Raw genomic sequence first — 64,354 nt, forward strand, 5'->3', positions numbered from 1 at the left:
TTATTTACATTAAGAATCTCACGTCGGAATTACTCGCAGCCGATAATCTGGCTCCCCTGCAGCCAATGTGGTCTTTAAGATACATACGAATCTATCCCTGCAGAGTATGATATCCTCCAGCGACGTCCCCTCATGTGTCCAGCATTCTGCACACCCGTGATTATTTGCATGTTTGTAATCACCCGTCCACTGTCTGTCCCACTATCACCTCACTCCGCCTTTGGCTGTCGGGGACGGGGCGGGATTCGCAGTTGGAATCTGAATCCTTGCGCTCACTGCGCAGGGCTCTCCGGCTTCACCCTCAGAGTAAGCGGGGACAGGCAGAGGGTGTGGACGGGGTCCAGACGCCCCACAGCCTCTCGGCCCCGCGCCACAGAGGCCTCAGAGAGCCGGGCGAGGGAGGAGCGTTGGCAGCAGACGCCGAGGCCCAGATCGGTGCGCCGGAAGTGCGCACGCGCACGCCGGTCACGTGATCCCCGGCCTGTGCTCGGGAAGCCGGAAGTGCCCTGAGGCACAAGGAGGCCGCGGGAGCCTGCTGGCGGTGGCGCGGTGGAGACCGGACGAGGTAAGCGGGACGGGCGTGGGCGGAGAGGCCGAAGGCGCGCGGGGCACGGGCTGCCGAGCCGGGCACGGCCCGCACGGAGCGTTCCCGCCCCCAGTGGGAAACTGGGATGCTGAGTCAGGGCGGGGGCGGGGGCGGGGCGGGCGACCGGAGGAGCACAGCGGGACCCCAGGCCGAGCCCTCCCCGACTCTGGCTGGGCTGACACCGCCTCCCGGGTGTCCGGGGCGTGCAAAGCCGGCCGGAATGGTCGCGCGGGCCCGTCCCCTGCGTCTGGACTCCTCGTCCTACGGCCGGCTGTCTGACCCGGACCTTCCCGGGTCTGGTGGCGCTGGGCAGCCGAGAAAGAGGATGTGTCTGTTACCGGGGTTGGGCCCTGGCCGCCCGGACAGGCGGATGCCCCTTACCCTTGGAGTTAGGCTGGCCGCTTTCTACCTCTCTTTCCGAGCGTGGACGCTATTGGCAGTGTTTAAATCGTTTGATTTTTTTCAGACGATTAAAAAGAGACGTGTTTTAGTGAAGCGGGGGTTGACTCGCCGGAAGCCAGAAGCCGAAGACGTTTTTAATGTACACATCTATAATGCAAATGCCCAAACCTTTCCTTTGGGACGTGGCTTATGAGTGTAATTTCCAATCCGTTTCCCAGGTATTTTTAGTAGGTGGCCTCAAAACACGTTCTACCCAGTAATTGAAAAATGCATAACCAAAGACCGACTTTTTTCCCTGAAGAACGCTGAATATAATATCTGTTTAATAAATGATTCACTTAGTGGTAGAGTTTGGCAACCCTGGAACTTTGTCCATATGCAGCGTCACCAAGCCTGTTTTCATCTATGGACAGATGGTAACTTTCATTTTGGACAGCATAAGGAAGTAGACTTAAGGCAGGATTACCAGTCTCATACTTGTTGAGTGCCTGCCTATATTGTGTCCAAATTTTGGAACGATTTATATAGCAAGTACCTTCTGGGTGTGCTGAGTCATGTTTTAGTATGCGGTTATTGTGGGGTTATTGGAAGATAATTTCAAAAGACATTTCCCAGACCATTGTGACACCATAGTTTAATTTCTGCATATAGAGAGCAGATATCTTAGCTGATAAATGTGTTTTATATTACCCACTAGGTATAGATAGATACTTAATGATATTATTTGCCAATTATAGTTATCTCAAGCAACAGTTACATTAATGAGCAAAGCTTTTCATATTGAGAAGTATTTGAAAATATTATTGAAAAGATATTTGAGAAGTTTATTATTATCTCAGTAGCTGACAAATGTGTATTTCATATTTTGAAAGAGGAATCGTATTTTTATTGCTTATTTCCAATAAGTTGCTGTATGTAAAATTCCCTTATCTGAATTAGATGGGTGGTAAAATTATATACATCTCTCTGAGTATATCAAAGATTGGTGAAATTTGGACCCCTGGCCATTCTTTGTGTACTTAACCCTACTTGGAATATTGGCAGTCATTAATTCATCACTGAATACCTAGTCCATTCTAACTTACTATGAAGGGAGAGCAAGATCTGTTTTGATTCAACCTGGCATTGCATCAGGTTTAAGGTGGCATGGTGGGACAAGTGTTTATGCTATTTAGCATACCTCATTTTTATTCCAACATGGAGCTCAAATATTTACAATATACTTTTACAGCTTTTCAATATTGAAGGACAAGGCTAGGGGTGGTGCTTTTTTTTTTTTTTTTTAATAGACTTTATTTTTTAGAGCAGTTTCAAGTTCACAGCAAAATTGAGCAGAAGGTGTGGAGGTTTTCCATATACCTCCTGCCCCCGTACACGCTTAGCCTCCCCTTGCTTATGTTTTAAGACTTGCTAATACACACTGGGTATGTGTCTATTTATATACTTGGAGGTTGAAGAAACTATCCTTAAGTGAATTTCAGAATTTATTGCTGAAAAGTCACCTTTGCTTCCTGATTGTCAGGCTTTGTGTAGATGAAATTTTAAGTTACAGAAGTGTTATGCAGTGGCAACAGTTGTTTTCTTTAGTGTTGCCCTGCCCTCGAAGGAAACAAAGTAATTTTTTTCTATATTTCTGTTGTATTTTACCTTATTACTTTATTTCAAAACACTTTAAAATATGATTTATCATTGATTAATCTTTCAAAACATTTTAAGGAGGTAAATGGCCAATATCACTCTCATTGACAGAGACAAAATTAGAAGGGAAGTTGATGTTTTTTCAGCCCTGTGAATAAGTGAATTAAATTGAATATATAAGATGTTATTCGTTAATGTTTTTTCAGAGCCCGTGCAGCATTTTAGTCTTTACTATTGCCGGAAAGTTAGATTTTGGGGGATTGTTGATGCACTTTGATTTAGTAATAAATAATAGGTGATCTTTCTTGAGAGTAAAACTAGCTAACATTTGTTTCTTCAATGTCTTATTCCCTGAAAACAAACATGCCATTTTTTTCTTTTCTCTCAGTATCACAAGAGGATCACGTGACCACGCCGAGATGCAGAGCACTTCGAATCACCTGTGGCTTTTATCTGACGTTTTAGGCCAAGGAGCTACTGCAAACGTCTTTCGTGGAAGACATAAGGTTGGTACAGAGAATCCTGTGAAAGCACCACATATGGAGTTTTCTGAGACGCACACTTGTACTAAAGTGAGACTTGGTGCTTTTGATTAATTTGTCTAGAGAGAGTATGTGTTTTTGTGGCTGCTTAAGGTATAGCTTGTGTCAGAGGCAGTATTATCTACCCAGTGGTGGCAGAGGTCGTGTGTCGGGAATGGAGAAAAACAGAAGGTTGTTTGAAAAAAGGAACTTGGGAAGATTAGTGTTGTGCCGTTTGGTTTTCTCCTCGACCTAATCCTCCTACGGTAGTGAGTGATCTCACTGACCGAGTTCAGCGCAGCAGTGATTTGGGGTAGGAGGTGATAGAGGGAGGCATGGTGAGGGGCAGATGGGTATTTTTGAGGGAAACCCACAGGTGATTCTGCTGTGCTGTACTCAGGCTTCATATGCCCCCAGAGTAAAACATGCTACAAAGTAGATGGGAGTAAAGGGAGGTTATCATCAAGGAGCCCAGGTTTAAAAGACTGTATATCCTGGTAATCAGAACTTGTTATAGTGCAAGTGAGAATAGAATAAAAGGGCTAATCCCAGAGGCATTTGAAGAACCAAAAGGACTTTGTGTCAGATTCTATATCGGAGGATGACGTGAAAGGTAATTAAAGTCATTTAAAATGAAGAGATTTAAGATCATTTAAGTTTCTATTCTGGGAAGGAAGCTGGAAAAATAATGGAATAAAAACATCCTTTTATCATGCAAATAATCATTCACTAGTTTTTCAGCACTGTGAATTCAGCACAGGAGCTCTAAACATTTTAGGAAGAGGAGTTTCCTTATATTTTTCTGTAGCCTTGAGACCACCAGTCAGTTCTGTCTGTGGCAATGAGGTGAACATTCATAGGTGCGTGCTGTTTCCTCTGTGGCTCTTAAAGAGTGAATCGGAAGTGTCGTACAGTTTTTAGCTTTTTTTCACCTCCAATTCTAGAATTGTCCTCAGGTTCCAGTGCTTGGTCAGATTCGTAGTGATCAGCCTTGGATATTCCTGTCCTAGAAATTGTTTTTGTTTTGTGCACTGTGCCAAGAAGAGAAAACAGGTGGCGTGGCACCTCTGGGTTTAGCAGTGAGACGCACCTGACCGTCTGTGTTCCTGTGACCCTGGTTAACTTCACAGACTTTAGTAATCACTTGGTATGTGTCAGACACTATGGTGGACCTAGTGATTTGAGCTACAGATAATGTGCTGTACCTGCCCACGAAGAGTGTTGGGTTTAGTAGCAAGGTGGTATTGGAAGGAACGTAAATTAGAAACTGATGGAGTGACAGGTAGTCAGTAGTGATAGGAATTGAGGGAGGCATAAAGTGCCCGGCACTAGTAAATATCTCACATTTTCTGATCCTCTTTTCCTTACGTAGATATCCAGTGTCCTTCTTGTAAGTGCCTACACTTAGCAGGCACTCTGTAAATGCTTGTTGACTGAAAGAATAAATGAATGAATGAGGACAGAGTAGACTACTGTCCTGAAGTTCTTCTTCAAAGGAAGTAAAACTGTTCTTTATCCACTATAGTTTGAAAGCTTCAAATAAGGATTTGAGAGGCATAAGAACTGACTTAAAATATTGCTAACACCCAGTTTAGTATTCAGTCCCTAGCAGTCTTCCCTGGGATGTGTTTTGAGAAACCATGTTTGTTCTCAGTGACATCAATTTCAAGGGTTTAGGACTATACCCCCAAAATCCTGCTTACCCTTAATAACTGTTTGTTCAATCATCTTTAACTGTATTAGCTAAACCCTTTTATGTTACTGCTCAGAGTGACCCGGTCCCTAAGTTTACTGTTTGTTATTCAAAGTATATTACTTACTTAATCTGTCTCTTTTTCATTAAGTTGCCTTGAGCTACTACTGTGTGTGGATGCGTGTATATGTGTGTGATAACTGAGGTGAAGTTAAAGGGAAGAGAGCTGTAGGAAGGACGTGTTGACCTGCACGTTGTATATATATATATGTACACGTGCATCTCTAAATATTATTCATCATGCTTTGACTTAGAGACAGTGACCGATAGGTGACTGTGCAGTTGAATAGAGGGAAAATGGGACATTCCCACACATATCCCAGTGATCTCACAGGTATGATGTAGACTACCAAAGGTGGGAAAATACTGGCCTGGGTCATAGTGGGTACATTGCAACATTGTGTTCTTTTCTCTGCTTGCTCCTCTGTTAGGATTCTCCTCATTTCAGACTAAGTTTGAGACAGGTGTCCTCAAGAAAAATCTCTCTGTTGCGTGGTATAGATTTGGCAGTGTCCTTACCCTGGCTGATCAAATGGGAAAACAGTGTAGTTGAGCTCTAGTTAAGTTGTTCCATTTTCATACTGTCTGAAAACAGTCAATGAGTCTTCTCTTCTGGAAAGAATATATGGGTATTTGGTGTGGGGGGAGTGGGGGAGAGAGAGGGGAGTGATCACATAACACAGGTAGTGGTCTCCAAAGAGGGATCTTGAAGAGTGAGACTGTGATGCAGCTACATGGTTTTAAGAAGAAGATTATGAAATTCTGAGCTGAGGGGAAGAGGGTGATGGCTGTAGGTGGTGAATCTGTGTGAGAAGCTGTAGAGAGGGCTTCAAAGCAGGAAGAGCACAGAGGTCCTAAAAGACAGAGACCGGGCTTCCCTGGTGGCGCAGTGGTTGAGAGTCCGCCTGCCGATGCAGGGGACGTGGGTTCGTGCCCCGGTCTGGGAGGATCCCACATGCCGCGGAGCGGCTGGGCCCGTGAGCCATGGCCGCTGGGCCTGTGCGTCCGGAGCCTGTGCTCCGCAACGGGAGAGGCCACAACAGTGAGAGGCCCACATAACGCAAAAAAAAAAAAGACAGAGACCATGAAACATCTTTAGGCAGGGCATGCTTGAACCCCGAGCTCATAGGAGAAACGAATGGTCTCTCCACTAACTCCAGGCAAGTTCAACCTTGGATTGTGGGAAAAGTAAGGTTAAATTCAGAGAATGTGGCCTGAGTGGTTGGAAAGAGGTGGGAGGGTCTGGGAGAGAGCCTCAAAGAAAGGTTAATTAAATGAAGACTATGACAGTGTAATGTTTACCTGAAATTTAGCATGTATTTTGTACCTCTAGGATTCCCTCCCAACTATGGCTGCATTGTAATTCTGTGTTTAATCTACTTCAGTATGCCATGAGAGAGTGAGAGGTGGGGTGCTGCCGGAGCTTTGGTAGAGGAAAGGAAGTGTCTTTGATCCTTTAGAAATGATCTGCGAAGCAACAATCTGCCCTAGTCCTCTACGTGAAGTTGCAGAAGGTTACCCGAGGCAGCAGTGGTGCAGTCCAATGAGGATGGTCTGCTTTAACCTTATTCTCAAATCCTAGCCCCGCCACACATGCATACACATTCTATCCAGCTAGGGAATCTTTTTTTTTTTTTTTTTTTTTTTGTGGTACGCGGGCCTCTCACTGTTGTGGCCTCTCCCGTTGCGGAGCACAGGCTCCGGACGCGCAGGCCCAGCGGCCATGGCTCACGGGCCCAGCCGCTCCGTGGCATGTGGGATCTTCCCGGACCGGGGCACAAACCCATGTCCCCTGCATCGGCAGGCGGACTCTCAACCACTGTGCCACCAGGGAAGCCCCCAGCTAGGGAATCTTAAAGTTAGTTGCCTTACTTTGAGATTCTTACTAAAAATTGCATATGTGGAATATAATTTTTAATCTTTCATTTCCTACTTTGATTAGTTTAAAATTATTAGGCCCTGGAGAAACCCTTGTGAGTTTCACTTTCTATTTCTTATTCAAAATACACGTTCACATTTGGTACTGTTAGAGCTCTTCTGATATGTAAATGACTATCTTTGCCACGTGTATCATAAGGAAGCTTTATGATATGAAATATATAAATAAAGGAAGCTTTATTTATATATATATAAATATATAGAGAGAGAGGAAGCTTTGTTTATAATATGAAAAAAAATAGCCTTTTCTACATTCCAAAGCATTCAATTTGAAAGAAATACTGAACAGTTGATTGATTTATTTCAGCTTAAAATAAAAAGGTCAGGAGTCCTAGTACAAATTACCTAATGCTTAAAAATATTCAGGGTGTTCTATAAAAAAGATAAATTGCCGTATCTAGTTCTAATGGTACCTTTTGTATCTTCTTTATAATATTATAAATAAATAAAACCTTTCTCTCTTTTTCTTAGAAAACTGGTGACTTATTTGCTATCAAAGTATTTAATAACATAAGCTTTCTTCGTCCAGTGGATGTTCAAATGAGAGAATTTGAAGTGTTAAAAAAACTCAATCACAAAAATATTGTCAAATTATTTGCTATTGAAGAGGAGGTAAGTAGTCAAGCTTTAATTAACGGTGTCATGTTTATTGTAGTTATTACGATTAGGGAGAAATAATCTAATATAAAAATTGTTTTATAAACAGTGGGCTTTTTAATGGTGAAAATTAGGTCTCATACCAGCAAATATTCTCAAAGATTCTTGAATAGCTATAACAATGGAAATGAAGTCTCATGCAATCAGAAAAAGTAGTATAAGAAATAAAAGAATATAGAATATGGTTACCGGTATTATTACTAAAAACAAAAGCTAAAGTTAAATTGACATAATTATATAAGGATCAAGGAGAGGGCTTCCCTGGTGGCGCAGTGGTTGGGAGTCCGCCTGCCGATGCAGGAGACACAGGTTCGTGCCCCGGTCCGGGAAGATCCCACATGCCGCGGAGCGGCTGGGCCTGTGAGCCATGGCCCCTGAGCCTGCGCGTCCGGAGCCTGTGCTCCGCAACGGGAGGGGCCACAGCAGTGAGAGGCCCGCGTACCGAAAATAAAAAATAAAAAATAAATTAAAAAAAATTTTAAAAAAAAAAATCAAGGAGAAAGTCAAACAATACAATGAAGGCTTTATAAAGAATAAAAATCGGGCCTCCCTGGTGGCGCAGTGGTTGAGAGTCCGCCTGCCGATGCAGGGGATACGGGTTCGTGCCCCGGTCTGGGAGGATCCCATATGCCGCGGAGCGGCTGGGCCCGTGAGCCATGGCTGCTGAGCCTGCGCGTCCGGAGCCTGTGCTCCGCAGCGGGAGAGGCCACGGCAGTGAGAGGCCCGCGTACCACAAAAAAAAAAAAAAAAAAAAAAAAAAAGAATAAAAATCATTGGAATCCAGAGAGTGATATATGAAGTCCAGTTGTAAAAGACAGAATTGATTTTAGTGGGAAACAGTGAAAATACAAATGTCATGAGAAAAATATAAATCCTGCTAGTGTGGGTAATCAATAAAATCACACCTTTTGAAAAACAGTTTGGCATTTTATACTCCTCATACCAGTGATTTCATTTTTAGTGATTACTTCTTAGGAAGTAATCAGAAATGTAAATTATAATTTTATGCACAAAAATGTTCATTGCTGCCCTGTTTATAGTAAAGAATGGTTAAATAAGTTAGAATGTTTGGCTAGTCACCCAGAGTTAGCTACACTCGAGGTTAAGAGCATAGCCCTCCAGACTGCCAGGTCTGTTCGAGACTTCTGATACGAGCTGCAGAGGAGTTTGGCAAACCATGCAGGTAGATAGAGAAGTCCCTACCAGACTGCTCATTGAGACACGAGCTGCAGGTTCAGGAGTCACCAGGGCTATCTTCCCTTAAGACCAACTGGCTACCCATTAGGGGCTTCCCATGACTGCCCTCAGATTTGATAATTTGCTAGAATGTTGAATGACTCACAGAACTCAGGAAAGCACTGTACAGTTGATCCTTGAACAGCACAGGTTTGAGCTTGCCTGGGTCCACTTATAAAAATGTGCATTTTTTCTACTAAATATGTACTACAGTACTACACAATCCGAGGTTGATTGAATCTGTAATACGGAACCACAAGTACAGTAAAGTTATGTGTAGCTTTTCGACTGTGCAGAGCGTCAGCGCCCCAACCCCTCCTTTGTTCAAGGGTCAACTGTACTTATGTTATAATTTATATTTTAGTATAGCAAAAGGATATAAATCAGAACTAGCCAAAGGAAGAGATCCATAGGGCCATAGGGCAGAATATAGGAGGGTTCCAAACATGAATCTTCCTTGTCCTCAGGGATACATTATCCTCTTGGCATTGATGTATGACAATACACACAGAGTATTGCCAACCCTGGAAGCTCACCTGAGCCTTTGGTGTGCATTGTTTTTATTGGGGTTCAATCACATACTGCCTGCATGACTGACCTGTAGTCAGCCTTTCCCATAGGTTCTGCTAATACTTTTAGCCTCCATTTCCTCTGGAAGTTGGAACGGATGTGCATGTCCAAAATCCCCATCATAAATCACATTGTTAGACTGTCACATGGCCAAAACCCACAGAGAAAGACACTTCTAGCAGATAGGACATTCTAGAAGCCTAGCAAATCACCTCCCAGTAGCCAAGGGCAAAGACCAGACCTCTCTGGCTAAAATTAATTCTTTACTACACAGTAGTTAAGCAGTAATAAAAAGAGATGTTTAACAAATTTCAGTCACCTGGGAGCATGCTTGTGTATAGTGTTCTGTGAGAAAATCAGTATTAAAAATATATATGCAGTGTGATCTTGATATATACAGTATGGTATACAAAGTGTTAACGTGTCTGTAATACGATTTGATACATAGAAAAAAGACTGAAAGGACACTCACCAAAATATTAACATAATTATCTCTGGGTGATGGGATTATGGGTATTTCTCAAATTTTCAATTCATCAGCATTCAATTATTTCGTTATTTCAAAACAACAGTTTTTTAAAAAATTATTTCTTTTATACTACTCAGTCGTAGAGAAATTTAAACTATTTTATGGATATATATTGAGGATATGTAGAAAGAATTATAAAAGGAAAGAAGAATTAAAAGTTGGAGATGAATACTGGATTTAAGTCTCATTCATATTTCTGAGTTTCTGAAATGAGCATGTATCTTATAATCAATGTGTATTTGTAATTTGGTAATACTTTTTCTCTATAAAGCTGTTATTAAATTGATGATGTATCTTATAGTCAGTGGTACATTAAAATTAAGGTTTAAAACAGATCAGCAGCTCAGATTCATATGAGCAGACTAGAACTTTGCTGCAAGAGGATGACTCAGCTATTCTGCCACCTATTTGTTTTTAAGGCTAGAACTCTGGAAACTCCCTGGCAGTCCAGTGGTTAGGGCTCCACGCTTCCACTGTAGGCGGCACGGGTTCGATCTCTGGTCGGGGAACTAAGATCCCACAGGCTGCAAGGCGTGGCCAAAAAAAAGTCTAGAACTCCATTCTTTGAAGTAAAAGTGCTTGTCACAGGAAGAATTTCAAGTTTAAGAGATTTGTTAGAAGAACTAATATCATAAATATACGTTATGTATTAGAAATTAAACATAATTTTGAAAGAATCATAACATTGTAGCAGTTATTTTCTAATTAGACTTGCTGTGGTTTGTCTTCAAAGACAAATCCAATTTTTTTTCTAATGTATTTATTTTTGGCTGTGTTGGGTCTTCGTTGCTGTGTGCGGGCTTTCTCTAGTTGCAGCGATCGGGGCTACCCTTTGTTGTGGTGCGCAGGCTTCTCATTGCGGTGGCTTCTCTTGTTGCAGAGCACAGGCTCTAGGAGCACGGGCTTCAGTAGTTGTGGCATGCGGCCTCAGTAGTTGTGGCTTGTGGGCTGTAGAGCACAGGCTCAGTAGTCGTGGTGCACGGGCTCAGTTGCTCTGTGGCATGTGGGATCTTCCCGGACCAGGGCTCGAACCCGTGTCCCCTGCATTGGCAGGCAGATTCTTAACCACTGCACCACCAGGGAAGCCCGACAAATCCAATTTTAATACAAATTTAAAAGATGTTAATTCTCATCTGTACAGTCAAGAAATATTTAACAAACCCCAGGTAAAAAGCAATTCAAAGTGCCTTCATTATTGTAGTAAATCCAACTTTTAAATGAAATCAGGTAAATATTGGCATATAATAAAAATTTATTTTTTATACTGAGTCCCAATCAGTGATTTTTTTTTTTCAGGTAACAACGAGACATAAAGTACTTATTATGGAATTTTGTCCATGTGGAAGTTTATACACTGTTTTAGAAGAACCATGTAATGCCTATGGACTACCAGAGTCTGAATTTTTAATTGTTTTGCGAGATGTGGGTATGTTTGTTTATTTATATGATTATATATGTGTGTATATATAACTTAATGACATAAGAATTTTTAAAAATAAATTTCTTACATTCAAAGCCAAAGACCTTTATGGAGTGCTTTCTTAGATATGACACCAAAAGCGCAAGTACAAAAAGAATAAAATATAGATAAGTTTCATCAACATTAAAAACTTTTGTGTTTCAAAGGACAACATCAAGTAAAAAGACAACCCATAAAATGAGAGAAAATATTTGCAAACCATACGTCTGATGAGGAATTTTTATCCCAACAACTCAACAGTAAAAAGACAACCCAATTTAAAAATGGGCAAAGGATTTGATAGACATTTCTCCAAACAAGATAAACAAATGGCCAGCAAGTATATAAAAAGGTCATTAGTCGTTAGAGAAATACCAGTCAAAACAATTAAGAGCTGCCACTACACACCCACTAGGATGGCTAAAATCAAGAAGACAAAACAGAACCAAGTGTTGGCGAGGCTGTGGAGAAATTGAACCCCTCATATACCATTGGTGGTGGTGTAAAAATGTGCAGCCTCTTTGGACAACAGTCTGACAGTTCCTCAAAAGGTTAAACAGAATTACCATATGACTTAGCAATTCTGCTAGTACGTATTTATCTAAAAGAATTTAAAATCCACACAAAAACTTTTACACCAGTATTTATAATAACAAAAAAAATGGAAGTAGCCCAGTATCCATCAACTGATAAATAGGTAAACAAAATGTGGTATATCCATACAATGGAATATTATTTGTTCATTACAAGAGTGAAGTAGTGATACATGCTATAATATGGATATAACTTGAAAAATGCTTAGTGAAAAATGCCAGACACAAAAGGCCACAATATCTGTATGATTCCATTTACGTGAAATGTCTGGAATAGGCAGATCCATAGAGACAGAAAGCAGATAATGGTGGTCAGGGCCTCGAGGGGCAGGTGGAGTTGAGGAATGACTGCTAATAGACGTGGTGTTCTTTTTGGCGTAATGGAATTGTTCTGAAATGGGTGGTGATGGTTGTACACTCTGTGACTCTTAACTACTTTAAAAAATGAGTTTTATGATATGTAAATTTTATCTCAACAAAGCTGTTATTAAAAAATATATATGGCAACCAAAGGGAATAATATCTTCTTGGAAAGAAATGAATCAATATTTGAAGAATAGGAAAAGCCCAGTGATAAAGTATGAGGTTAGTGGGAATTCTTGAACTTGACACTGGAAGCAGTAGAGACTACTTAGGTGAGGGTAAAATGAAAAAGAAGCAATATATGCTACAGCCTAGTAAATCAAATAGAAGTTCTAGACTGATGCCTTCCTAAGTATACTAGTAGTCCTGAGCTTTCATAATTGAATGTTGATACCCCTAAACTTATTTTTATATGTCATGCTTGGACATTCATCTATCAGCTGTCAAACAAATGTTTCAGACTATCACTCTGTGACATTGCATGTCAGTTAGCCCAAACAGCTTAATTTCAGCAATTTTGCCACCTTTGCCCTTAAAAAAAAGAAAAAAAAGAAAATGGCATTTTTAGAAGAGCACTAAGCATATGAGAAATATATTTTTGTAGAAACAAGTCTGACACTTTGCCTCCTTCTATTACTTTTTTTTTTTTTACTATATTATGTATTGAGTCCAGTTTACTCTTTTGTGGAATTTTTTTCCCAAGGTAAAAATGTAAAATTGTGGTGAAAGATTATCTTTCTTGGGAATCTTCATTCTTAAGTTTAGGCAGATGGCCCACAGGTATATAACCAAAAGTAATTCTGGAGGTCATAGGCTTAAGACTGTTGTGTTCCATTTTCTTGATAGTGTTTAAGAGAGATTGGACTCTTCCTTAGACCATATTGGTCCTTATCATTCTAAAACTCCTCATTACTCAAACATGAAATACAAAATATAAGTATAATCTGTTACTTCTTTGATTAAAATGACTTTGGACCAACTTATGTAAAAACATACACCGAGTGAAAATGAATTAATGTTAATTAGTGAGTCTGATGCACACATACATATGCATAGATACCTACATTATGATTTCCTGTGTTTTATATTTATTGTTGAAGTGGGTGGAATGAATCATCTCCGAGAAAATGGCATAGTTCACCGTGATATTAAGCCAGGAAATATCATGCGTGTAATAGGGGAAGACGGACAGTCTGTGTACAAACTCACAGATTTTGGTGCAGCTAGAGAATTAGAAGATGATGAGCAGTTTGTTTCTCTGTATGGCACAGAAGAATATTTGGTAAGTCACGTATCACTAATAATTTTATTTAAAGAAGTTGGATATATTGTAAATATGGGTAATTGGTCAGCCAGTTCACTATGAAATGTCAACTTTTATGGCAAAAATTAAATTTTCTATTCTAATGAATATGGTTTGTAATGAGGTATTAAATATCGGTTTCTCAGGGGGTTATTTTATGTTAAAAATTCTTAGAAGTTTTTTAATAATCTTAAATAATTTTACTAATGTTATTCATCTATTAAAAGAAAGAACTGTCTGTACGCTCCAGAAACATCTAACTAGTAAAGGCTTCCTTATTTGGATCAGAGCAGTTAATACATTACAAGCTTGTTATAGTACTCTTCCCTGTAGAGGAAACGTCATTATAATTCTGAAGCAGAAGATTCTCTTCAGGGAGGTTGGTTATTGAAAGATGAAAAGAATAGTTGTTAGAAACACACACATAAAATTAAATGCCTCTAAAAGATCTAATTTGAAATGCTAGAAAACTAGAAAAGCTCTGTGGTTGAAACAGATTATGTAGGTGTGTTTGTGTGAAGTTAGTAAACATTTGAAATGCTTAAGAAAAGACACTGAAAAATAAGTATATTTAACATGTAATCAGGCAGTTTATAATATACAACTATCACTAATTGCTCATGGCTCTGGGTTTTGTTTTAAAAGTCTTAGAGGACTTCCCTGGTGGCGCAGTGGTTGAGAGTCCGCCTGCCGATGCAGGGGACACGGGTTCGTGCCCCGGTCTGGGAAGATCCCACATGCCGCAGAGTGGCTGGGCCCGTGAGCCATGGCCGCTGAGCCTGCGCGTCCGGAGCCTGTGCTCCGCAACGGGAGAGGCCACAACAGTGAGAGGCCCGTGTACTGCAAAAAAAAAAAAAAAAAAGTCTTAGAATCTGTGACTTTTTTCCAACTGGATTCTGCCATTGTAATCTTATAACATGAATAAAGTCTGCCTGGCCCCATAGCTTTATTCAGATTATACTAAGTCTGGCATGAATTAAGATGTCTTGTTCTATCAATATATATCCACAAATCTATTGTATTTTGATAGTCTTTATTAAGAATACCTAAAAATGGATTACATTCATCCAACAGATATTTAGGTACCAGGCACTGTTCTAGGAACTGGGACTTCTGTGGTGAACCAAATGTACATGATTTCTGCTCTTATGGAACCCACAATCTAGTGAGGACAATAGAGAAGTAAATAAGGTAAATTCAGATAATTAAAGTGTTGGAAAGACAATAAGGTAATAAAATAGTGACTAGCAGGAGAAAGATAGCTGGGGGAAGCCTCCTTTCAGTCCTAAGTGAACTGACACTTAAATGATAAAAAGAAGCAAGCCATGCAGAGATTTGGGGGAAAAGCATTACAAGCAACTGCAAAGGCCTAGAAACAAGAATGACCTTGGATGTTTGAGAAACGGAAAGGATGACAGAATAGCTGCAGTTTAGTGAGTGAAGAGGCAGGTGGTAGAAGTTGGAATTGGAGAAGTAAGCAGAAGGCAGCCAGAGCATACAGGCTAGTGGTTTCTACCATGTATGATCACCCCCTTTTTATAATAAATGTTTTACAATGTTCTTTTCAGTATCTTAAAATGAAATTCTTAGATAATATAATCACCTGCATACCTAATTAAAAGAATAACATAGTATCTTAATAATAATATAAAGGAAAATAATCATAGTTAATATGTAAAAGTTTAGGAACACCTTCACTGGCAGAAAACTTAAGTAATCAGACGCTTTCACCTGTATGTAATATCACCTCCAGTGCACGTGCAGTGATAACTTGTATATTGTATTGGTGAGTCACATATCACAGGTGTTGTGTTGTCACCGACATGATTTTCCAAAGCAGTGAATAATTCTTGATAAAGTTTCTAACTAAACGAAGTAGATTTACATGTACTGCATTCCTGTAGCTACAAAAATACTTTGTTTACTTTATGTACAAAAATACATTGTTTATATATAAAACAAACAGATCATTATAAACCTCCTTCCTGCACAAATATCCGGCAAGATATTCAAAAGTCATGCAGGGTGTCAGAAGCTTATTTTTCAGAACTGTTTCATATTTGACAGGATGTCTCTCATCTCTGGTCTCTGCCCACTAAATACCAGTAGCCCTTCCCAGTTACTGTGATAACCAAAAAAACCAAACAGCAGTACAGTACCAGCGTTCATGAGGTTGATCCCTATTACCAACTGTCAGTCTCTCACATATTCTCCTAGGACCACAGCTTAGCTTTTGCCTCTAACAGACTTTTAAAATGGAAAGAACAAAACATTTAAACATTATTTAAATTATTAAATAAATTTACTCCAAGTCCATGCTGTTCTCTTGGCTGAAATTTTACTCTGATCTATTTTTCCTATTTCAGATTATGCCCAGCCCTATTTTCTAATACAGTACACCACAGTTATAAAATGAGACACATAATGGCCTGAAGCTCAGCAATCTAGAAATATTTATGTATTTAAATGAAAACTTTTCTCATTTTGGAATTCCCAGACCAGATGTTGAATCTTCTCCTTTTTGTGTGTTAAAGACCAAAGGAAACACCAGCATTTTTTCTTCTGTCATTTTTAATATGATGGCTATCTTAATAATATCTGAGAACTTGCAGTAGGTTTGTCCTTATGCTCCTATCTCAGATGCAGACGCCCAGGCCCAGTAATACTGATCCCTACACAAGTACAAGTAGCACATTTGAGAGAGAGCCACTGGGCACAGATACGTCAGACCAGCATGTGTCAGGCCATGATCAGTCCGTCACTGCCCAGGGAAGGCCTTCCAGCTGTACCAATTAGGCAGTGTATTATTGCACTGTTTGAGGAGGTCCCCCTTTGTCTCCTTCTAGAATCGCTGTATCTCCTCTTCCCAGGTTGGCGGCCTCATGTTCCAGAAGATATCAGGCATGTCCAGGTACTCTTGGCCTCTTCACAGCACCTTGATACACTAAGTACTGGCTGCTGGGTCAGAGGTCTGGCCAGCGCTTCTTTGGACAGTAGTTGGCTTCAGGTGCTCTGCCACAGAACCAGCAAGACCACTCAGCCCCCGTGTGTCTGGTAGGCATGTTGGGACACTCACTTAAGCTCCTCATGCTTATCGCCTCTTCTGATTTCTCATTAAAATGTATTTCCCAAAAGAGTCCCACCCATCCCCCCCCAAAATAATAATCCAGAGCTTGTGACCCTTTGAGAGTCAGATTCATAAACTGCATCATTTAGAAACACCCTCCCAGCAGTGTTACCTGCATGGGTTCCCAGTCCCTTGGGTCACTGCCAAATACCACAATGTCATAAGCATTGTTTTCATTTGGCATCATTTGGGAGATGACTCTACTTTGGTCGAGAGTACACTCTTGTAGCTTTATCTTGGAAAAATCTTCAAGTTCCAGCGTATAACTAACATAAAGACAAATGTCACGAGGCTAAGCATGTATGACCTCTGGTTGTCCTCTGCAGAGCTTAATGTCCATCACAGTCTCTGTCTGGATCTGTAAGCTCCTAAGCAATGCCCTATAAGTTCCACCTGTTCTCCACAACTGTATCATAGTGTCTTCTGTGCTTACATGTGTTTAACATCAGACCAGCTACTTGTCTCAGTTGCTGTATCCCCCAGTGTACCTAGTCAGGCTAGTCCTCTGAATGAATTCTAGAAAATTAAATTTTCATCTCAGAACCCATATAACTTGCTCAGCTGGATTGCATGTGAGAGATGAGGGAGAGGAGTCAAGGCTGCCTGATATGTTTTGGGTATGAGCGACTGGGTAGATGATGGTACCATTTACTTAAAGATTAGAAGGAAACAAGTTTGAGTCGGAAGACCAAGGATCTATTTTGGATACCTTAAATTTAAGCTACCTTTTAGACATTCAAGAAAACAGTAGGATATATGAATCCAGAGCCCAGGACAAGAGATAGTTTGGGGAGTTAAAGGATATAGGTAATGTTTAATGCCATAGGCTTGAGTGGGAGATGAGGAAATAAGGCAGTTGTAAGTGTGGACAGCTATTTTGAGTTTTGCTATGGAGGGAAGCAGAGATTTGGGTGATAGCTATAAGGGGATGTAGGGTCTATTTAGGGTTGTTTTTTTTAATGGGAGATACTAAAGCATGTGTGTAAGCTGAAAGGAATGATACATTCGAAGGGAAATTGATGCATAAAATAAAAGTGGTAGTTACAGGAATTGATTTCTGGAATTGGTGAGATGATATGATGGGCCCCACAACACAGATGGAAAAGTTAGCCTTTGATAGGAGCAGTTCCATTATAACTGGAAAGTAGGCTTAGCTCTGGACACAGATTCAGGTTGGTATTTGGTAACAGACAAAAGGGAGAGTTGATCTCTGATTTCTTCCATTTCCTCATTGAATTATGAAATGAGGTCATGAAAATTGAGGGTCGAAGGAGATGGTGTTGGAGGTTTGAGGAGAACGGGCAAGATGTGAAATAGTCTCTTCAGATTGGGAAAGTGAAATAATTAGGAAAATATAATAGAATTTCCAGGCATTATTGAATACCTATTTTTGTGTAATGCATTATCATAGAACACAAGTTAGTAGCTTTTTCTTTTCTTTTTAAAGCATCCTGATATGTATGAGAGAGCAGTGCTGAGAAAAGATCATCAGAAGAAATATGGAGCGACTGTTGATCTTTGGAGCATTGGGGTAACATTTTACCATGCAGCTACTGGATCACTGCCATTTAGACCGTTTGAAGGGCCACGTAGGAATAAGGAAGTGATGTAAGTGGTTTCTCCATCTAAAATTAGAAATAATTTTTTAAATGTATCTCTATCTTATTTTGTTTCATCATGTTAGAGGGGTACGCTACTGAAAATTGATCTAGCCATCATTTCTGATATTTTAAGCTATTTGGTTTTTGGGTTTTTTTTAATAAGAATGCAGCCTTATCAAAGTGTATAGGCATACTGTTTCATACCATGTTTAACTATCTTATGTACAAAGCATAAATGGCATCCAGTCTTTGATCCATATTAAAAATATACTGCTTTCTGGAGTTTATTTCAACACACTGTATATTTAGTTTTCTGTGTCCTTATCAGGCTTTTTCCTCCATGTAACCAAAAAAAAAAAAAAAAAATAGAACTTCTGTGGAGTACTAGAACCGTTACTGGATCAAAAAGAAATAATGGTTCTTACCCTGAACTGACCTGATTTCTTTAACCATTTCAAAAATAACGTTTAATGTAATATTACATTTTTTTCATGTTGCAGTTTCAGTCCAAAGCCTGAAGGCATTTTACTAGTACATTATACATTTATGTACTGACATAATTATTAGGAAATAATTACTGTGTACAAAGTCACTACTGTAAACCAAATAATGCAAGAAAAGAGGGATGGATTTTTAGATGTGAAATCTATTATAAAATTCATCCATACATTGGCCACACTTCTTTTTATTTATATAGAAATTAGTGAATGACCTTGCCTCATGAGAAACAGCCAACCTATGTACACATAAAACTATGAGGTTATGATTGTTTGGTTTAGTGAAGTAACTCACTTGACAGCCTAACATGTTCAACCATTCTTTTAGATCTTAACATTTCTCTCAGAACTTTATATGTTTGACCCTGCCCTTTATAAGCAAACATGATAAAGCAATAATCACAACTGTAAAAATACAATCTTTTATCTAATCTCAGAAAATTAGGAGGAGCATATTTTCTCTTTCGTTTGTTTGCAGAAGTAAACCAGTTCAGCTGGTAACGATGACTTTTGCTAAAACCTGGGTATCTAAATGTTTTCCAGCAAGGAGAGTGTACAAATTCATGGGAAGAAGTTATCCATTACTGTACTGATGATTTTGGTATAGCATCATCTTGAGACTGCTTTACAGCAGTGTCCTTTTTATAAAATCTCTTCATTAATGAAGGCTGAGTCAGTTTCTGTTTTTCCTCATTAAACATAAAGTGTGTCCAACAGTTAATCATGTTTTTATTGTCATAGGTGTTTTAAAGCAGTATCAGCATGTCTTGCTGCCCTAAAAATGGATTAAATAAAAGTGTGATGCTCCCTAATAAAGGAAACATGACTTATAAGCAACTAGGAATACCTGATGATTTTATCTGACCACCATGTGGTCAGATAATACCATTAGAAGAATTTTTTTCTTTATTTGCACAGAAACTCAACTGTTTATGAGTACTGATGAATGTTCAGAAGCGCTTAAAGAAGTAATACATGACTGTTTTACTTTACTATTGAGTGATGTATTCATCTCACATTATAGCCGTGTTGATCCCTCAGCATCTCATTTACATGTTAATAAATGTATTTGTATATGGATCTTAACAAAATTAGTTAAGTTTTTTCAAGAATTTATAAGCGTTACCTTAATTAAGAATTCTGCCATTCATTCTATTCACTTCTCTTTTCTTGCATTAATCTCACATATCTCTGCTTATTTCTCCACAATCAGATGGTTCTCACGTGAATGCAACTTATTTTTCACATTAATTTCCTTCTTCTCTGAAAAATCTCTTAAGGCAGAAATCCTGGCTGCCTCTACTGAAGAAGCAGCAAGCGGTCCAAATCAGTTATACTGGATTCTTCTACTGTTTTAAAGAATATATTAATTTGCTCAGAGCACATTTATGTAGACATTAAACAAACCCAAAAAATTATGCCAGAAACAATATTTATAAACTTATCTAAGATTCTGCTGTGTTATGATTTACATTTTCATCTGGAAGGCATGAACCTCGTTTTCCTCTCCTACTTTAAGGTTTTGTTTTGGAAAGTGCTGACACCTGAAAGGCTGCCTTGCCTCCATCATTATTACTATTCTCTAGCTTCCCCATCCATCTCTTTCTTTAAGTCATCGTTATTTTTATCACCTTCCTCGAGAAGCAGATTAAGTTTGACTTTTAATTTTGGTACACACATCTATTTCCTATATGTGTATATATGTTTTCAATATGCAAAATTTTTCTGTTACTGTGCTATGTGTAGTTTTATCTTTTTTTTTTTATTATTTTTTTTTTTTTTTATCTTTTTTTTTTTTTTTTAAGAAAGCTATTGTTCATTCTCCAGTAATTTCATGGTCCAGTTGACTGTGCCTTTGGATAATATGGGTAAGAGGGATTAGATACTTTTTTTTATGGTCTAGAGACATTCTGTAACATAACTTTTTTTGTGTTTGCTCAATTTTTTCAGATGGAAAAATTAATATTTTTGTTGTGAACATCAAGATGCTGTTTTATGGCACTCTGAGAGCCCAAATGAAAATTAATTATGGCATAAGTAAAATAATCGTACAGCCACTATTCTACTTCAGTCAGATTCAAAGTATTTTGATTGTTTTATGGATCCTGTGAACATCAATCACAAAGTTTCGTCTAGTAGATAATTATAGGTGCAACTGAGGAAATATTTTTGCAAAGCCCATTGATAGGCTATGCAGTAACAAACTACTTATTTTAATCTGTTTTTATTCCCCCCAAGGTATAAAATAATTACTGGAAAGCCTTCTGGTGCAATATCTGGGGTACAGAAAGCAGAAAATGGACCAATTGACTGGAGTGGAGACATGCCTGTTTCTTGTAGTCTTTCTCGGTAAGTATAGTGTACCCAGTTCTCTTTTGCACTTTGGTGTTTGGAATCTTTGTTGACTAAAGTCACAAATACTTAAGTGTAGTTTTGTTTTGTTTTGTTTTGTTTAATGTTTCAGTAGATGTTATTAAACCATAAGCCTTGATTCGTGATTTTCATCTTGACAATATAAAGATTGATTTGGGTCTATGTAAATAATTTTGCCAGATCTCTTTTAGGACATAGAGCGTACATACTTTTTTTTTTTTTTTTTTTTTTTTGTGGTATGCGGGCCTCTCACTGTTGTGGCCTCTCCCGTTGCGGAGCGCAGGCTCAGCGGCCATGGCTCACGGGCCTAGCCACTCCGCGGCATGTGGGATCTTCCCGGACTGGGGCACGAACCCGTGTCCCCTGCATCAGCAGGTGGACTCTCAACCACTGCGCCACCAGGGAAGCCCGTACATACATTTTTGAGATTGCTAATCACTGGTCTTGGAATTGTGTGCTATGTGGGGATACTGCTAAGGACCTTGGTATCTCTTGTGCTGACCTTCATAATGACATAGCACAAATAGTGGCACAGATAGGAATAGCTAGAGTTCTAAAAAACAAACACTCAAGAAGTTTAATATTACCCTCATTTTCAAAAAGTAATCATATCGTTCAAAAGGTGAGAAATAACAGTTTTCAGGACTTCCCTAGTGGCGCAGTGGTTAAGAATCCACCTGCCAATGCAGGGAACACGGGTTTGAGCCCTGGTCTGGGAAGATCCACATGCTGCGGAACAACTAAGCCCATGCGCCACAACTACTGAAACCCGTGCACCTAGAGCCAGCCCATGCTCCACAACAAGAGAAGCCACCGCAATGAGAAGCCCATGCACTGCAACGAAGAGTAGACCCCGCTAGCCGCAGTTAGAGAAAGCCCGCACACAGCAACAAAGACCCAACGCAGCCATAAATTAATTAATTGATTAATTAATTAAATTTAAAAAAAAGAAAGAAATTAACAGTTTTCTACTACTTTTTCCAGCATTTCAGATGTTCATATAGGTCTTACTTATTATGGCAGCCAGAACTCAAATTATATATGAATCCTGTTATCACAAAGAGAGATTTACGGTAAAAGAAGTTAAAAGTAGAGAGTAAATTTGTTTTTTCTGTTGCTATATCTTTTTTTTTTAAGTATATTTGATTTACAAAGTTGTGTTAATTTGAGAGTAAATTATTAGATTTTACTCTAGAAATAAAGCCAAGACACTCATCAATATTTAGAATTTGTAATTACTGAATTAACTTCTATTTTTCCTGAGTGTAGGAATTGTATAATCCACAAGTGAACACACATAAGTTATGATTTACTGGCTTAATGCCTTTTATAATCTGTGGATGCTCTTTGTATTACTTTCAACATATATGTAAATAAATATATTTATTCAAAATATTTATTTAAACTATATATATATCAGAAGCTAATAAAATATGTCCTATCATTTTATATATTTCTGTGAAAACTCATTTAAACCAGTAGTTCCAGTGCTGAAATCATTTTTGAAAACCACTACCCTGACAGTTTCATTTTTGTGAGTTACTTAAAGAAAAGTCTCCAGGGCTTCCCTGGTGGCGCTGTGGTTAAGAATCTGCCTGGGGCTTCCCTGGTGGCGCAGTGGTTGAGAGTCTGCCTTCCGATGCAGGGAACATGGGTTTGTGCCCCAGTCCGGGAAGATCCCACATGCCGCGGAGCGGCTGGGACCATGAGCCCTGGCCGCTGAGCCGGTGCGTCCGGAGCCTGTGCTTCGCAGCGGGAGAGGCCACAACAGTGAGAGGCCTGCGTACCACAAAAAAAAAAAAAAGAAAGAAAAGTCTCCAAAATAAAATTGTGTCATGCAGGTAGAATTACCAAGAGAAGGTCACTTTATTGGAGAGCAGAAATTTAATATTATTATAGAGATCTGTGTTAAATTTTGATTTGGAAAATACTCATTTTGGAGATCTCAGGCAAAACTGATAACATTTAAAGGGGTCAGGAAATGAGCACCTGCTGTTTAATAACTATATTGCTGACACTCAGACTCAATAATTTGACAATCTGAACTATATATTGCATATTTCAGGAGGGTAACAGGCCTTATTTATCTAATTATTCTTTAGCACACCAAGTTATAAATTTTTTGATAAAAATTGCTCAGGTATCAGAAAGTATATGATTTTTTTTAATAGTAAGGACTTTAAGTACTAGCAATCAGCAATAAAAACAACTACCAAAAATCTAACCACCACAGAAAAAAGATAACCATTCTCTTTCTTATATGTACTAATTAGTCAAGACTGGGTAGCCAATGAGAAAAACCTAACTCAGTTCGTTTAAGTGAAACAAGATTTAAGTGAAAAATAGATTGACATTATAATTCAAAGTTCACATGTGTATGTAACTCAGAGCCCAGTGGAATCCTCAGATTCAGACTGTCATCAAGGCTTGGTCTCTTCACATCATTCAGTTCTGCTTTTCTCTGATTTCTATTTACTTTCAGCCAGGCTCTTTCCTGGCAGCCACAAGATGGCTGCTGGCATTCCCAGATTCACATTCTCACAGCTTTGGAAGCCCAGTGGAAAGACAGACTTTCTTTCCCGATAGTTTAGCAAAGATTTCTGGGTTGATTCTTATTTAACAACTTACATGCTACCACCTGGCCACTTCTGACTTATCATAATCACCAAACCTGACTGTCATGCCCATCTATGCACAGGGAGTAGAGTTAGAGAGGAGAGAGGTGTGGATTCTCTTACAAAATGAGGGAGAATAGATACTTGTTAGGCGAAAATTTTAATGTCCACTGCATACCTTAAAAACTGTTAATAGGGCCTCCCTGGTGGCGCAGTGGTTGGGAGTCCGCCTGCCGATGCAGGGGACGCAGGTTCGTGCTCCGGTCTGGGAAGATCCCACATGCCGCAGAGCGGCTGGGCCCGTGAGCCATGGCCGCTGAGCCTGCGCGTCCGGAGCCTGTGCTCCGCAACGGGAGAGGCCACGGCAGTGTGAGGCCCGCGTACCACAGAAAAAAAAAAAGAATGTTGCTCTCCATTCGGTCCTAAAAGGATGAGGTCACTAGCCACTGCAGTCCAGCCGCTGAAAAAAAAAAAAAAAAAAAAAAAAAAAACTGTTAATAGGGCTTCCCTGGTGGCGCAGTGGTTGAGAGTCCGCCTGCCGACGCAGGGGACACAGGTTCGTGCCCCAGTCTGGGAAGATCCCACACTCTGCGGAGCGGCTGAGCCCGTGAGCCATGGCTGCTGAACCTGCGCGTCTGGAGCCTGTGCTCCGGAACGCGAGAGGCCACAACAGTGAGAGGCCCGTGTACCACAAAAAAAAAAAAAAAAAACTGTTAACAGGCAAGGAATTATTCCAGTGTCTGTCGTGTAGTCAAGAATATATTTTGAAGACTACTTGAAATTCCATAATTGAGTCTATTTAAGCATATTTTAAAATTCATTGAAAGCATGAGAAAGAATAAAGGTCCTTCCATTCTTTTTTTTTTAATGTTTAAGTTTATTAGTCAAAGATTATTCCTAGTTGAATTGGCATTCATTGATTGCTAAATGATTATAGTAATTTTCCTTCCTAAAGAAGTGTACTACAAAAGGCATATGAATTCAACATAAAAAATTACGTATTGGAGTGATGTATTAAAAGGACATTAATGACCCTGAAATTAAACCATTATCTTATCCTCATGACCACAGGGTTCCAATCAACTTATCTCAGCTGGATAGCATGTATATACAATGTTAGAATATGTTTGGAAAAGTGAGGAAACTTGGGAAGGAGAGAATCAAAGAAAATAATCTGTAAAAGCTAACATAAAAATACCATAACCCCTGGTTCATTGACAGGCAATATTAAATCAAGGTTACCTGGCTTTCTGAAAAGTTGGCAGATTTTTTACAATTTTAAATTAATCGAATCTAATAATAGTTCCTTTGATTTGTTGGTAAATATTATGATTTTGTACCTAGACAAAATATAACACATTCACTCTTCATGTAACTTTTTTCAATACTATTTTAGGGGTCTTCAAGTTCTACTTACCCCTGTTCTTGCAAACATCCTTGAGGCAGATCAGGAAAAGTGTTGGGGTTTTGACCAGTTTTTTGCAGAGACAAGTGATATACTTCACCGGATGATAATTCATGTTTTTTCGCTACAACAAATGACAGCTCATAAAATTTATATTCATAGCTATAATACGTAAGTACCTCTTTATATTTTTTCCTGTACTGTAATGTCTTGTTATATAATAATTACGTATCTTCATAAATCAGGAGAGGAAGTAGAAAAGATGCCCCAGCTTCACCAGAGGTACCCACTTTCTGCTTAGAAAACGTTTGAGTGCTGAATAAATTCCTTTTCACTTATCTTTGGAGTAAAAGGATTAGTTTTCTAATTTTCTAAAATTTACAGGTAAATGAGCTTGTTCTTACATTGCAAGTTTTACAGGACTATTTTCTTTTCTGTGCTTTCTCTCAAATTACATAATCACATAACTACAAATAGCATTTACTAATAAATGGGCCAGGTTTTATTAAGAATATTGTCCTGTCACTTAAGAAATATTAAAGTGTAAGTCTTAAAGATAGTTAGTGTAGTTATTATTTGCATATGTGGCATAAAGCCCTTATTGAGTACTAGGGAAATAACCATTTGTTTTATCTTAAAAAAGCACATTACACCCATGTGATAAAAATCTACCCATGTGATTGTAGCAGGGTAACTGAGGACATGGGAAAAGACGTGACCCAAGAGTCGGCTCACCTAACAAGCTGGGTGCGTGAGAATGTTTCAGGACTGCAAGCAGTACTGATTGCTCTGGGCACTGATCCACGCATGTCCTTGGTATAATTGTGAACATAAGAAAATAAGGAGGTACATTGCTTAGATGTTCAAGGACGACACAGCCTGTGCTAAAAAGAACCTTTTTGTATTAGATGAAACTTAAATAAATACGCCATAGTGGACTGAGGGCTTTGCTGTTTTGCCTGAGCGAGCAACAGCCCTCTACCACTGTGCTTTAACGCATACATCTCGTGTGTTGGACTCATTTTCGTCCCTGACTGAACAACTGCAACAGTGATAAAACTACATAACTAAATCACACACATCCTTACATGTGGAACTAGGGAAATCTGAATAAGATAGGTGGATTATACCAGTGTCAAGATCCTGACTGTAATATTGTACTATACTTTGCAAGATGTTACCATTGGGGGAACTGAGTAAAAGGTATATAGTGTCTCCATATAATGTCTTTCAACTGCACATGAATCTACAAAGATCTCAAAAAAAATGTTTTTTAAAATGAAAGAGAAAAAAACATTACACCCTTTCTATATGCCTTAATTGCTGTTTGACAAGACTCAGCAGTTTTGATGCCTCATAAAACTCAAAAAGAGACTTTCACTGATAATTTATTAAGGAATAAAATCAATTAGATGGAATAATATTTTAGACATTTTTGTCTAATCTATATCTAACAATATTATAAACATTAAATGTAATGTAAATAAATGAATAAAATAATATTCATATAACGTTAGGTTAAAATATATTATTCATCTTTATTTTGGTGCTTAATAGCCTGAATAGGTATGTACCATAGTTAGGTGTTGGCCACTATTTCATCTTAAGAGTGTGCATGAACATAAAAAAGTCCACCCAAGCCTGAGCCAAAAATCACAGCAGAGGCTTTTTGAAAGTGGCTTTTTTTTTGTTTGGAATCACAACATTGCTGCTGGAACATTTATTTGATTTCATGAATCTGTTTAGGGAGAATCTACCTTTTTCCCCAAAACATCATTTTGAAAATGCCTGATTTTATTAATTCATTTAACAAACATTACATAGTCATGTTTGTTCTCAAGTACTCTTCTCAGTTCTTTATATATTTAAATCATTTAGTCCTCACAACAATTCTGTGAGGTGGAGACTGTTATTCCCATTTTATAGATGAAGAACCTCAGCACAGAGGAGTTAAGTAACTGAAGGTAATACAACAAGTAAGTGGTAAGTGGAAGAACTGGAATTTGAATCCAGCTGTTCTGATTCTAGAGTCTGTGCCCTTAAACTCTCTGCTATATTGGCTCCCTATTATTAAATATTAAAACTCCTGTGTATTGCACATATCCAATATAGGTATCAAACATAAAAATATTTTAGAATTGATTGCTGTATAGGCAGATTATGTGGAATTTTCAATTTAATAGACTTTATAGTATCTGCATCAACAAAGCAGCATTTCTGTGTACTGGTCATGATCTAAAGTATCACTGAGAAATAGATGTGTGGCCCTCATTAAAAAAATTTTTTTACCTCTTTTTTTATCCCAATTATGTTGTCCTTTTGGATTTTTCTCACACAGTGCTACTGTATTTCATGAACTGGTGTATAAACAAACCAAAATTATTTCTTCAAATCAAGAACTTATATATGAAGGACGACGTTTAGTTCTAGAACCTGGAAGACTGGCACAACATTTCCCTAAAACTGCTGAGGAAAATCCCATCTTTGTAGTAAGCCGGGAACCTCTGAGTACAATAGGATTGATATATGAAAAAAGTAAGTTGGGATTTTTCGTATTGTTCTTAGTAGCCATTAAAAAAAAAGGACCCTGAGAATTCCCTGGCAGTTACAGTGGGTAGGATTCCACACTCTCACTGCTGAGGGCCCAGGTTCAATCCCTGGTCAGGGAACTAAGATCCCACAAGCCATGAGGCACGGCCAAAAGAAAAAAAAAAACACTATAAAAATGATTGTCATCTTCATAAAGTCAACTGATGATGACATTAATGTAGAACTTTTATAAATACTAAAATTTTGTAAGTTAATTAGTAAAATTTAAAACCCCGTGTGCAACAAAATTTAACGTTATTTTGTTTATAAAATGGTAAAATAGTTTGTCATATATGTTTTCCTGTAGCTCTCTGCTTTTAGTATTTTATTAACACTCAAAATAACCTTTTGTATCATAAATCTCAGCAAATATTTATTGTTTCCAGGGTGAATAGGACACTTTTCCAGGCTTTGAAGTTTAAGAAAAATTAGATCTGCATTTTGGAATCTTTTAGATTATTAATTCTAGTGGTGAAAAAAAATTACCTGGATTTTTATATTTCTGTTTAGATCTTGGGATTTGATTTAGATTTAAAGAAAAGCATTGAGCTTGTTATATTGGAATATATTTAAGAAAAAGAAATGAAACTCCTTAGAAATAGTGCAGGAAATTTGTTAAGGAATGAGCATTTTATTCAAGTGGTTTTCTTTTTTTTTTTTTTTTTTTTATTTAATTTATTTTTGGCTACGTCGGGTCTTAGTTGCAGCACGCGGACTCTCTAGTTGAGGTGCGCGAGCTCAGTAGTTGTGGTGCGTGGGCTTAGTTGCCCTGCAGCATGTGGAATCCTAGTTCCCTGACCAGGGATCGAACCCACGTCCCCTGCATTGGAAGGCGGATTCTTTACCACTGGACCACCAGGGAAGTTCCTCAAGTGGTTTTCTTTAACCAGGAAAAGAACATTAAAGAGTTTTACCACTAACATTTAATTTAGAGGTAATTTAGAGGTTAATGTTTAATTTGGAGGTTGATGTATTAAGGATGAAATAATTCATAATTTTTTATTTCTGATTTTAATTATTTCATATTTCAGTTTCCCTCCCTAAAGTACATCCACGTTATGATTTAGATGGGGATGCCAGCATGGCTAAGGTTAGTATTTAATTAAATGACTATATAAACATCTGAATTAAAATTATCAATAGTGGAAGCAATAAAAAGTGTATTATATACACCTATATAATTTAGGAAATTATTCATTTAGATTGTTACCCATGACAAATTTTTGTGTTCTTTCTTCTTTGTATCCTTTCTTGAACTCATAGGAAAATTTTCTCCATTGAGACAGTGCATGTTTACCATTATTATGTTAAGGATAAAATATTTATTGCAGTTATATCTGTCCTTAGCTTTTAGAAATTAGTAGCTTACTGTGTTTTTAATGATAAAAACACAAAAGCTTGAAAATTTTTATGTGAAAGTTTTTCTTACCCTGTACCACAGTTAACACCAAATATTGACACTTTGTATTTCTTCATTAGGCAGTAACAGGAGTTGTGTGTTATGCCTGTAGAATTGCCAGTACCTTGCTGCTTTATCAGGAATTAATGCGAAAGGGGATACGATGGTTGATGTAAGTAATGGATTGAAATTGGAAAATTGATCTTCGCATAGGCCTCATTAAATAACTGATAATCATCCCATCATTGATGCTTTACCTCTTCAGACTAGGTAGGGTCACGTGCATGATTTTTATTATAATACATTTGTTTCACAGTTTACAAAACGTTTAGCAGCTATTTTTTTTAATTTGATTCCTACAAAAACCTTACGAGGCAGGACAAATAGTATCTGAATTTTAAAATTAAGAAAAAAAATTAGAAAAATATAGGATTTCCCTTGTGGTCCAGTGGTTAGCACTCAGCGCTTTCACTGCCGTGGCCCCGTGACCCTAAGAAACCTTTTGTGGATGAATATATGATATGTCATCTTTCCATCTGATAGAAGTGGAGAATGAATAGTCTCTTAAGAACTGTGCCTCTAGTTCTATACAACATCATTTGAAGTGTTTCAGTTTTATACACACATAATAATGGACTCAACAGTGCCCTTAGGCTTTAATTCTTGTGACAGTTTACGTTTACCCACCTCACACCTGTCCTTCTGTTCTCGAAAAAACAGATATGAAGCATTTCCTCATTCTTGTTCTTCTGCTGCTGCTTCTAAAAAGAAAAAAGTATAAGGCTCTTCTTTTTTCCTGTCACCTTTATGTTAAATCCATAAATTTATGCTTATAATTTTTTTTAATGTGTTCACATATCCAGTTTGTAAGCCTGTGCTTTTCTCTTTCCATTAAGAAGCCTTTTTGTTTTTTACGAAATGGTTTTTGGAAAAACCTAAGTGTTGACTCCATTTATTTTCATAGCATTGTTGCTAACAGCTCTAGTTTTATCTTGCTGCTGCTATCTACTCCAGTCGCTGCTCCATAAAGCTTTTGTTTCTTTTACTTATTAGCTTTTAGTTCAATAAGTCATGAGAAAATAGTTTTTCACGTAGACCACTGTTGGCAAACTTTTTTAGTTAGTAAATATTTTAGACTTTGTGGACTGCAAATTCTGTTTTCATTTTGTTTTTACAACCTTTAAAAATGTACATACCTTTCTTAGCAGAAACAGGCATCAGGCCTTAGTTTGTTGGCCCCTGATATTCAGAAGGTCTTCAATTATATACTGTGTCATCCTGCTTAAGTATAAGTCAGACGATAGTCTACTATGAGCATTAAAAATTAATTCTGGTGGTATAAAATGTAATGCTATTCAGCTTATTTGTGTGATTGTAGATTAGTTTTATTCCTTAATATAATTTTAATGCCTTAGATTTCTAAACTGTTAATCTGATAAGTGGTAATGGTTTGTGCCCTGGATAGGTATAAAGCGTCACAGAGATGCTTTCAGTAGTAAAAAGTGAATCGGCTTTCATAATGTATCAAGACTATTAAGTTTGTCTGAACAGAAAGTAGTACAGCAGTGTAATTAGTGAAAGGCAAGAGAAAACAAATAATTCTTTAGATAAACTAATGGGAATATTATTATTTTTTAGAGAATTAGTTAAAGATGATTATAATGAAACTGTTCACAAAAAGACAGAAGTTGTGATCACATTAGATTTCTGCATCAGAAACATTGAAAAGACTGTGAAAGTGTAAGTAGACTACTTCCTTACTAATAGTAGTTAAAATGTCAACGATTTTCCATTTCTGTTTAGTTTGTTTAGTTATCCTTGGCATGATATAGCATGCTCTGCAAGTCTTTCTATTAAGGGACAACCTTAGATTAAGTCATTTCTTCATAAGGGCAAAAGTACTCAGTCATTTCAGTAAGAAATGAGTACCATCTCTTTGGTGGGCATTTTCTCCTTCCCTTTGAAAAGGAAAAGGAATCTAAAATAGAAACATCTCATTTTTTTTTACCTTGCAAAGCAGACAACTCTGCATAGGAAAATATAAAACCTGTGATCAAAGGAAGTAGGAAGAGGTATTCTAGAACCCTATTTGGGTAGTATTTTTAGAATTTGGAGATTACTTTTAGTTTACTCTTCTTTATTAATCTTACCCCTGAGAATGCCTTTTGAAACAGAATGATATTTTAAACTGCCTTGTTCCTAGGCTATACTATTTGTACTGCACAGGAAGTATAATAAGTGAAACTAGTATATATTCTTGACCTCCATTATTTCCGAAATCTAGTATTTCGACTATTGTCCTGACATAAGACTGAAATAAAGTTGTCTTTTATAGTTTATCTCTTAATCTGCAAATTTATAAGCAGAAGTATATAAAATTCCTTCTTTATGGACATCAAGTTTTCTTGGGATCTGTTGCTTATAGGCTTTGCATTCAATATTCTATTCTTAAATAGTTATGATAATAAAAACTCAAATATAATTTATAAAACATCTTTTAAAATCTACTTATTTAAAATTTTATGCTCATTTAATTTTTCTATACTTGTTTTTCATACAGATATGAAAAGTTAATGAAGATCAACCTAGAAGCAGCAGAGTTAGGTGAAATTTCAGACATACACACCAAACTGTTGAGAGTGAGTATTTACAAAATTTTGACAATCATGAGCTCATAATCTGTTCCTTTGCTGGCAAGATTATATCTGAACTTTGCTAGAACTTTCCTAGAAACATGATGTACCTAAAGATCTCCAGAGAAAGAACAGCCTTTTCCCAACTTAAGGAACACTACTTTTTAAATAGACATGATATTGCAGCCATTTGATTTATTAATAGTTTTACTTATTACCCCCTTAATGTTGGTCCTTCAGGTTGCTTGCTACTTCTCACACTTTTATGTAATGCTGTAAAAAATAACTTTGTCCATAAAATATTTTCCATATTTTAGAAGTATAAGGTAACACGTTCTTAACATTAATGTTAAAGAAGACATACAGCATGAAAAGCAAGATATGTATTTGACTACATAAGAATTTAAGGGGCTTCCTTGGTGACACAGTGGTTAAGAATCCATCTGCCAATGCAGGGGACACGGGTTTGAGCCCTGGTCCAAGGAGATCCCACATGCTGTGGAACAGCTAAGCCCGTGCACACAACTACTGAGCCTGTGCTCTAGAGCCCGCCAGCCACAACTGCTGAGCCTGCGTGCCACAGCTACTGAAGCCCATGTGCCTAGAGCCCGTGCTCCACCACAATAAGAAGTCCACATACTGCAACGAAGATTAGCCCCCGCTCGCCGCAACTAGAGAAAGCCCACACGCAGCAACAAAGATCCAATGCAGCCAAAAATAAATAAATAAAATAAATTTTAAAAAAATATTAAAAAAAGAAAGAATTTAAGATCTCTATATGTTTTGGTTTGGTTTTTTCTTTTTTTTTTTTTTCCTTTTTGGCCACACCACACGGCTTGTAGGATCTGAGTTCCCCAGCCAGGGATTGAACCTGTGCCCTCGGCAGTGAAAGTGCAGAGTCCTAACCACTGGACTGCCAGGGAATTCCCAAGATCTCTTATGTTAAAAAAAAATAATGTTAAAAAACAAATAGAGGGGCTTCCCTGGTGGCGCAGTGGTTGAGAGTCCGCCTGCCGATGGAGGGGACACGGGTTTGTGCCCTGGTCCAGGAAGATCCCACATGCCACGGAGTGGCTGGGCCCGTGAGCCGTGGCCGCTGAGCCTGCGCGTCCGGAGCCTGTGCTCCGCGACAGGAGAGGCCACGACAGTGAGAGGCCCGCGTACCACAAAGAAAAGAAAAAAAAAAACAGATTGAGAAAATGAGATAAAGGGTTTTTTTATATATATGAAAATAGCTCATACAAATGCATAAGGAAAACATTAAATCTGCAGTAAATAGAGAACATTTAGAAATGATTTAAAAATGAATAGATCTAAGTGAGACTCTTGGAAAAAAAAGTTCAACCACAAGAGTAATAGAAAATTGCGTATTACAACAGTAAGATACCATTTTGTCTTTCAAATTAGCAAGGCTTTAAGAATTATATATAATGCCAATGCTAACATGAGCAGAATGCAAAGGGCACACTTGTTTGTTGCTAGTAGCAGCATAAACCACCACTTAAAGCTTAATTTGAAGGCTTCCCTGGTGGTGCAGTGGTTGAGAGTCCGCCTGTCAATGCGGGGGACACAGGTTCGTGCCCCGGTCTGGGAAGATCCCACATGCCACAGAACGGCTAGGCCCGTGAGCCATGGCCGCTGAGCCTGCGCGTCCGGAGCCTGTGCTCCGCAATGAGAGAGACCACAACAGTGAGAGGCCCGCGTTCCGCAAAAAAAAAAAAAAAAAAAAAAAAAAAAAACAACCACTTAATTTGAAAAACAATAGTATGTATCAGGACGCTTAAAATATTCAAACATATTCATCCTTTAAGTCCAGTCTTTATCCTTTCTTTAAAACTTTTACAGATGCTCTCAGTTCTGTGGTAGATAAGTGATAAATTTACTAAGCTTAAAATGAACAGGATCTTAAATGAGGTTTCATTTTTTGTTTTTAAGAGGTGGTACTTTTTAGCTCTAATCAAAGAGCACAGTTTTGCCTATCTACATTTGTACTTGGGACTATGCTAATCTCCTCTGGTTTTCATGAGATAGAGTACTAACATATTTTGTAGATAAAGAAACAAGCTTAATTGAATGATTAAAAGCATTTTCTATGTTTTTTTAAAAAGAATATTAGATGTAAGCAATGTTTTATAAAATATATTTTATATAAGATTTTTTAAAATTAATTTATTTTTGGCTGCGTTGGGTCTTCATTGCTGTGTGCGGGCTTTCTCTAGTTGCGGCAAGTGGGGGCCACTCTTCACTGCAGTGCACGGGCTTCTCATTGCAGTGGCTTCTCTTGTTGCAGGTCCCAGGCTCTAGGTGCGTGGGCGTCAATAGTTGTGGCATGTGGGCTCAGTAGTTATGGCTTGTGGGCTCTAGAGCACAGGCTTGAGTAGTTGTGGCGCACGGGCTTAGTTGCTCCACAGCATGTGGGATCTTCCCAGACCAGGGCATGAACCCATGTCCCCTGCATTGGCAGGCAGATTCTTAACCACTGTGCCACCAGGGAAGCCCTATAAAATATATTAATACTCATGTTTTATTATCATATAGTAGTCTTGGTGGAATATAACCTAAGAAACTGTCCTTGCATTTCAAGATAAAAATAATTATTCTGACTTTGAACTGAAGTAATCTACAAAAGAAATGTTATTCAAACTTTAGGCTCCATTGGCATTTTGATGATTATTTCTGATTTTTGGTAATCTGGATCTGAAACCATTGGTTTTATTTAGCTTTCCAGTTCTCAGGGAACAATAGAAACCAGTCTTCAGGATATTGAAAGCAAATTATCTCCAGGTGGATTGCTGGCAGATACATGGACCCATCAAGAAGGCACTCATCCAAAAGATAGACAGTAGGTTATAACTGCATTGGCAGTTTCTGCTCTTATTATTAAATGTCCTTTTTCACATTGACTCAATTAATTTATTTGGATTTTTCTTTCTTAAATAGTGTAGAAAAGCTACAAGTCCTGTTAAATTGCATCACAGAGATTTACTATCAGTTCAAAAAAGACAAAGCAGAACGTAGTAAGTAAAATTTTCCATTTGTTAATCTGAGTCAGCCCTACTAGTTGTAATTCAGTTGAATTAATTTAGTATTTGTGTAAGGGTGACTACATAAGTTATTTATTTCAGAGATTTGGTTCTGTCAGGGAAGAGGTTGAATGTATTAAAAATTATCCTTAAAACCAACCTTTTGAGTATTTCAAATCAGGGATCAGAACTCTGAAACCTCTAGAGGCCACGCACATAATGGAAAGGAATGAGATTGGCCCGTGGAAACTGAGGGGGACTAGAGAGGAGGACCCCCACTCCCATGTGAAGGGGAGAGCCACTACTCAGATTCACCTGATTGTTTTTCCAGTGTTCCTAGGCCTCAAGAGAAGCTAGAAATAGACTTTATTAGAAATATCCTGATTTTTAAATGTTGGCAGTTAATTTTTTTTTTAACATTAGTACTGTACAGACCAAATAAAAGCATTTGTGGGCAGTATCTACCCATGGGTCAGAAGTTTGTGACATCTGCTTTAAACTCTTAGCCTTTATGAAGTAATAATCTCAAAAAAAAAATTGCATGTGTTTTTATGATTCTACATTTACAAGAGTAATACATATTCTTATTTTTAGGACTAGCTTATAATGAAGAACAAATCCACAAATTTGATAAGTAAGTGTCCAGATTATGTTTAATAATTATTTTTGGTTATGTTTCTTCTTAAAGTTGGAATTAATCATAATAAAAATGCATTTTAATCTTGGCTTTATAGAATTGTTACTGTATGTGCACATATTTGAGGCCCACTCATCTGGCCCCTGGTTGAGAGGTTACTGAGACGGGAGAATAAGGGGGCAGTCTTCTTCTGCCTCCTGTGCTCTGATTGCAGAAGGACAGATAATGGAGAACATAGGCAAGGGCAGACTTAACCACCTCCTTAACCTTAACCTCATTCGATAAATAGTTTTTGACCATTCTCCACTATCACCCTTCTTTTTCTCCTCTTGCTGCTATAATGTCTGTCTCAGAAACCTTAGGCTTTCTACCGTAAATATTCTAAACCCACAACAGTCATTACAGGAAATAAATTTCGTATATTTGAAAATTCTTTAATATTGGAAATAGAAACAGTGACATTGGTTTAAGCCTCTGATTATTTCTAAATTACAGGCAAAAACTGTATTATCATGCAACAAAAGCTATGACTCATTTTACAGATGAATGTGTTAAAAAGTACGAGGCTTTTTTGGATAAGTCAGAAGAATGGATGAGGTAAGTAAACTTTCTGCGGGGTGATTAGTGGTTGTCTGCACAATATATAATTTAATGTATATTATATATTTGAAGTAAAAATAATATTAGACTGCTTATTAATTGGTTCTTTTTGGTTTTCAGAAAGATGCTTCATCTTAGGAAACAGTTATTATCCCTAACTAATCAGTGTTTTGATATTGAAGAAGAAGTATCAAAGTATCAAGACTATACTAATGAGGTATAGCTCAAAATTATCTAGAAAAAAAAGGCTTTTTCCTACTAGGAAAAATTAAAATAAAATTCTTCTAAGTTTATATCTGATAATGATTGAGAAGAGAGAAATAGGGTATAATATGCCTATATTCAGCTCTGCTTGCCCACTTGTGGTATGTATTTTGAGCCAAGTTTTAAGATGTTTTACAGTGAAAAACATCTGATAGACCATTTTTTTAAATCATCTATAAACAAAGTTTTTCTTAAAGAGTTTTAAGTATTATATCATTGATGGTTTTGAAATTAAAACTTAAAGCTTTAAAGGACTTATTAAAACCTGTAACATTTTATATAAGATCTGTAGTAAGTATTCGGTCCTGCGATTGATATGGTTTTTTTGTTTGTTTTTGATGTTTTAGTTACAAGAAACTTTGCCACAGAAAATGTTTGCAGCCTCCAGTGGAATCAAACATACCATGACCGCAATTTATCCATGTTCTAACACATTAGTAGAAATGACTCTTGGGTAAGAAATATTATTTGGTAACTGTAGTGTTTCCATTTGTTTTTATTTCATTTTGTGATCTTGCTCTTTTATTTTGAAATGTTTTATATTTGTTATGAATACATTTGCTAATATTATTTAATGACTTAGATCAATCTAGAGAACTAAACATACTATAAATATAACTGTAAAACACTTGAATACTTTTTTTGAGCACAGGTACTTTTATCTTTATTTTGAATATAGTATGAAGAAATTAAAGGAAGAAATGGAAGGGGTAGTTAAAGAACTTGCTGAAAATAATCATATTTTAGAAAGGTGAGTATTACAAAGATCATTCTGCCCTGTGATTATATATGCAATTGAGTACATAAACATACATCTATACCTGTATCTGTCTGTCTTCCTGTATCAATAGGTTAAGCAGTGGGAAAGGAATATTAAGTCAGAACCCTTAGGTTTTGTGAATTTCATGGTGCCTTTTAATGTGTTTGGGGTTGTTTTGATAAAGACAAGTCAACTGTGATTGATTCCATTTTATAGAAGCACTGGTTAATAGAATTCGTTGAATCGGTCTGTGAAAACAAAAATCTTTTGCACATTTTTCAAAACATTTTCTCATTAGAATTATCATTTTCAATTCTGGATTCAGAGTTGCTTAGGAGATGCCAGCACTCTGATCAGTGCTGTGTAACTCACAGAGCCCTCTGAACCCCTTCTTGCACGTGAGCGCCATCTGTTCATGGAGTTCTTTGAGGAGCTGAGTGTCTGCTTATCTCCAGAATCCTAATAGATCAAGGAGAAAGAGAGTTGGAAAATGTACAGAGCCAATAAAGCCACTTTGGTGGCTGTTTCCTTGTCTGGGTTCCTCAGAGAAGTTAAGTCCTATTTGGCTCATGAATAGAAGCCTTCTCTTTCCAGCCCTTAGGTGCTTCTCCACAGGTCCTCTCAACCCGCAAGATATTAACGCAAGGATTTCACATTTATATGGTGTTTTGTACACTTGAAGGGCACTTTCACGCTGCATGGCCTCACTAAGCATGCATTCCAGCCTTGCATTCCAGGGCACAGCAGATAGTCTTTGTCCATGTTCCACAGGTGTTGACGTTCATACCTGAAAAGATGAACTGGAGCTGGAACCCAGCCTCCTATCTCCCCACTAGCCCTGTTCTCTCAAATCAAAGACCATACATGTTCATAAGGCTTGGAAAGATTAAATGTCAGGAAATCACATGATATTTGAGCTACATGCAGAAAGTTATCAGGAGCTTCTATAGTATTATCGATTTTTTAAAATGAATTTAATGAATTGGTAAAAAAATGTTTAAACAATATATAATTGTAAAAATTGAAATAAAAGACCCCACGTCCCCTTTCTCACCTCCCCACTCCCACAGAAGTGATCACTATTAATAGTTTGTTGTTCATGTGTGTTTTATAAGAATTGAATCTTTCTGTTCATACTGGTTTAGTCTTACTTTTTTCACTTAAGACTGTATATCAAGGGTACTTTTTCATATCCATACATATAGCTCTATTTTTCTCATTTTCAGCAGCTGCCTGATATCCTAGTGTATGGATCTACCATATCTATTTGGTGCATCCCTATTTGTTGGGCATTTAAGTTGTTTCTGATTTTTCACAATTACAAAGCATGCTTCAGTGAACATACTTGTATATATACCTTCATGTGCTTGTGTAAGAATTTTTGAAAGGTTGACTTCTTGATGTTTCTAGATGTGGAGTTGTTGGGTCAAAGGGTATGCACATTTGAAATTTTTTTATATATATAAATTTATTTATTTATGGCTGCATTGGGTCTTTGTTGCTGCGCGTGGGCTTTCTCTAGTTTCAGTGGCTGGGGGCTACTCTTCATTGCGGTGTGCAGGCTTCTCATTGCGGTGGCTTCTCTTTTGGAGCACGGGCTCTAGGCATGTGGGCTTCAGTAGTTGTGGCATGCAGGCTCAGTAGTCGTGGCACACGGACTTAGTTGCTCTGCAGCCTGTGGGATCTTCCAAGACCAGGGCTCAAACCCGTGTTCCCTGCATTGGCAGGCGGATTCTTAACCACTGCGCCACCAGGGAAGACCCTGCACATTTGAATTTTGATAGGCGTTGTTAGTTTGTTCTCTAAAAGGCTTGTTACAGTCCCATTGTCAACACTGAATGTTATCAGTTTTTTAGATGTTTGCCAATTTGTTTAATAGAAACCAACATCTTGTTTTAATTTGCATATCTTTGGTTAATAGTGATGTCAAACATCTTTTTATAGGTTTATTCAATTTTTTTTTTCTGTGAATTGCCTATTAGGTTTTAAAGTATTTTTCCTATTGGTTTCCTGTTGGTTTATAGCATCTACATAGTAATTATCTAACTCTTTATAACTTTTTATAAATTTATGCAGTTTATAGTTTCTTCACAACTTTAGCTAAATCCTAAATTTATTCTGAAAGGCTAAAGATTAGCAAGTAGAAAAGACTATTAAAATATGTTTTAACGAAATTTTATATTGAATCACATGTTTTGTGGAATAAAATCCCTACTTCCCAAAGCATGTCCAATAAGTCATGTTTTATTTTCAGGCTTGACAATACATGGGTAATCAGACATGGCAGAATCATAACTTAAATGTTAAATGACCACTTAAGGATTTGTGCCAGAACTAGTAATAGAAGCCAGGTCTTGTGCACTGTCTCCATATGGATATCTATCACTTAAGATTTTTTTGTATCTAAAATCACTTAAGGGCTTCCCTGGTGGCGCAGTTGGAGAGTCTGCCTGCCGATGCAGGGGACATGGGTTCGTGCCCTGGTCCGGGAGGATCCCACATGCCACGGAGCGGCTAGGCCCGTGAGCCATGGCCGCTGAGCTTGTGCGTCTGGAGCCTGTGCTCCGCAACGGGAGAGGCCACAGCAGTGAGAGGCCCGAGTACCGCAAAAAAAAAATAATAATAATAAAATAAAATAAAATCACTTAACATCATCCTTCCCAACTCAGTCTCCCCTGTAATTTACTCATCTTCTTCCCCTTTCTCCTCCTATCATGAACATAAATTATTTTATTTTATTTTTTTAATGAATTTATTTATTTTATTTATTTATTCTTGGCTGCATTGAGTCTTCATTGCTGCATGGGCTTTCTCTAGTTGCAGCGAGTGGGGGCTACTCTTCGTTGCGGTGCGCGGGCTTCTCATTGCCGTGGCTTCTCTTGTTGCAGAGCACAGGCTCTAGGCATGCGGACTCTGTAGTTGCGGCTCGTGGGCTTTAGAGCACAGGCTCAGTAGTTGTGGCACATGGGCTTAGTTGCTCTGCGGCGTGTGGGATCTTCCCAGACCGGGATCAAACCCCTGCGTTGGCAGGCAGATTCTTAACCACTGTGCCACCAGGGAAGTCCCCATAAATTATTTTAGACACTCACTCTTCTTTACTCCCTTTCATCAAGTTTGGTAATCTTCCTTCAAATGTTTCTGTGTTCCCCCTCATCAACCTCATTTAGATCTCCTTTCCCCCTACCTTGTGAGCCATGATAATAATCTACTACCTGTTTCCCTAACCAGTTCTTCCCATCTGTCAATGGGTTTTACAGCCAAAGTAATATTCCCAAATACTGATCTAATCATACCACTCCCTTGGTTCAAAAAGTTCTAAATTCCTGTTACCTAAAAAGTCAAGTCTAAATTCATACTTGAATTAAAAGAATATAATAGTCTGTCCCCAGCCTAATCACCCAACTTTATTTTCCACTGTTCCTCCAAGTAACATTCTGTTTTAGCAAGATTCCATTCCTTACTGTCCCTGACTCTCAACTCCACATCTTTGCTTATAAATCCCACCCCAGCAAAATAAATTATCCAGCTCTTTCTAACACTTTCTAGATTACATTACTCCCCCATTTTCTCTTAAGAAGTCTTCCCAAACCACTGAGTTGTATTTTTTCACATATTTATGATAGTGGCACTGTGTTTCTGTAAGAAATAGAGCAAATTATAGTTGGTTAACTCTTTAAAAATAATAGTTTATTCCTCTGAAAAGTATTTTATATTCTTCTTTAAAATGTTGGAGGCCAAATAAATGAATCTTTTGAGATTGCCTTTTTTCTTCTGTGTTTTAGGTTTGGCTCTTTAACCATGGATGGTGGCCTTCGCAATGTTGACTGTCTATAGCTTTATAAGAAGTTTGAGGCAAGTTTCAGTTTGCACAAGAAAATAATGTTGGGGCATTAAATGAATGCCTCTGTAGGTGGTCTCTTGTTTCTACATTTCACTATTTGATGTGGTCATGTAAATATGTACGATACTGTAAATACATCAAAAATATATAAATTTTGGGCTGCTAAGATGTAATTTTACTTTTTAACATTTATAATTATGTGAGGACATTTGACCTCAGTGAGCACTGAGAAGAAAGCCATGACTGATACGTTGAGATACTGACTGATCCTCGACTCTTCTGAGTAAGGCCAGCTAAGTCATATATCTCTGACTGCCTACTGGAAACATTTTTAAGTGGAACCAAAATTGGCATCCTTACAAATCAGTAAAGGCTGATTGTTAACACGTTTATAAGTGATGGAATGGAGAGGTAGCTTTTGTGAATGGGGAGCAGAACCGAAGCACTGTTTTACTAGGATCACAGTTTTTTTGAGAAGGATACAGTGGCATTATCCCAGTTATCCTTGTATCTGTTTAATTTCAGGTAAATTATTGAGCAAAATTTTTAAAGTGATTTAATTATTAAAAACTGTTCATTTTTATTTTGGCCATAAATGTATAATTGTCATAAAAATTGTAGGACCATTTCAACTGTTTTAAGCTGTATATTTCGTCTTTACTTTAATTCTGCTTACTACTTCATGAAGAAGTATCAATAAATTTCTCAGTTGTAATGTAAAGAGTTTGTATTTTTCTGTGTACAACAGTTTGAGAAACAAAAGTTATTTTTTGAAAAATAGTATGGGTGGTAATGGTAAATTATCCTCAGAAATTACACAACGGGCAATTTTGTGACTCTTCTAAACCCACTGATTCCAAGTTTAGTAGAAGTTCTTTCATAAATTCATAAATGTATGCTATACAAATTCAAAAGGAGCCTTCTCTTTGAAAAATATACACAGAGTTCTAGACTAAAGGATTGTGCTCAGTGAGAAATTATTTTGCCCAAGAAGGATTTGGTTTTAGTTTTGGTTTCTGACTTCTTAGATGACTGAAGTATGCTCATGTACAACCTGTATATCATAAAGAGATCATGTCCTAAGTAGTAAATAAATTTGGCTGTCATGAACATTGGAAAACTGAAAACGGATTAGGATGTTATTTGAAATCTCAAATTGATGCATCATTGTAGTAGGGAATTTTAAGTGTCACATGTATACATTATAAAAATACATGCATGGGTCAATGATGTTACTTTTATAAATACATTTATCCCCTGTCAAAAACTGTTTAGTCTGAGAGGGTATGGGGCAAGGGGTATTTAATCCCTTTTAATTTTAATTTTCTATTTGACCATCTAACATCAGTGTCTAATTGTGTAGTTTAAATGTTTATATCACTGAACACTAGTTAAAATTTTACTTAACTTATGTGATCAGTTAATATATTTGCAGATTTCGTTTTTATTTAAGCACCTCTAGAAAAGAACACCAGTAAACAAACCCTTGCTGTGGGGATTGTATATGTGTAAGTTATACTGGTAAGAACAATTCTGTTCCACACTAGTATTAATTAAGACTAACTGTTCTATTCCCCATTACAGCAACATGTAAATCAAGCACTCTTGCTTTCAATATTTTACCCTCAAGAATGCATCCTCATTCAAAACACCTTATGTCAGTACATACATGATGACATTGGTCTGCTAACCAAATTTTCAGAGTTACTATGTAAGTGAAATTAGCTTTAAAATAAGTTGCATCTCTAGCTTTACTAGCTTTTTTTTTCAATATTGAGATATATTTCCAAAAGACAGGGATTAAAAATATTATATGTAGCAAGTAGAAGAGTTAATGGATTTAACTCTTTTTTTTGATACTGTCTCTTCTTTTTTAATTGATATAAAGTTGATGTAAAATATTATATAAGTTACAGGTGTACAATATAGTGATTCACAATTTTTAAAGGTTATACTCCATTTACAGTTGTTATAAAATATTGTATATTCCTTGTGTTATACAATATATCCTTGTAGCTTATTTTATACATAGTAGTTTATACCTCTTAATCCCCCACCTCTATCTTGCCCCTCCCTGCTTCCCTTTCCCCACTGGTAACCACTAGTTTGTTCTATCTGAGTCTGTTTCTTTTTTACTGTATTTACTAATTTGTTGTATTTTTTAGATTCCACATAAAAGTGATATCATACTGTATTTGTCTTTCTCTGTCTGACTTCTTTCAGTTAGCATGATACCCTCTTAAGTCCATCCACATTGTTGCAAATGGTAAAATTTCGTGTTTTTTTATGGCCGAGTACTATTCCATTATATATATATATATATACCATATCTTCTTTATCCATTCATCTTTCAGTTGACACTTAGGTTGCTTCTGTATCTTGGCAATTGTAAATAATGCTGCTTTGAGCATTGGGGTACATGTATCTTTTCAAATTAGTGTTTTTGTTTTTTTTGGATATATACCCAGGAATGGGTTGCAGGGTCATATGGTAGTTCTACTTTTAGTTCTGTTTTTAGTTTTCCAAAGTGGCTGCAGCAATTTACACTCCCACCAACAGTGTACAAGTGTTCCCTTTTCTCTGCATCCTCACCAACATTTGTTATTTGTGTTCTTTTTGATGGTAGCCATTCTGACAGGTGTGAGGTAGGATTTAACTCTTAATGTAAAAAAGAGATTATAGGTCTAACAGCAGAAGGAATAATCAAAAATGAAATAAGTGAATGTAAATTATGTGAAAAAAAGGGATATCTTCGAGTAAATAAAAAAGGAATTAGAGGTTAGGGAAGAAATGTGGAAAATAATCCCATCACATCTTCTAAATGTCCCATTTTGATTATTTTGGAAATTAACAAATACTGTGTAAGTGGCTTATAGACCTCGTTACACTGTGTCGAAGCAGAGTGTCTCTTCTTAGATGTAAAGATCTTTTCCTCAGGGACTTCTCTGGTGGCACAGTGCATAAGACTCTACGCTCCCAATGCAGGGGGCCTGGGTTCAATCCCTGGTCAGGGAACTAGATCCCAAATGCATGCCACAACTAAGGAGCCGGCAAGCCGCAACTAAGGACCCCTGGAGCCACAACTAAGGAACCGGTGAGCCACAACTAAGGAGGCCACGTGCCACAACTAATACTTGGTGCAACCAAATACATAAACAAAAACAAAACAAAACAAGAAAGTCTCTATTAAAAAGAAAAAGATCTTTTCCTCAGAATATCTCTTTAAAAATATAATACCTGCATCAGTAAGTTATCCAAAAAAAAAAAAAAGTTATCCAGAACGTGTTTTAGTTTGTTTTTCTGTTATTTTTTTAAGCAATGAAGTTTGCTTTTTGTGGTGTTCTGTGCTAAAAGTAAGAGGTTTGTTGTTTGGAATTAAGAAAGGGACTATCAGTAGGAATAAGCAATCTTGGCAATCTTGACTGAAATGTCTAAACTTTATTGTCCCTTCAGAATCATAGCCACAACCAGAGCTTTTATCTCTGACTTCAGTCCACTCAGAAGGGCATTTTTTGCATTGTGCTTTGTCTTTGAGGAAGTGCTGCAGAAAATTTATAGTTACTCAAACTTTCAAAACTGAGAAGTGCTGGGACAGACACTGTTGAAAGGAAAACATAAAGAAGTCTTAACGCTATTGTTTTAGGCAGGATCCACCAGCCCACATCCTATTTTTAGGAAGATGAAAGTATCAGAAAGTCTTACACTATTGTTTTAGTTGAACTTTCTCCCCACTTGTCACTTATAAGCAGACTCCTAGGCATATTTCTAAGAACTCATGAAAATGGAACAGAAATCAAAAACATCTGACCTGGAAATGGAAACTGGTAATATGATAATATCCTTTTATGTGTGTGTATAAATCAGCTCCAGAAATTTAGTGTGTCATATAAAAAAGCACTGTCCAACTATCACATCAGGCTCTTATAAGGACTAGTCTCTGAGTAAGTTTATTTCTTTTGACATAAACAGAATGCACAAAGACCAGTTGTTAGATGTAGTTCCAGGGGTGATTATGGGAACCCCAGTCCCACTAGCAGAGCAGGCAGCCAAATGCTGGTGTCTGCTGAAATCACACACTAAAGTTAAAGAAGGGTCTGGAGAAATGTTCAAAGGGTCAAAAACCAAAACAGTATCCTGGAAAAAATCTTTTATACGCTTCTTGACTTGTAAGAATCAGTCAAATTCTTTTTTTCTGGGATAGATTCCTGACAAGGTTTAAAATACATATCATTTTTCCAGTAAAAGGTGTACAAAACAAATGGGATCAAGGCTATGGCTTTAGGAGGTAGCGTGTTAATCACCAGCAAGTCCTACGAATTGCCATTGACAATTCTATTGGGTGCTGAGTTAGTGGATACTGGTTACTTTGCTCCTGTGTGAAAGTAATTGTATTTCTGTAGAGGTGGTGGGGCAGGGGTGGGGTCTGTACTTAAAAATTATCAAGTGTTGCCTTAGGTTAGAGTTTCTGAAGCTTAAAACTCTTTCTTTAGAAAGAACGTCTATTAATACAGTTTCTAGTTATGAGGGCTAAGGACACCAAAGGAATGACAGGGGAAGGGAATTTAGGGCTAACAGGTGGTCCCCAGACATATTGGCTGAAAGAGAGTTCACAGCTAAAGTGTCATATGTGGTATTACTGTGTTTTCCCCATCCGTGCTCTCTGTGGAGTGTTGTTCTGGAACACTTAACAGTCCTAGCTATGGCCATAAGAAGTGACTTTAACAAGACATTCAGAAGAATAGCCCGGCTCTTTTACTGGTTCCCCAAGTCACTGACCTGCTCGAAGAATCGGAAATCCAAGTTGCTCTGGAGCCAAGGTGGAGGTAAGTTATCTGAGGCTAATGCTTCATTTGAAATACATTTTTTTTGTTACTAAAATGGAGCCTCCCTCAAGTGGGGGGGAAAAATAAAGCTCTTAAAGCCTTTAAAACATGTTATTTAACATGGTTATCTGAGAGAAAATTAAGAGAAAATAAAGCAATTTGGAGGTGAGATATTAAAAGCCATGAACATTTTATAATCCAATTTATGCTTTTTAGGCATTTGGGTTCGAACAAGTTTTCTAGAGAGAGATGGAGAATGTTTAGCTTTAAAAAGCAAATTAAAAAATAGCTCTTATTTTCAATGAATCTCAGTTTGCTTGTGGAATTAAAATACCTTAGAATAAACAAAAGAATAAACAAATCAAGTGCATTCTCCTCCTTTTCCTAGAAAACTAATAAAAATGTTAATGGACCTCATATTTCTTTGGGTCAGTCTCTACGGCATATCTTAGTCAAGTATTAATGTAAGATTTTAAAGCACCTTAAATATGCTGCTGCGTAAAGCTCTGCATTTCTGTCCAGTCCTGCCTGGCTGGAATGTGAGAGGGTCAGGGGAGAGGAGGTTGAGGGAAGAAGGTACCTGATGCACCTTCTGCAGAGCCCAGCTCTCACCTTCCTACTCTGCACGTGGGAGGAGGGCTGGACATGCCACCTTGGACCAAGGTAAGCACCTTCTCTGCCCTCACAAGTTTCATCTTGCAACTGACTTAAAATTATAGTTATGGCTTTTTGATACCCATGTAGCTCTGCATCTTATGTAAGTGCTTAACATTTACCCCTTGTCTGATAGATAATCAAACATGATCTGATGATTTGATAGATGACTCAGCACCAGAGCCTCCTTTAATTAACACAGAAATGACTGTGATCTGTGTTCACCAAGGAAGGTATTTGATTAAAAACTACAAAATGTAGGGCCTACTACATTTCAATCATCTCTTTTTCCTTAAACTGATATTTTCTTTCATTTCTTTTTTTTTTTTTTTTTTTTTTGCGGTACGCGGGCCTCTCACTGCTGTGGCCTCTCCCGTTGCGGAGCACAAGCTCCGGACGCGCAGCCTCAGCGGCCATGGCTCACGGGCCCAGCCACTCCGTGGCATGTGGGATCTTCCTGGACTGGGGCACGAACCCGTGTCCCCTGCATCGGCAGGCGGACTCTCAACCACTGCGCCACCAGGGAAGCCCTCATTTCTTTTTCACTATCAAAATACATATTATCTAACTTAATAGTTTAAAACTCCCTCAGGGGTTGTGTGTGTGTGTGTGTGTGATCCCTCATATATGTAATAGCATAATTGGGGATGTTAGAGCTTCAAGGGAACTTAGAAAAATCATCTTCTCTGATCCCTTCATTTTAAAGATGAGTAAACTGCCCCCAAAAGGTTAAATATCTTAACTTCCAACACTATTACATGGGAAGAACTAGAACTTTATCCTGAATCATCTGGTTATTTGTCCAGTGCTATTGTTACCACTCCACAGTGCTGCGGTTTGTAAACATCAGAGGATGTGAATATATAAACCCTTACTGAACTCAGTAGTCCCCCCCCCACTGCCATAGCCTCAGTTTCGCTTTCTGTGGTTTCAGTTACCCTCAGTCAACCTCAGTCAAAAAATATTAAATGGAAATCCCAGAAACCAACAATCCATAAGTTTTAAATTGTGCACCATTCTGAGTAGCATGATGAAATCTTGCAGTGTCCCTCTCCTTCCACCTGGGATGTGAATCGTTCCTTTGTCAGGTGTATCCCACCTGTTAGTCACTCAGTAGCCATCTGCGTTATCAGATCAGCTATCACAGTATCAGTGTTTGTGTTCAAGTCACTCTTATTTTACTTAATAACAGCCCCAAAGTGCAAGAATCGTGATGCTAACAATTCGAATATGCCAAAGAGAAGTTGTAAAGTGCTTCCTTTAAGTGAAAAGTGAAAGTTCTCAATAAGAAAAAAATATCATATGCTGAGGTTGCTAAGATCTACAGTAAGAACAAATCTTCTACCCAGGAAAAAGAAATTTATGCTAGTTTTGCTGTTACACCTCAAACTGCGAAAGTTACAGCCACAGTGTATAAGTGCTTACTTAAGATAAAAGTATTAAATTGTACAGTAAGAGGCTTCCCTGGTGGTGCAGTGGTTAAGAATCCGCCTGCCAATGCAGGGGACATGGGTTCGATCCCTGGTCCAGGAAGATCCCACATGCCGCGGAGCAACTAAGCCCACGTGCTGCAACTACTGAAGCCTGCGCGCCTAGAGCCTGTGCTCTGCAACAAGATGAGCCACCGGGACTTCCCTGGTGGCGCAGTGGTTGAGAGTCCGCCTGCCGATGCAGGGGACACGGGTTCGTGCCCTGGTCCGGGAGGATCCTACGTGCCACAGAGCGGCTGGGCCCGTAAGCCATGGCCGCTGAGCCTGCGCGTCCGGAGCCTGTGCTCCGCAACCGGAGAGGCCACAACAGTGAGAGGCCCGCATACCAAAAAGAAAAAGATAAGCCACCGCAATGAGAAGCCCGCACGCAGCAAGAAAGACCCAACACAGCCCAAGATAAATAAATAAATAAATTTATTAAAAAAAAAAAAAAGAATTGGTACAGTAAGATATTTTGAGAAAGACCCCATTCACATAATTTTGATTACAGTATAATTGTTCTATTTTATTATTATTGTTAACCTCTTACTATGTCTAATTTATAAATTAAACTTTATCATGTGTGTACATATAGGAAAAAACATAACATTCCATGCTATCTGTGGTTTCAGGCATCCATTGGGGGTCTTGGAACATATCTCCCCTCTGCTCCCTGACAAGGGGGTCTACTATATTTTACAGATAGCCTTCATTGGTGGATAATCTGTACCTAGGAAGTCTGGTCATTTATTTTTCCAAAGCAATGGTTGCTAGTATTCTTACTAGTTTGGAGCCTGTTTCCTACAATCTTTTTACTTAACCATCTGATGAAGTAAAAGTCTTTTGTTGAGATATTCTAATGAGAATTTAGAATACCCCATTCTAATGAGATTATTAAAATCCATGACTTACAGAATTATAGCTCCTCAAGAGCAAGAACTATCTTTTATTCTTTTTCCAATATTTAATACAGTGTTGTGTATAGTGGGCAGTTAGTAACTATTTTTCTTACTGAATTGATTTATGAGGACAGCCATATTGGATTTGAGTTGAATGAGCTAAAAGAATGAATTTACTTTTAGAAATCTGCTAATCCCTGGAGACCCTTGCTCCAACCTTCTGTGTAGATTGATGGATTGCGGCCACCTACAAAAGATAGCTCAACATCAGGTCACCTCTTCGGAATTAAACTTTCTGTCATTCGTCAGTATCCTACAGTTATCTAAGGTTGCCACAGAAATGTGCCAAGGGTTCCCTAAGTACCTCTATCCCAATAAATCCCACTTGAAAACTTAAATGGTCTCAAGACAAGACCAGTGATTGATACTTTAATACCACTAATGAAGTGAAGGCTCCCAAATAGCTTTATCATCATGTAATTTAACACAGCTTAGCTCACTCGCCTTCATTTCTTCTCTTATCTCCCCATCTCCACCTTAGAAAGCAGTAAGTTACACCAAGGCATGAATTAGGAAGAAATATAGAAAGTCAACAAATCTGAATTCAATACATATTTTAAGCATGTCACTAATCTGTGGTCTTGAAGGGAAAAAATGGGGAGAGGTGTATGAGAAAATCCACATTGGGTGGTCTGGAACCATTTCTAATTGAGTTGAAGAACCACAGCTGTGTATGAAAAAATCCAGAGCTCAAGCGTATGGTAGTCCAGTGGCAAGAGCACAGGACTTTGGCGTCAGGCCTTGCTTTTGCTACCAAGAGCTGCGTGACTCTAAGCAAGTAACTTAAATCTCCTTGACTTGAGCTTTCTCATCTGTAAAATGTATGGATTAGACTTGATCTTAAAGTTTCCTTCCAGTTCCATGAATATCATGAACCTAAGATGGAGCGATATAGACAAAATCAGCTACATGGTTGCTGACAAGAGCAGAAAGGTGGGAGTTTTCTTGAAGATGAATAACATTTCACCGTGTTATTCATCTGCAGGAACAGGACTGGCATTGTTAATTGTCATTGTATCTGAGACCTTATGTTAAATCCTGTTTAAGGAACTTACATACCAAATGTATGCATGCTCTTTTTAAAAATAAATATCTAGACTCTCCATATGTAGGGATGAGCCTTAAATTTTAGGCTCCTACACATCGAAATTGACCTTGTTTTATGTGTAACTTTCTCCAGGGCACTTTGGTGTTCCCATTAGTAAACCTGGTCATTTAATTTTGATGGCAAAGCAATCGCTTTCACAGCCCAGCTCTTCATTCCATTTTCCAAATCATTACAAATCTCCAATTGAACATTGCTTCCCGGACACCTCTTTGGAGACAAAAGCCTGTTCTATTAATTAATTTTTAAAAATATTTTCTCTTGGGAATTCCCTGGTGGTCCAGTGGTTAGGACTTCATGCTTTTGCTGACAAGGGCGTGGGTTCAATCCCTGGTCAGGGAACTAAGATCCCACAAGCTGCACAGCGTGGCTGAAAAAAAAATTTTTTTTCTCTTTAATTCCTTTTCATCATGTCTTATGAGACAACCAAACTCTCGCTCAGGATGGTCAGAAAATCAGATCTAGAAGACCTAACTATTTTTAGGTGGGTCTCTGGAGGAGAGGAGATACCAGGGGAGACTTTTTTACACTGAAGGTGGGTTCTCCCTCTTGCCCCCTTTTACCCCAGATTTTAGCAGTTAGCTCAATGAGACTTGATGACCTAGTGAAAGTCTATTGCTTCATATAAGAAGGCAGATGTGAGCACAACTGGGATACACATAAAACCACCTCCTTCCCATGGAGAAGAAGACAAAAGGGGCAGCTGCTCACCAGACAGCATCCCATTTGTTCCCAATATTGCAGGGCTCTTTCAAGGATAGCTCGTTAGAGGAGGAGCCCTGATCAGGACGATCCCCCTTGGAGGTGAGAGAATAGAGGGTAGGGTATAACCTAGTAGAATGTATTCTCTATCAATAGGGCAACAGGCCTAAGGGACTAGACAACTTCACAGAATCGCTAAGGCCTATCTGTGCTTGGTGGACTGTAACAGCGAACTCTTCTCTGACTATATGTGAGAGGGAGAAGCTTGACACAAATATTAAGCTGCTTATCTTCCCTCTGCCAGGAGAGAGGAGAAAGTTTAGATGCAGAACAAAATATATTTGCACACACACAGAAGAAGAGTTTTTACAGATGGTTTAAATATTAACTCAGGCCCTTAACAATATTATCAAGCCACACTAATAAAGAGAAGTCAATACTTATTCATCTCAGAAATGGAAGCAAAGGATGGGAGTCTCCCACATTCAGTGAAGTTCTCTCTCCTTTAGACGGATGAAACACTCTCCCCCTTGTGTTCTAAAGCGTCTCTCGTGACTTCCCTGGTGGCACAGTTGTTAAGAATCTGCCTGCCAATGCAGGGGACACGGGTTCAAGCCCTGGTCCGGGAAGATCCCACGTGCCGCGGAGCAACTAAGCCTGTGTGCCACAACTACTGGAGCCCACGCACCTAGAGCCCATGCTCTGCAACGAGAGGCCACTGCAATGAGAGGCCCGTGCACCTCAACGAAGAGTAGCCCACGCTCGCCACAACCAGAGAAAAGCCCGCACGCAGCAACGAAAACCCAACACAGCCATCAATAGATAAATTCATTTAAGAAAAAAAGTCTCTCAAATGAACAATGATTCATGTCCAGATTCCTCAAAGTGGCCCATAATTCCAAATTGTTCTCAGTGGAGTTATATCAGGAGGTTGTGGTATATTATTGAAAGATAAACCCATGAGAAACTGGCTGATTGTTGGTCAAAGGTAAAGATACTGCTTCTGAGTGTCTCAGCCCTCAGCCTTAAAGAAGCTGCCCCAACTGCTGACCCAAGAATCAGTAGCCTCCTGGCAGGTGGACTGCATAAAGAGAAACTCTCTCCCAAAGCAAATTTCTCAGACACAGATGAGGCTAAGGAACGTCTCAGAGACGCACAATGTTTAAGATGTTGGACAAGCAGACAGAAGACAAGAGGGAATATTAATAGCCAGGTTTCACCAGAAGATAACAAGGTCTGGTTAGAACCCTCAAATCTCAGGAGACAAATAATAAACCTAACACTGATCAGAGTGCAGATTCAGTGAAAACCAATGCATCAGAGAAGGAGAGGCCTTCAGCAGACAAGACTGCCAGGGTCTCAGGGGTGCATGTTATTCTCAGTCGAAGCAGCAATGGTCTCAGCAAATCTCAAAAACCTCCAAGTTGTCCTAGATTGATCAGCCTTAGCCTCCTGGAGACAGACCTGTAAATCCCACGACAAGGGAGACCTCACACCAAAGCAGTCATGACTGTCTCACCGAAGAAATGATAGAGGTGGTATAGAACTGGAGGGAAGGGTGGATTTCAGGACAAATGTGAACCAAGCAGTGTTTTGATAAGTGCAGAGCAAGACTGTGTATAAAGGGATCAGCATCAGGTCCGGACTGCAGAGAGGACCTAGGCTCCTGTGTCCTGGGAAACCACAAAATTAAGGTGAATGTGGAATGTCATGTTCAGAAAAGCCTTCTCTGAAGTGCACCTAGATGAGAAACCAAAGCTGCCCTTTTGGGTCAAAGTGACTTAGATTCTCTAAGCCAGAGCGTGATGTTTCATTCTTCCTGATATTTCAATCAGCAAAGCTTCTCATAGGCATGGCTTGGGGGATTTCTTGGGGGTCTTTATGACATGTTACAGCTGCAGTGTGGGAGAAACATTAACATTATCTGTTTATCTTCCCAGACTGATGAATAATAGGGAGAGAGTTTAACTTCCTCAGTCCTAGCTAATTTGCACTATCTCATTAGTAATTGCTGTTTGGTTTGGTTTGATTTTTTAATTTACTTGGGTTGGGTTTTTGCTTTCTGTTTTTTGTTGGTACCTATCTCTAATTCTTCCCATGTCTTTCAACAGCCTTTCAACACAATTTTACATATAATGAGACAGTTTAGACAGCCTGTCACCTCCACATCCCCAAAGCACCCCCTACCCCAGAGCACTCTTGTGCCAGTGTAGACAGGTTGTTATTCAAGACCCGGCTGAGCCTTTATCCTGGGAATTCCCTTTACCTCTTTCTTGAGTTGGATCACCCACTTCTCATATCCTATTTCTTCTTCACTCTTTGTTTACTCCCTCACTTTAGTGGAGAACATCTAGTAGCTTTCTGTAAAAAGGCTTTGTGAAAGGCATTTCAGGTTTTGTATTCAGAAAATTCCTAATGAAATGCTTTAGAGTAAGCCTTTTAAAAATTCTTTATTTAACTAGGCACCCACTGGGCTCTTTCATACTGGAAATGCATGTCTCTCAGTTCTGGGAAATTTCCTTGCATTATTCCTTTAATAATTCCCTACCCTCTTCTGATTCTCCTGTTCTCTTTAGGGATATCTTGCCTCTTCCCAGGACCAAACCAGTCCTGGGCAATTATCTTTGAACCTAACTAAGAAACTCCAGGGAGACCAGAATTCTTTCTTTTCTGTTTTGCAAAACTCTTAATTGTATAATTAGTTTAGAAAAACAGAAATATCAGGAAATAAAAGGACTGAAAAGTATAAACATTAAAACACAATTCATTGTAAACTCTTCTGACGCATAGTATCTGAGCTGGGCTGTTATTTGCTTTGGTACGTTCTGCGAAGAAAGAGTTTTCTAGACAAATTACTTGAGAAGAATGTAGGAAGGAAGGATGTTAAGCTGGTTAAGAGAACAAACTTCTAAGTATTACTTCATTATATTATTTTTACATTATTTTTAACTAGGATTAAAAATATTATAAAAATGATGCTCATCAATTTCATTAAAGGGGACTGAAATCTTACCTATTACATAAAGCTGGCCATCAGAAGATTGGTTCTAATTTTGTATGTAAATGTGTATAAAAGTAAGAAATGAAATTTATTAAATTGAAATAATTCAGATTTTTAAAATTTATTCAGACTGATGTTTTTCTTTTTCTTTTTTTTTTTTTTTTTTGGCGTAGGAGTTTATTAATTAATTTATTTATTTTCGCTGTGTTGGGTCTCCGTTTCTGTGCGAGGGCTTTCTCTAGTTGTGGCAAACGGGGGCCACTCTTCATCGCGGTGCATGGGCCTCTCACTATCTCAGCCTCTCTTGTTGCGGAGCACAGGTTCCAGATGCGCAGCCTCAGTAGTTGTGGCTCACGGGCCTAGTTGCTCCGCGGCATGTGGGATCCTCCCAGACCAGGGCTCGAACCCGTGTCCCCTGCATTAGCAGGCAGATTCTCAACCACTGCGCCACCAGGGAAGCCCTAGACTGATGTTTTTCTAATCTACCTAAATGCATTGGTAATAACTTAGGTTAGCTAAATTACCTTAAGTGTTAATTCCAGAATGCAAATGTGGTTCAGTATTAAACTGTTAATGTAATTCACCATATCAGTAGGTTAAAAAAAATGGAAAAAGCCTGTTATCTTTTCAGTATATGCTGCAAAGCCATATAATAAAATTCACATCTATTCCTGATTTTTTAATCTTAGTAAAATAAAAACAGGTGGAAATACATTTCCTTGACATGGTCTTTATACATCCCTCAAACTAATTCTCAATGTCAATGACGATATATTCCCATTAAAGTCAGAAATAAGACAAGGGTTTCACTATCACTATTATAATAGTATTGTTTTAAATGTACCATAAAATGCAAAAAACATAAGAAAAACAAGAGAACATAATGTGACCTAATATTTTTGGAAAGGAAAAGGCACCATTGTCATTATTTGTTCCCCATGTGCTTATGTATATCAGGAAAACTCAAGAGAATTAATTAATTGAAAATAATTTTAGAAACAGTAAGTGATCTTATCTTAATCTATTTGCAAATCTATAATTCCAAAATTAAATTTTGCTTTATAAAAATAATAACCAAGAAAAATAAGAAAAAATTTTCTATTGGCAACAAAGGGACAAAATATCTAAAAAATAAACCTAACAAGACATGTAAGACCTACACAAGAAGAAAACTTACACGTTTTACTTAGAAACATAAAAGATGACTTGAGTAAATGGAAAGGTATCCCTTACTCTCAATGAAAGGATTCAATATTTATAGACATTTCCCCTGAACTAAGTTATAATCTTACTGTGATGACAAAGTTTTTTAAAAAAATGGGGGAGGAGTAAAATAAAATGATTCTGAATTTTATCTGGAAGATTGAACATGGACAAATATCCAAGAAAATATGAAAAAGAAAATACCCTACCAGATATTAAAAGATACTAGAAAGCTGCTAAAAACGGTGAAATAGATCTGGAGGTATTGTTGTATTGATACGGAAAGATAAGAGGGAACCAGGCTGCAGGGCAAAATGTATGTATAATGCCATTTGTGCACAAAAAAAAAGTGTGTAGATGTACATTCAGACATATCACACACATATATAACATAGCTATAAAGTTTATATCAGACTTCTAAATATTGGTTACTCTGGAATGTGAGATTGGAAGTTTGGACAGGGAAAAAATGGAGAACTTTTCCTTTTACTCTCTATTGTTTTTATGGTTTAATTTAAAAGATTAATTATCCATAGCTAATGAGAACCAAAAAAAAAACTAATTAGTAAGTCAAAATCTTTCGCAGGATGGATTTCAGTTCAGCACATTCTATGGTTGGCAGAACATTCACTGGTCTTTGATGCATCCATCATACAAGATTCTGAGTTTGATAGCTTATCTCCTTCTCTGGGACACCCAACATAAATTAGCACTTTAAATTCCTACAGCAAAGAAAACTGGTTAACTTTATTGAACCATTGTTTCCAAACTTATTTGAATTTAATTTTGGCCTCAGCGTCTTTACTTTTATTGCCTTTGTCTCATTAGTACACCTGCTAGACACCAAGAACATATTCAAGAGGAGACGTGGTCCAGAGGGGAGGATGATGAAAGATAACAGAAATGCCATAGTATGATGGAGATACTTTTATCGCCAAACATACCATCTAGAGGGAACATAATTTGGGAAGTGCTTGCCAACTCATTACTTTTATTCTATAGCCTGAAGCTTGAAACCCCAAGAAGTCACAAGATTGACCGTACATGGGTATATGATTTGAAGCCCTTTCTTCCACCTCCCTCATATTATTTTCAAAAATACATTAGCTATTAGGGCAAAAGAATCAGATGAGTGTTTACTCGACAAAAGGTCAGGGAGACTGATTGCAAAGGGCCATGAGAGTTGATGGAAATGTGTTATATTTTCATTGGGGCGGTGGCTACCTGGGTGTGTGCGTCAAAACTCATCCAACTGAAAATCTGTGCGTTTTATTCTATGTAAACTATCCTGCAAGGAAATTTGTTTATATATATACTAACTGAAGAGGTTTAAGATCAGAGCAGCATTGTGGTAAAAAGCACTAGTGTTGGAACCAAACTGCCTAGGTTCATAATCCCAGCCCCACCACCTTCTGTGCGTGACCTCCGTCAAGTTCCTCATTCCCTTTGTGAAATGAGGATAATAACAGTACCTCCTTTGCAGCATTATTGATGAGGATTAAGTGTGTTGATAGGAATAACACATTTAGATCAAAACCTGGCACACTAGTACTGACTAGATGTTAGCTTCTATTTCTAGTCATAATGGTGCGCTCAAGAAAGCTAATTTTTGATCCTTTAAAGGAAAAAAAAGAGTGTTGTATGTTCTCCAGCTGGGAGCCTAGATATATGTGTTAAATATGAATGTAGTGTTTCACGCCTCTGGATTCCTGTTACTATTCCTGCTAGCTAAAAAGTATTGAGGCCATTACTGAAAAGAGGACATTGAAAGAAAAGAGAAACCAAAAGGACTGATTGAAATTGGGGGTGTTGGTGTAGTCTCTGGAGAGTCTACATTAAAGTCTTAGAATAGATGCACCTTAAATGTCTATGAGCCCAGGAACAAATGCAACATTAAACAAGTGAGAATTTTCAAAGAGGCTTAATAACTTGCCCAGGTCACACAGCTGAAAAGTGACATAGTCAGGGGAAGTGCATTTTGGTTTCATCTATGCCTGAGTGTGCCCTCCTGGGTCTCTTCCCCCAAATAGTGGGAACACAGCCCTTTCTATTTGCTGGGTTGATTCATCTCCAGAAGAGAGGAGAGGTCTGTGAAATTACGAAAAGCTCAACTTCCGAAGCTTCAAAATTTTAATTTCCTACTTAGAAGTTCTTCAGAAACAGCAAACTTTTTTTGGAACACCAAGAGGCATGAAAACAAATGCCTTTGGAAATGCACTGTGTTTCCTGTGACATGGTTTTCTAGACAGATCTGGAAAGTTCAGTCAAAGTACAGCACCTTTGAAAATACCAAAAATCCTGTGTCACAGGATGAATCTTCTCCAGGCTCAAAACTATTCTTTCTTTCTTTCTCTTTTTTTGAGAGCATATAAAATAAAAACAGAAATTGCAACACAGCTTCTGTTCTCCAGATGTCAAATCTATTATTTTCATCTCAGCTCCTGCTGGGGGACATAGGGAGAAATTGGCAGGACCCACCTTCAGCTTCTTTTAGTCACCAAGGCCCCAGCACAGTGATAGACCCATGATAGGATGTGCTCAGTGCTTTTTTTTTTTTCCATGCTGATGGCATTTTGTTTTATTTTTAATTTTTTAATTTTATTTAATATTTTGGCTGCGTTGGGTCTTCATTGCTGTGTGCAGGCTTTCTTTAGTTGCGACGAGCAGGGGCTACTCTTTGTTGCAGTGCATGGACTTCTCATTGCAGTGGCTTCTCTTGTTGCAGAGCACGGGCTCTACGCACACGGGCTTCAGTAGTTGTGGCACACGGGCTCAGTAGTTGTGGCTCGAGGGCTCTAGAGCGCAGTCTCAGTAGTTGTGGCGCATGGGCTTAGTTGCTCCACGGCATGTGGGATCTTCCCAGACCAGGGATAAAACCCGTGTCCCCTCCATTGGCAGGCGGATTCTTAACCACTGCACCACCAGGGAAGTCCCATGCTCAGTGCTTTTGATGAAATATGTGGTTAAAATGTTTTAACCCCTCATCCCACCCTCTCACCTGGCCCAGCAGGCACACAAAAGAATGTAAACATGTATGCACACATACACACAACATCTAATCAAGTATTTTGTTAAGACCATTTTTAGGATTGGACACCATCACGTGGTTTGGATGATTCGCCAAGAGAATTGACAACTCATTCGTGATAATGACTGTGAAAGGTGTGTCCCAGGAGTGCCAACCCAAGAAATTGAGAGACTGGAAGTCTCCCACACTCTCACCCCCAAAACTATCCTCTCGGGCTGCGATTTCCACAGCCATCCACCTACTTGGTTTCAGCTAAAGACGCTGGGGATATAGCCATGTCTCTGTCCCAGTAGGAGTTAAGATGCAACAAAACATTTACAGAACTAATCCTGATAATCTGGTTCCCTAGGGAAGAAAGGAGAGAAAGGATATCCTCACTTCCATTCCCCTCCCACTGCTTTGGGCTGCTGAGCCTCTCTGGGAATCCAAAATAGTGTTGCTTCTAGACCAGCTACATTCTCCAAACCCAGGGTGTCAGGCACAGGGATGTGGGGTGGAGTGATGATTCATTCCAAAGGAAAGGAAGATGCCTGCATTTTTTAAACGGTTGCCCTGTTTTTCCTCTGAAGTTCCTTCTCTGTCAATTGCTTGAAAGAATGGGCTTCCTTGTTCAGGCACTGCCATGTGGATAAAGATGTCCCCTCTGGTTCCAAAAAACTCCCTCCTAGCCCCACAAGTTTGCCAGCCTTCAGCAGGAGTTCCCAAGTTTGCATATGATCCAGAGTCGCTTATAGACCAAGACCAAAGGCCCTGAATTCAGGGATGGAAGAAACAAATTCCAAGAGGCACAGATGTTTTTAACAAAGTGGCCTTCACCTCAGGCTGATCTGCCCACAACCCAGTTCCTGAGCTGGTCAGGTGACCAGGGAGGAACTGGAAAGCTGGTGCTGGAAGGGAGGTCCCAAGTGCCACCAGATTACTGTTGTCACTTGCTGGCTGTTCTGGCTTCAGTCGTTCTTCCTTCCTTCCTTCATGTTCCCAGCTTCCCCCAGAGTGATGTTTCTAAAGCACAAGTGTGCTCCCATCACTCCCGAGTCACACACTGTTCTGTGGCTCCCTGTTGCCTACAGCTTTGTTTCTGAGATGTTGTTCTGCTTCTCGCCTTCTCCTGCACCACTCACCCCCGGAACACCTGACATGACGCTCCATGATGTTAAGGTTCAGGGTCTAAAGAGGGCGCCAACGCTTTATTTGAGAACCACTGAATTTGTATGGTGCCGACTCCTTTGTATGGCATTCAAGGCCCACATCAATCCAGCCCACATGACCAGTCCCATCTCCACACACTTCCTGCATCGCATCCTCTGCAATAACTACATCAGCATCCATATCGTGCTGATATGCAAACTCATATGCCTGTAGGAACCCAGGCGTGACTTAAAAAGGAAAGGGGTCAAGTGTGAGAAAAACGGGAAATGGGGGAAACCCTGGCAACCTGAAGAGCTCATGTTCCAGCTTCATCCTCTTCATCCAATTGCTGGGCATCAGGTCTCGGAAGTTTTTTTTTTTTTTTTTTCAGTACAATTTTTTTTTTTTACTACGGTATAATTGACATTAACATTATATTAGTTTCAGGTGCACAACATAATGATTTGACATTTGTATAGGTCTTAGAGTTTTGAAAATCTTTTCATTCATCTCATCAAACTTGCTCCACACCTGTTTCAAAATATTTGCACTTCTCTTATGGCACTTGTTCCCATCTCGTACTTTGAATTGCAGTTATTTGTGTATATTTCTTACCTATTTTCTAGATTGCGCATCTGAAAGGGACTATAACCAGAAGGTCGCTTCCTTCTTTTCAGAAGCTCTGAAAGCATCCCCTCTTCTTTTTCCTCCTTTTTTCTCTTTCACTTTCTGGCAGGCCTGACTAGCGAAGCCGTTCCTGGGGCACGGACGTCTCTTGTCCTCATTGCCTTTTTGGAAGAGACGTACACATCCTTCCACTTCTTTTTCAGCCTTTTTAAGTCCCCAGAACTCAGCCTACTTGTGATCATAATGAAGTTCAGCTGTGGAAACGGGAAGCGGGCTGGCAGGTGGCAGTGGTGAGTGTGGGCGAGATTCTGCAGACCCAGAATGTATTTGGCTCCGCACTGAATTTTTTCAAAGTCTACTTTTCTACTGTTCTCTGCTCTGGAGTTTCTTCTCTTCCTGGTAGGGTGATCAGGAACATAGAGATCTGCTGTCAGAACCAACTTGAAAATAAAGATCAATTAATTCCTCACTGCCACTGTGATGTGTGTAAAAGGAAGAGTTGAAAGAGACATGACCTCAGCTCATTACCTCTGCCCCACAGGCTGCAAACAGCCACCAGTGTGAGTAACAAGCCAGGTGGACAAGGGAGAAAAGTCTGTAGTGAGCTCATCTCCCAACAGCTACTCATTCTAATTATTCTGAGGACTGCAGCCACTAATCAACGTGAGACCACAGGTCCTCCTGCTTCAGAACTTCCTGGGGTGATTGTTAAAACTTTGCCTCCTGGGGGCTTCCCTGGTGGCGCAGTGGTTGAGAGTCCGCCTGCCGATGCAGGGGACACGGGTTCGTGCCCCGGTCCGGGAAGATCCCACATGCCGCGGAGCGGCTGGGCCCGTGAGCCATGGCCGTTGAGCCTGCGCGTCCGGAGCCTGTGCTTCGCAACGGGAGAAGCCACAACAGTGAGGGGCCCGTGTACAGCAAAAAAAAAAAAAAAAAAAAAAAAAAGCCTCCTGAACCCCTCCAGCCTAAGGACCAGGATTTCTGGAGAAGGGGCTATGAATCTGCAGCTTTAACAAGCTCCCCAGGTGATGCTCATGCTGTCCTGGTCCGAGACCCGCTGAATTACACACCCCTGCCCTCGGGTCTCGGTACGTCTTCCACACTCCGCCGCCAGCAGAGCACAAGGACCAAGAACATGGCTTGAGGTCAGACCCTGGCTTGGCCACATATTGGTAAGAAAGAAACTTCACCTCTCTCTGCCCCAGCGTCTTCTTTGATAAAATAGAGTGATAATGACTGTACTTACTGCTTAGGATTGTTTTAAGAATTATGTAAGTGAATGCTTATAAAGTGCCAGGTTCCTGGCTCAGTAAATGGTAGCTCTCATTTCCCAATCCAGGGTTTCCCAAACATCAGTCACTCACAGGCCATCGTTGCAATTTTTGCCATACTTGCATAGGCCTCTACTAGAATTCACTTAATGTTTTTTACTAAATAACACGTCTGTTTTACTTAGCGTCATCCTAAGAAATAAAACCTGGAAAATAATTGACTTGATGTACTACTATATTTTTTTACACATTAAAATTACTACATAATTATGGAAAATTTAAAGCGTTGATTTTAATTACCACCATGGTAAGTCTACTGCCAGCAGGAAGCACTGATTGAATTCAACTTCAGTTCAGGAAACTGAGACTCAGGTTAAGTGGATTTTCAAAGGTCATACAGTGAGCTGTGGGCAAAGCCAGAACTAGAGGAATTCAGGTCTCCTTCTAACTAGGGCAGTGCTCCTTCCTTCACATCAATCTGCTGGTTCTAGAGTGTTCTTAAAAGACACATTGAAATGTATTGAAAAGAGAACATTCCTTCGTGAGTCTGTTGTTAGTAAACAGAAAGAACCCTTATACATTAAATTGGCTACAAAGGAACGCTCACTTTAGCCTTAAGCAGAAGAAGACATTGAAAGACATTTCATCCCTAACAGGCCCTAAGCGGGCGCTGGATAACAACACACAGGACAGGTGAGACTGAGAACTGAGCCCCCTGAGAAGCTAAGCTGCAGGACTGATTCGGTTCAGTTGGGACTCCTGGTAATGCTGCAGACAGGCCTCTACCTGTGTAGGGACAGCTGAGGGCAGGTTCTAACCCCCCTCACAAGCTCGACTTCAGGTAAGTTAACCTTTCTGAACATCAGTCTCCTTGTCTGTAACATTCTCATAGGGTTGTTGGAAAAGTTAAGTACCATCTAGAGAAAATGCTTAGTACGGCAGGAGTGGGGTGCTTTTCTTTTACTTCACTGTGTGTTTTTAGAGATTGAATGATCATATGCAAGGAAATACAATTAGCTTTGAAGCCAGAGCTTAAAAGGAATAAGGCATAGAAAACCTGCTACACTGAGGGGTTGGAACTTTAATGTCCTTCCTAATCAAGTGAGTTCATAATTCTATGTATCTTTAATACAAAATGCAATTACTTCCCCAAAGTCAAGTGTTCAGGAAGTACAATTAAGCACCACGTTAGGCTAATTGGTAGTTCTTTGCAGGGGTTCATGTTGAAGGTACAGTGGGTCTCTGATTTTCTTTGAGAAACCATTCATTCCCTACTTGCAGTTGATCCATGGGTGGATACATGACCCAAGCCTGTCCAGTCAGCAATTTCTTTTTTTTTTTTGTGGTACGCGGGCCTCTCACTGTTGTGGCCTCTCCCGTTGTGGAGCACAGGCTCCGGACGCGCAGGCTCAGCGGCCATGGCTCACGGGCCCAGCCGCTCCGCGGCATGTGGGATCTTCCCAGACTGGGGCACGAACCCGTGTCCCCTGCATCGGCAGGCGGACTCTCAACCACTGCGCCACCAGGGAAGCCCAGCAATTTCTTACATCTAGACATAGACATGTAAGTCCATCCAACCAGAGTCAGTCCTGGATCTTTTGACGGAACTTAAGAAATCAAGAATCACTCTTTGTGCTAGATGTAGGCCAGGAGTTGCTGACAGTCGTCTTACCACCCTGAGAGAAGACCTTCCTGAAGATGAAGCCATCACAGAGGGAAGGAGAGCAGAGAGATGGAGATAGATCAAGAGCCAATGAGCTTGTCTGAGCTCCTAGATCCAGCCATACCTGAATGTAATAAATGCTTGCACTTACAGGCAATATCATTGGTTTGCAAACCTATAGGGAAGCCTAACCAGCAGATTGTTCTCCCAAATTATTGCTATGACAAGCAAAGAGAGGAGATAAATCTCAAGGGACTCGATCTTCATATCTTACGGCAATCCAGCTTGGTGAGAGGTTTCCTCTCAAGTACTATGCATATTCCCTGCTACCTGAGACTCTGTACTGTACCCTTTTCTACCAAGCTACTCCCATCTAAGAAGAGCTTAACCCCATAATCTTGGGAGTCACCACAGTCAAGATAATGAACACATCCATCACTCCCCACAACTTCCCCGTGCCCCTTTATAATCCTTCCTTTAACCCCTCTTGCCTCCACCATGTAACCCCTAATCTGCTTTCTATTGCTGTAGATTAGTTTGCATTTTCTGGAAAGTTACGTAAATGGAATCTTACAAACATGTACTCTTTTTGTCTGGCTTCTTTCAGTATAATTATTTTGAAATTCATCTGTATTGTGTGTATCAATATAGTTCCCTTTTTTAAATTTGCTGAATGGTATTTCATTGTACCATAATTTGTTTATCATTCACCTGCTGATGGACATTTGAGTTTCTAGTTCAGGGCTGCTAAAAAATAAAGCTGCTGTGAATATTTGTGGACAAGTCTCTGTATGGACAAAGTCTTCCCTTTCTCTTGGGTACAGACTTAGGAATGGAATGGCTGGGTCATATGGTAGTGTATATTTAATTTTTTTTGTTTGTTTGTTTTTGTTTTTGCAGTACGCGGGCCTCTCACTGTTGTGGCCTCTCCCATTGCGGAGCACAGGCTCCGGACGTGCAGGCTCAGCGGCCATGGCTCACGGGCCCAGCCGCTCCGTGGCATGTGGGATCTTCCCGGACCAGGGCACAAACCCGTGTCCCCTGCATCGGCAGGCAGACTCTCAACCACTACGCCACCAGGGAAGCCCCTGGCCCATTTTTTAAATTGACTTTTTACTTTCTAGTTATTAAGCTTTGAGATTTGTTATATTTTCCTGTTATCAGATATGTGATTTGCAAATATTTACTCTCAGTCTGAGGTGTGTCTTTTCATTCTCTTGACAGTGTCTTTTGAAGAGAAGAGGCTCTTAATTCTGATGAAATCTGACTTACAATTTTTTCTTTTATTAATTATGCTTTTGGTGTTTTATCTAGGAAATCGTTGCTAACCCGATGTCATAAAGATTTCCTCCTATGTTTTCTTCTAGAAATTTTGGGGCTTTAGGTTTCACATTTTTAGATCTATGATCCATTTGGAATTAACTCTTGTATACGGTGAGCGGTATGAATTGAGGTTTATTTTAAAATATGCAAAAAGCATATGAATGTCCAATTGTCCCAGCACCATTTATTAAAAAGATTATCCTTGGGCTTCCCTGGTGGCGCAGTGGTTGAGAGTCCGCCTGCCGGTGCAGGGGACACGGGTTCGTGCCCCGGTCCGGGAAGATCCCACATGCCGCGGAGCGGCTAGGCCCGTGAGCCATGGCCGCTGAGCCTGCATGTCCGGAGCCTGTGCTCCGCAACGGGAGCGGCCACAGCAGTGAGAGGCCTGCGTACTGCAAAAAAAAAAAAAAAAAAAAGTTATCCTTTCTCCACTGAATTTTGTACCTTTGTCGAAAATCAGTTGACCAAGTATATGTGGCTTTATTT

The 64,354-nt window shown here is 38.9% G+C and overlaps 1 protein-coding gene across 2 annotated transcripts; it reads left to right on the forward strand.

The window, feature by feature from the left end:
* Nucleotides 1-3,045: 3,045 nt before the first annotated feature.
* Nucleotides 3,046-40,905, forward strand: TBK1 (TANK binding kinase 1; the record flags this gene model as incomplete). 2 transcript variants are annotated; one of them, XM_079714340.1, is made up of 20 exons in its annotated part: nt 3,046-3,132; nt 7,310-7,450; nt 11,127-11,256; nt 13,346-13,527; nt 18,123-18,283; nt 21,012-21,122; nt 25,158-25,337; nt 27,505-27,701; nt 28,787-28,849; nt 29,239-29,326; nt 30,793-30,894; nt 31,715-31,793; nt 34,508-34,629; nt 34,728-34,804; nt 35,405-35,444; nt 35,943-36,044; nt 36,168-36,264; nt 36,659-36,765; nt 36,991-37,062; nt 40,854-40,905. In XM_079714340.1, the coding sequence occupies 20 exons, from the start codon at nt 3,046-3,048 to the stop codon at nt 40,903-40,905; spliced, it is 2,190 nt and encodes a 729-aa protein (XP_079570466.1). The 2 variants fall into 2 exon arrangements, with proteins under 2 accessions (XP_079570466.1, XP_079570467.1); XM_079714341.1 differs by having other exon boundaries at nt 28,787-28,845; nt 29,235-29,326.
* Between the last annotated feature and the right edge of the window lie 23,449 nt (nt 40,906-64,354).

This window comes from Hyperoodon ampullatus (genome assembly GCF_949752795.1).
Source record: "Hyperoodon ampullatus genome assembly, chromosome: 11".
Classification (NCBI taxonomy): domain Eukaryota; kingdom Metazoa; phylum Chordata; class Mammalia; order Artiodactyla; family Ziphiidae; genus Hyperoodon; species Hyperoodon ampullatus.